The 71654-nt window shown below is 33.4% G+C and overlaps 6 protein-coding genes across 6 annotated transcripts; 2 read left to right on the top strand and 4 right to left on the bottom strand.

Moving 5' to 3' along the window:
• The first annotated feature begins 9859 nt into the window (after positions 1-9859).
• LOC120130850 (4-alpha-glucanotransferase DPE2-like) lies at positions 9860-10434 on the top strand. Its single transcript, XM_039148005.1, has 3 exons — positions 9860-9920; positions 10073-10198; positions 10304-10434. Exons 1-3 carry the CDS (start codon positions 9876-9878, stop codon positions 10409-10411), a joined length of 279 nt encoding a protein of 92 aa, XP_039003936.1. The 5' UTR covers positions 9860-9875; the 3' UTR covers positions 10412-10434.
• Positions 10435-15203: 4769 nt separating this feature from the next.
• On the bottom strand, positions 15204-32948 carry LOC120130565 (serine carboxypeptidase-like 18). Its single transcript, XM_039147780.1, has 14 exons — positions 32874-32948; positions 32656-32778; positions 32413-32515; positions 32288-32325; positions 32084-32185; positions 31842-31928; positions 31581-31727; positions 31424-31495; positions 31221-31339; positions 31030-31143; positions 30905-30950; positions 30725-30809; positions 27442-27449; positions 15204-15214 (listed from the first exon to the last, which is right to left on the bottom strand). The coding sequence occupies exons 1-12, from the start codon at positions 32931-32933 to the stop codon at positions 30726-30728; spliced, it is 1095 nt and encodes a 364-aa protein (XP_039003711.1). The 5' UTR covers positions 32934-32948; the 3' UTR covers positions 15204-15214; positions 27442-27449; position 30725.
• Positions 32949-33045: 97 nt separating this feature from the next.
• Positions 33046-33547, bottom strand: LOC120131018 (serine carboxypeptidase-like 7). Its single transcript, XM_039148133.1, has 2 exons — positions 33363-33547; positions 33046-33202 (listed from the first exon to the last, which is right to left on the bottom strand). Exons 1-2 carry the CDS (start codon positions 33530-33532, stop codon positions 33046-33048), a joined length of 327 nt encoding a protein of 108 aa, XP_039004064.1. The 5' UTR covers positions 33533-33547.
• A 4944-nt stretch (positions 33548-38491) lies between these two features.
• Positions 38492-45922, bottom strand: LOC120131017. Its single transcript, XM_039148132.1, has 3 exons — positions 45834-45922; positions 39298-39351; positions 38492-38912 (listed from the first exon to the last, which is right to left on the bottom strand). Exons 1-3 carry the CDS (start codon positions 45920-45922, stop codon positions 38492-38494), a joined length of 564 nt encoding a protein of 187 aa, XP_039004063.1.
• A 2526-nt stretch (positions 45923-48448) lies between these two features.
• Positions 48449-49752, bottom strand: LOC120131016 (heterogeneous nuclear ribonucleoprotein 1-like). Its single transcript, XM_039148131.1, has 3 exons — positions 49549-49752; positions 49170-49396; positions 48449-48488 (listed from the first exon to the last, which is right to left on the bottom strand). The coding sequence occupies exons 1-3, from the start codon at positions 49750-49752 to the stop codon at positions 48449-48451; spliced, it is 471 nt and encodes a 156-aa protein (XP_039004062.1).
• A 13581-nt stretch (positions 49753-63333) lies between these two features.
• Positions 63334-67017, top strand: LOC120130488 (AP2-like ethylene-responsive transcription factor ANT). The gene is made up of 9 exons (XM_039147724.1): positions 63334-64186; positions 64291-64966; positions 65135-65217; positions 65343-65351; positions 65456-65544; positions 65656-65729; positions 65809-65859; positions 65954-66030; positions 66284-67017. Exons 1-9 carry the CDS (start codon positions 63856-63858, stop codon positions 66916-66918), a joined length of 2025 nt encoding a protein of 674 aa, XP_039003655.1. The 5' UTR covers positions 63334-63855; the 3' UTR covers positions 66919-67017.
• Positions 67018-71654: the final 4637 nt, after the last annotated feature.

Below are 71654 nucleotides of genomic sequence, written 5' to 3'. Positions count from 1 at the left end.
ATGAGTTCTCTCTTTGTAGAGAGAGGGAAGAAAATAAAAAATGAGAGAGTAGGGTGAAGCTTGGCCTATGGTTGGGCTTTATATCCATCCAACGAAACTACGTTGTTTTAGCTATCCCTTACCCGTGTTTTTCAGAAATACTTGGGAAAATCTCAGGTTTGATCCTTCCTGCTCTGAAAGGTCTTCGTTTAGTCACCAAATGAAGTTTTAGTGTCCTATTTCTGGTCTGTATCTTTCGAAAGTTATGTTTCAGTCACTCAATGGACTTTCACCTTATTTCATTTCGAGCCTTAATATTTCAAAATTTACATTTTAGTTCTGCTTGTTATTTTATGTTCTTTTTTATTTTTAGTATATATATATATATATTTATTATTTATTTATTACTATTTAATATTCCATTTTATTATATATATACATACATATACACGTACATATATTTATTATTTTTTATTTTTTATTACTATTTATTTTTATATTTTTTCGTTCATATATATATATATATATATATATATTAACTTTAGTTTTTTTTATTTTATTTTTGATTTCTTTAATATTTTCTTCTTCATTTTTTCGACTTATTCTTTTTTATTTATTAATTATTTTACAATATATTTGTTTAATTTTTTTATAATTTATATTATTTTTTTATTATTCTTATTCATTTATTATTTTTTTTGTCTAACATTTTCGATCCCTTATTTAGAAGGTTTCCAACGAGTCAAAGGTAACCAATTCGAATCGAATTTTTAAATTTTAATTTAATTTCTTAATTTTCGCAATTAAAGACAATCAAAAAATTAATTGGTACCGAAAGGGCAGTTCAAGGGTGTTAATCCTTCCTTGACTGTAACCGACTCCCGAACCTGACACGTTTCTGGTACAACGTAGATCAGGTAAGATGGTGTCCGACCCACCTAAATTCGTTTTAAAATGGTCGGTGGCGACTCCTAAGCATTTAATCCATGTCGAAGCCCAATTTCGGGCCCAACCGAAAGACGGTTCCGACAGGTTTCCAGGCAAATGCTTGCGAAATTAGGTGGGGAAGATGGGATTTCACTCACAATTGGAATGTCCTTTACTTATTTCAGTTCAATCTTCAATTTTCAATAGTGTAATGACAAGATCGTGAGCAAAGAAGTTAAAATGTTTCGACGATGGAACATTTTTCGATGGTCGGTAGTTGTTATAAAGATGATGGTGTGATCATCGGGATTTGGAGTGATTCGTGTCGAAGAAAGGAAATGGAAGGAGAGAAATGGGGTAAATGGCATGATGCAGGTTTGGGGGAGAGATGAGAGGAGGAGGTGGAAGAAAAAGGATAAAATGAAGAAAAAAAGAAAAGAAATTTAAATTTCTATTTAGACCAAAATGATATGGTTTTGATTTAAATTTGTGTTTTTGAGATCCATAGCTACCTCGTTTTAGTATAAGTTGTCATGTCATAATGTCGTTAATTATTTAATGATTGAGTGACTAAAAAAGTTCAATGACTAAAGTTCAGTGAACAATTTGAAAAAAATTAAAAGTGCGGTGAGTGAAATAGGAGAGAGATTAAAGTTTAGTGAGTATGCGTGTAATTTACCAAGACAATTTGATAAATGTGAAATAACGATTCATTTATTTATTTTTTCTGTAAAATTTTCCTAATCTTTAAAAAAGGAACATGCGTAGGGCATCAAGCTGGAAACTTGTCTCTTCCTTTCTTCACTTGCAAGTTATTAAGACCCTTAACTTGGCTTTTCCATGCCAAAGTAGATACTAGCCACATTTATTAATTATAAAAAAACTATTCGTTTTGATGCCCACATCTACACTTATAAAAAGCTCCTTCATTAATTAACCTAATTACTTGCGTAAGACGAATGTGCTTTTTTTTTTTTTTTTGCTGTCTTGTTTTGATAGATTTTTCAAAGATTTCAAGTACTCCACCTTTTCGTTAAAGTAATGGTTGAAGTTGAGAATCATAAAAATTGCTTTTTTTAAAAGACAAATTGATGGTCCAAATTTTTTTATCTGTTTTTAAAAATATATAATAATAAATTTATTTTTATTTTTATATTAAATTTAATGTTCAACCTTTTAAAAGGAATTAAAGTATCTTAAAAGTAAATTCGAGAATATATATTTTTCACAGAAAATACAAAAAGAAAATGAAGAGAAAAAATGCGTCGTAAAGAAAGAATCTTGTTTGAGAAATAATTGAAGTTAAGTTGAGGAAGTTAATTTGTTTTTCAGTCAAATGATGGATCAATTCCTCTGCCGACCCCCAAAAAGTTTCACCCATAACTATATATCGCAATTGAAATTAAAATTTCTTCTATTAAACGATTTCATTATATTATCCCTTACCATTATAAAATTTAAAAAGGAATGCTTTATATCAGATCACCCCAAATATATTATTATTCTTAGTTAACACTACTTTAATCAGATCTTCACTCAATCCCGATCCCATAACATTATCTTTGTTGATAGAATTTGGTTGTGGTTATGTGATAATATGATCACTACTAAGATCGGTGGAAGTAAAAGAAAAGCATAAAATATAATGTCACTTGAGCCTCAAAACATCTTGCGCCATCTATTTAATATTTCCACGTGTGTTGATTGCATTGAAATGTAAAATTGTTTTTATCTAAAATTTAAAGGGTTAAATGAATATTTTATTCAAAGATTAGTAGTCAAATTAAAAACAAGCTCTTTTTACCTATGTCTCACATCATCAAACTAAAGAGAGTTAATGACCTACAAATCAAAATATTCTAAACTGATAATATAATTGACTAAAACAAAACTTTTTTAAATTAGTAATCAAAAGTAAACAAAACTAATATTGAAGTGAATATCCTTGTAGTTTAACCCTTTAAAAATTATATTGCATGGGTGAAGTTATGAAAATGTACGGATGAAATGCTTTTTTCGAGTTGGGAGTGATGAAAGTGGTTAGGCATTGATATTGAATGGACTGAGTCAGAGTGTTGGAAAGAGTTTGCTGCATGCTGAAAACGAAAACACTCCCAACTCGAATCAAACAACTCAGACTGCTAAAGGTGAAAACACCCCCCAACAATTGGAAAACGACGCCCCCCCCCCCCCACCATCTCGTTTTAAGTTTGTGAAATTTTTTACGATGAATGAAAACAAATGATTAAAATTAAAAGTAGGAAATATGAAGATATTTACTAAAAAAAAGTCAATCTCAGTCAACTATTTTCATTCATCTAACGATCTTACATCTATGTAAAACTAAAATATTTTATATTGTGTAAGTAGATTGTAACCTATATTTATTCAATAATTTTAATTAGATGATAATTCATTATTTATTTTTTTATGAATAATACATTATATAACATCTATGTAAAACTAAAATATTTTATATTGTGTAAGTAGATTGTAACCTATATTTATTCAATAATTTTAATTAGATGATAATTCATTATTTATTTTTTTATGAATAATACATTATATATATATATTTAATATTTTTTACCAAATATTTATTATATATATTTTAACCCATACCCATAATTATCAATTAACTGAACGGTAGGGAGATATTATAATATGTTATGGACTGCTACTTGCAATGCTTAAAGACCCAAAAGATGTGCACAGAAGAAAAGGAAAGTCGGTAAGGTTGTTGCAAGTATTTTACTCTTAAAGGCCCACAATCAATTAGTCTGGCTCAAATTTACTTTTAATTAATATTATTTTTTTTATTTTTTATAATTTAGTTTAAATGAAATTTTAATAGTAATTTTAAAAAATATATTCATTATATTTATATCATACATGAGTCCCGTTTTAGTAATGACATTCAACAATGAAATACGTCGGCAACCAATCAGTACATTTTCATCATGGTCGTGTTAGAAAGGTTTACATATATTACATTCCAAATCTCTCGTGTAAAAATATTTTTTGAAATTTACATGAAAAGGTTAAATTAAAATTGAATTTTAAAATAGTTTTTTTGTAACATAAAAAAAAATTCACCCCAAGAGGTTACTTCCTCCATGACTTTTGGCTTTTATGAAAAGTCTAAATTCTTTCTAGAGTTTGATAGATGAAATGAAGAATCACTAAAAGCAGAAATAAAGAGGAGAAAGAGAAGGGCTGCTCCAGAGGATGAGAAAACGTAAGGTAATGTTTGTTATGATTTTGGAAAGAAAATAATTAAGTGATCAAAATAGAAATGTGAGAACAAGTAAATGGCCGAATAAGTAATTTATCCTACATAATAAACACGTCGGTCAGTAGTAGATATCATTTAATTTTACAAAACATATGGAATTGGCCCATTAAGGAGAAGTGAAATGATAGGGGAAGTAAGCAACTGGTGTAAAATATTGAAGAAATTCATATGTTAATCCATCCCCATTGCAATTTTAGAATGAATAATACCCAAGAAACAAGGCATTTTTTCCAGCCTTTCAACATTTGACAACCACCTTAAAAAAGGAATTGAAACAACAAGGTGCATGGTTATACATGAACCAGAAATTCCTTGCAATGAAATCACCACCTCTTTTTATTGCTATTTATACGATATCCATGGTCGAGACAAATTATAAAATTTGAATTATTCATAAACGCAATGCCTCTATATCTACATACTTCATCTTCATTTCAGCAAGACTCTAAGTGGACAAACAAACTCCCGTTGACGACGAATTCCATCTTTGGGAAGAGGTGGGAAATTTGATAATCTCACCAACTCATCATCTCTTACATCAGATGATTCCCTGCACGAAACACTAATCTTCTTCTTCTTCCTTATTTCACTCGACAACTTGTCATTCCCCCCACTTTTGGTGCACTCTTTATAAGCAGCAAGAAAAGGGTCTTGCTCCCGCCACCTCAACCCTTTCACCGAAGCGCTTCTCTTCAGGAACGGCTGTTTCAAGAACGGAGGCGGAGGAGGAACTTTCTCCTCATGAACCAAAATCTTGGACGTAAGGGGGCATACGACCCTACACCAATAGGGCAGTAGTTGACCTTGGACGACTTGGAAACCCCTGGCTTGTCCTCCCAAGAAAAGGGTACATTTGCTTGTGAAAGAAAACTCATTTTTCCCCCAACACTGATCAATGAATCATTTGCTGGCGTTGCTCATGTATCAACTTTGGGATTAATTATTTCACACAATACATTCTGTCAAACAACATATATGTATATCTGAAGAGGGTGAAAATGAAACGTGAAGATTAAGCACAAATTTGCTTTCAAATGAATTTAAACAGGGAAGTTATGAAAGTAAAGAAAAGAGAAAGAAAAAAAGAGATCGTGAAGAGCTTTGTTTGTTAGTTTAACAGCATTGACTTGACAATCCCTTCCGGTAGTTCCATTTTTGGGTAAGTTGATCATTTTCATTTCAATTAACTAAAAAAATAGTTAAAGTAAAATTAGGTTTTATAGTTAAGGCTTTGCAATCACGGCATAATGCTGAATTGGCACATGAAATTTATTGAATTACTGTAATTAAAACTACTTATCAATGGAAACAATGAAAGATTCTTATTTCAAAGCTTAAATGCATCATTCTTTCCTAAACTATATCATTTGTATCTAGCTATCTAGTACATTATTCTCTAAAGTTTAGATCGTTACTTCATTTTTCCCAATCTGTTAACTCCGTTAAAAATATTTGAGTAAATTACATATTTAGTTACTCAACTATTCATGTGGTACTATTTTGGTCAGTCAACTATTTTTATTTTCAAAATCATCTCTAAACTTAAGTTTTTGTTTCGTTTTGGTCACCCAATTATGTTAGATTTATTTTTTTAAATTTACAATATATAATAATTCATTTATATCACATATTTTTTTTACTCAAGACATAAATTTAATGTACAATAATAAATAATATTATAACATAAAAAATATACAACATATTTAGTTGTTTGTACTTAAAATTTTAATAAAAGGATATTAAACATTAAATTAAAATATTATAAATATTTTAAGAAATTAAAATATGAACATGAACGAGTCATTATTTATAAATTTAAATATCATAAAATTTTAAATTTCGTACTTGAAATTTTGTCTTTGTTTCTTTGTGAACCTCGTCTATTTCTAATTCTCAAGCACTGATTGAAGGTAGGCAATCCCGACCCATTATACAACCCAACCCAGTAAACGATTACGTGATATTATCGACAACATTCGAAATAGAAAGCCTGTGAGTAGGGCTGTATACGAGACATATCGCAGGCTATTCGAGATCGACTCGATTAAGGTTCGATAAATACTCGGATTGAATGGACTCAACTTGAGCTTGAGCTCGACTCGAGTTTTTAACGAGCTGAAACGAGCTACTCGATATTCGACTCAAAAAGCTCGTGAGCAGCTAAAAAAAATGTTATATTATAATTTTAGATTTTTAAAAATTACATTATTAAAAATATATTAAAAATACATTATTGATAATTATAAAATTTTAAAAATATATTAAAAATTCTTTAATACAACTATCCTCAAATTTTAATTTTTTTAATTAACCAGTTCAAGTTCAATTGTTACATTGTATATTACTAAAAGAAAAATAAAAGCCCATTTAATTAAGCACATGTTAATTTACACGTGTTTGGTTGATTTTTTTCTTTTTTTTTAACATTTTACTGCACATGTACTTGATAACGTAGAAAAATAAAATAAAAATAAAAAAAACAACTAAACAATAGAAAAATTGAAAATGATTAAAAATTATTTTTGAATAAATATTCTTATATTTATTTTAAATTAATAAAAAAATTATTTATCTAATGACAAATATTTAATATATTTCTAATGATAATATTTTTAATAACTAATTTTTTAAATTGTTTTTATATTTTGAGGTTTCGGGTTCAAATATCATAAATATCAAGAGTTTGAGCATTTAATATCAATATACTATATTGTACTTACCTCATAACTAATTTTCTATTTGACAATAAATATAATAAAAAAATATGATTCAATTTAAATATTAATAATTTAAAAAAATATATCAAAATAGAGTGTAATCGATTTTATAAAGAATTAAGAAAGAAAAAAACTCATTTAGACTTACATTAATACCTTATTAGATTTTTGTTTTTCAGAATGCAAAAGAAAAACAAGTCTACTCTCTCTCCTTTCACTAAGCCATCTCATTCCTTCTAATTATGTGACAGGGTTTAGGGTTTAGGGTTTAAGGTTTAAGTTATGCACATGAAGGTAACATACAAATTATGCAAAATGATGTTATGTGACTCCTAAATAAATCATTCGCATACTTACACATAAACATATCAACATGCAAAATTAATATACACAACTACTTAAAGAAGACAATCCTAAACAAGGACTAAATTATTACCTAAACTAGAGTGTGCTTACACGATACATGCATGCATACGAATGAAATGCAAATACACATAGATTAAGATGAAACAATATAAGATTAAACCTACTATTAATAACTTAAACTCATGTTTAAAAAATGCCATGCAGGACCAAAACAATAGAAAACTGAAAATAGGCATACAAAGTAGAAATTACTCATTAAATTAAACAAACCAATTAAGGGATTACATTGTCAAATAATTAAAATTACAAGACACAATTGAAAACAAGCACAAATTGAATGAAGCAGGATATCTAGGGTTAGAGGTGGGTATACGGGCTACCCGTCCGTTTTGCCCGCGGGTTTTGACGGTACAGGCTTAAACGGAGTAGTTTAAAAAGCTCGCAATCATAAATGGTTTTGAATTCTAAGGCCCTCGACCCATCCATTTAACTCGCGGGTTAAATGGGCTTACCCGCAGCCCTTTAAATAAAAATAATTTTAAATGCAATAAAAAATAATGTTCTAACTTGCTACACCTTTAAAAATGATCCAGTAACTTGAAAAGGAATGTAGCACCGTCAAAAAAATAAATAATATTTAAATTTTATTTTAAATAGCCGGAAATGATTATAAAATAATTTTTTTAAATCATTAATATATATATATATATATATATATATAACGATAAAATTACTTAAACTCAAATTAAAAAAACAATATTCACTTATATCACCAAATTGAAAAACAAATAAAACAATAATCACATTATACTTTTATAAAACATGATTATTCAATGCTATAATATGAAGACACAGAAGTGTCTGCAGGCAGAAATTCAAACAGAAAAATTCAATAAAGTCAAACATTATATAAATCTAACAAATTTTCTTTTGTAAAAGTTGAAAAGTATGTTTTCAATTTTTTCTTTTACTTTTCTTTTTTATTTCTAATCCAAATATTACGTGTCATGTGATATATTATTAGAATATCACGTGACTTTTTATAATTAAAGAACGAAATGGATAACATACTTCATGAAAAAAATAAAGGTCAAAATTAAATAAATTTTTTTTTAAATACCAAAATGATAATGATGTAAATTTTATAAGACTTAAATACTATATAAATCTTTTAATTTTTATTTTTTAAAATGAAGAATAATTTGATACATTGTAAATGAAAAAAATATCAAGCAGCGGTAGAATTATGACAAATATCCTAATAAATTTAAGAACTACAATGGTTATAAGTAACATCATATTTATAGGTAATTTATTTTCTTTTTCTATAAAATTCTTTAAATTTATTTTTTCTAAAATTTTATAAATTTTAAATTAAGCGGGCTATTGCGGGCTTTGCGGGCTACCCGCGATTATACCCATTAAACCCGTAGGTTTAACAGTCTGGGCTAAAAAGACCGCATTTTAAATGAGCTTCAGTTTTTGATGTCCAAAACCCGCACGGGTCGCGGGTTAAACAGGTAACCCGCGGGCCTTAGCCCATATACCCACCTCTGTCTATGGTAAAAACTCTTACCCTAATTCATTTCCCCTCAAATTTTCCCTAGCTAAAACTTCCCCCCTCGCCGTTCTCCTCTCAAACCTCATCCACTCGCAACCCTAACAGATACCCACAACCACCGTGGCCTAAACACTCCCCCAAGGCTCCGACGAGAAACCTAGACCTCAAACCCTTCTCCTCAATTCGAACCTTAACCCTAAGCCTCTCAAAACAAAACCCGTTCCCTCACTGCCGAACCATACGACCGTTGTAGGTTTCTCTTTTTGAAAGCTCCGCTGAGGAACCAATATCCCAAATAACCCTTACTTTACCCTTTCTTAGAACCCTAACCTCACAAGCCCCAAACCCCTAGAATAACCATAGATCCAAGGTCAAAAGAGATTACCCTTGGTGACTCAAGGAAGCTTTGACTTCGGGCGACAAAGGCAAGCTCCTATCGAAGGGGAAGGTAAGGTTTTACTTACTGGTTCTCTGGCCACTGATGGTTTTTGTTGCTCGAATGTTTTTTTTCCTATTCTAGTTGATACCCGTTGTTTTGGGTGGCTAATAGGTTATATGATTGTGGTTTGATAGACTCTCTAGGGTTCTATTCCTTTCTTTTTCTGTTCTCTCTGATAACTGAGATTATATCCTTGAGGTTTGCTCTCTGTCTTTTTGTTGTGCTTGGTGTTCTGTCCCTTGTTATGATGAATAACTTCAGAAAGAATAGGTTGCTTGCTATATTGTTGTGCTTGCTGTATGTTTTCTGCTCGACAACTCTGTTTGCGTCAACTTAAATGCATTTTCAAGTAGCAGTTTCTTTCTGATTTTAGTTTCTCCTGTTTTCCACCTTTCAACAGGAAGTGGGATTGTATCATATGTGAAACCATTAAATGCATTGATTGCTTTAAAAGAGTGCTTATTATTGGTTACTGAGTCTTATGTTGATAAATTTAGTTTCAAGGCTAAATTATTGGTTACTGGGGCCCCTCCAGATTATTTTGACAAAAATGGCCAGAATTGGGGGTTTCCTACTTATAATTGGGAGGAAATGTTCAAAGACAACTATGCTTGGTGGCGTGCTCGCCTTACACAGGTTTTTCAATTTCATTTTTTTTGTTTGCAGTTTCTTCTTAACTTTTACCCCAAATTCAATAAGTTGTTTGCTTTAATGCTGTTGTAAGGAAAGAGTATTTCTTTCTTTCGTTTTTGCTGAAATTTTTATAATTTTATTTACTTCCATTGCAGATGGGAAAGTACTTTACAGCTTATAGGATAGACCACATCTTAGGCTTCTTTAGAATTTGGGAACTCCCAGACCATTCTATGACTGGTCTAATTGGAAAGTTCCGTCCATCTATCCCTCTAAGCCAGGTAACAAAATTACAATTCCTTGAAGCATGCAAAGATTCTTCTGTATATAACAACTAAGGGGAATCAAATTGCTCTAGTTGTAACTGAATAATGCTTCGATTTCAGGAAGAACTTGAAAGAGAGGGTATATGGTACTTTGATCGATTGGCACGCCCTTATGTTCGAAAAGAGTTTTTAGAGGTAGAGAAAAAATACCTTTGTGATTCAAATTAGTTTCTCATGGAGAATTTTGGACTTTTTGCATTTTTAATTGGCTAAATACTATCTTTTTCATTTTATGTTAACCAAAATGTTCACTTTGAAGATGGTCAATTTTCTTTCAAATCAGAACGCATCATTTCAATTATATCCTTCATGAAAAAAATTGAGATTATGAATAGTTAGTATTTGGTGGTAACCCGTAACATGGATTTGGATCAGCTGATTCCATCTAAACATTTTCACCAATTTCGCCCTAATGTATAGGATCTATAAGGTTCAAAACTAACTTGAGAGAAATGATAGTGTAATAGTAAAAGTTACATGATTTTACACGAAAAGAGGGAGATAGAAATTGCATTTCCCAAAATGTTTCCATTTAGTTAGGGAGAACATTAGTATGGTCAAAGATATTATGTATCAATTTATATAAATTTTGATATGTTGTCATATTTGTCATTTTTTTTAATAAATTCAGATGTGTTGTCATATTTTGTAAACTTTCAATATATTTGAAGTGTTAAAAATTTCAAAGCTTATATTAATTATCCTAAATTTCTTGTAATTGTATTTTAATTTTTTAGATTTTTTATAGTTCATACATTCATATTATAATGTATTGGTGATGGTTGATTAAAGGGAAAATTATTTATATATTTTAAATGTAATATAATATTTTTGTAGGTTCAAATTCGAGCTTGAATCGAGTTCAAAATCGAGCTTCAATCGAACTCGACTCTCGAGCTTCAATCGAGCTCCTGAAATTTTTTTGAGTTCGAACCTTTTCGAGTTCGAGTCGAGTTTCAATAATATATTTCGAGTTCGAGCTGAGTTTCATAATTTTTAGTTCGTGAGTTTTCGAGTCGAGTTGAGCCTACGTTTAAAGTTTTCGAGTTCGAGTCGAGCTCAACAATACTCGAGTTCAACTCAGCTCGTTTACACCCCTACCTGTGAGTAGGGCTTACAAGTGATATCACTCAAAGAGGAAAGAGAAATTTGTCGACACTCATTCTCGTCTGGGATCCAAAGTCACATGTTCGAGTCCTTATTTGGTCCAACAAAGCCTAAGAGGAGTGTAGCAGTTGAGACCACCTAACCCAGCAGGCTCAAACGGTCAGTGACCCAAATTTGGAGTCCCAAAGCAAGGAAGCTCGCGTGCGAAGAACTCAACATATTAGGGTTTTCATTTCAATGTTAATGCCGCCCAGTATCAATCGTCGTATCAGGATTGAATGGACGATTCAGATTAAGTCTAGATTAGGCTTTCTTTAACCCTAAAGTGAAGTTTACACCGGTCAACATGGGACCATTGGATATGAACCAATCTAATGGTCCAGAATCATCCAAAGATAGGGTTAAACCCTAAAGCCAAGATATTTTAAGCGCCGCCAAAGATTTCGAGAATATTTTAGAACATCCTGTCGCAATCGTCTTTCGGTTGGGCCCCGGAATTGGGCTTCGACTTGAAAAATGTGGATTGGAGTCGCCACCGATCATTTATTTAAAAATAAATGGGTTGATCGGATACCCTATTTCTTACCTGATCTGCGTCTTACCAGAAATATGTCGGGTTCGGGAGTCGGTTACGGTCAAGGAAGGATTAGCACCCTTGAACTGCCCTTTCGGTACTACGTAATTTCCAGTTGTCTTAATTAAGAAAAATAACAAGTTAAATTAAAAGGTAAAGTTTCGATCCTAATTACTTACCCTTGATTGATTTGAAAAAAAATCGAGAAATGTGTTAGATAAACAAGGTAAAGAAAACAAATAAGATACAAGGGAAAAATAAAATAAATAAAATAAGTAAGTAAGATAAGAAAAAATAGTAAAGTAATAATTATATATAATAATATTTGAAAAAAGGAAAAAAATATAATATATATATATATATATCAAAGTATTAATAAAATAAATAAGCTATATATACACCAAATACTTAAAAATAAAAAAGATACCCTCCCAATTCACCGAAAGTGGGGGGCTTTAGTAAGAAATAAGACAAAAAATGGGTCCTCTAGGTTAGTAATATATAATATAATGTTTAATAATAATAATGATAAGGACATAAGGTTTTTTAAAAATAAAATAAAATAAATGTATAATAATAATGAATAAAAAACGAAAATAATAAAAAATAATATAATATATAAAGTTATAAGATATATTACATAAATAAAGAAATAATCAAATAAAAATAATTAAGAATATATATATTTAATAATAGGTATATAGATAAACTATTAAAAGTATAAAAGATATATATGACTAAATAAAGATAATTACAATATATATATAGTAATATTAGACTTATAAGTAAAATATTAAAGAAATATATATATATAATAATAATAAATATAGTAAAAAATAAATGAAAATAATTTATATATATATATATATATATACATATAATAATAACATGAATAATAAAAATAAATGAATAAAATATCCATATAATAAATAAAGGGACTAATATAGATTTTTAAAAAGCTCTTCCCCTCCTTTAACCGAAAATCAAACCGATTTTTAAAAAATAAGCCTCGGGGTAGATCTAGGTTCGAAACTTCGAAACCCCACCCATTTTGGTCATCGGCGCAACCCACGTTTTGGGTTATTCGAACCAAATCTCAAAAAAATAACGTGCACATGCAAAAGAAAGAAAAAAGAAAATGCTACCTTTTATTTCCTTTTCGAATCCTTTACAATAGCTTTGCCTTTGTATCTTCCCGTGCTTTCCTCTATGTTTTGTGTATAAATCGTGTGTTACAATGGTGAGTTACAATGGCTATTTATAGTGCTTGTGGATATTTATAGTGCTTGTGGATCCTATCTTTAAGAATTTAAATATAGTAGAACTTTATACTATTTTTTGAATCCTAGCAAAATTCTATCCTATCTTTAGGAGTTTGAATTCTAGTAGGACGAAAAGGTGTGTTGACAGCTGCCCCTCTTTGCCCATAGTCGTGTAACGGGGATAGGGCAAAGATTAAAAGACACACTTTTCGTTCGGTGGAGTTGAAAATTGACTCTGATATTTCAATAACTCCCTGTCGAATTGAGTTACGGATGACTCCTCCGTCGTGAAGTCGAGTTCATCTTGGAATGATATGAAATTGAAGCCGTAGTTCGGAATTTGAATCAGAACGTGGCTTCTCGTTGCCCTTCGGTCTTCTTCTCGGTTTAAAGACCTTGGATCGGAATCGAACTCAGAAATCTTCATTGACATATAGCTTTTGTTTGAAAATGGTTGCTTGTCACTAAGGCACGGTTAACCCAGGTCCTCTTCTCGACTTGAAAACATCGACTGCAACCAGAAAGTAGTGCGATTGATGTGTCATCGAGCTGAATGGAATCGAACTCGACAATTTTGATGGCAGATAACCCTTCTAGCATTGAGTTATGCTGTAAATGATGTGCCTTGGAGCTGAGCGTAGTCGAACTCGAAGGTCTTTGTTGACATATACTCCCTTTTTGAGTTGGATATCCTTCGCCGTGAAGTTGAAATCCAATCTAAAGATGGATGATGCTTGTGTGCAAGATTCCCTTCGTCGTGAAGTTGAGCCTGAAATTGGATATCCTTCGTCGTGAAGTTGAAATCCAAGTAAGTAGCATTGTTCAGAGTCCAATATCCTCCGTCGTGAAGTTGAAATTGAATCTGAATGAAATTTTGTTGACAAGCAGCGGTCCCTTCGTCGTGAAGTTGAACTTGCGTTGTCTGGAGTCCAATATCCTTCGTTGTGAAGTTGAAATTGGCTCTGAGATTGGGAAGTTGTTGTTGACAAGCAGCGGTCCCTTCGTCGTGAAGTTGAACTTGCATTGTCTGGAGTCCAATATCCTTCGTTGTGAAGTTGAAATTGGCTCTGCGATTGGGAAGTTGTTGTTGACAAGCAGCGGTCCCTTCGTCGTGAAGTTGAACTTGCGTTGTCTGAAGTCCAATATCCTTCGTTGTGAAGTTGAAATTGGCTCTGAAATTGAGAAGTTGTTGTTGACAAGCAGCGGTCCCTTCGTCGTGAAGTTGAACTTGCGTTGTCTCGAGTGCCACGATATCCTCCGTCGTGGAGTTGAAATCGCGGATGGCCCCTTCGTTGTGAAGTTGAGCCTTGACTTGAATATCCTTCGTCGTGAAGTTGAAATCCAAGTATTGTATGTTGCGGGTGGACACAATTTCCTTCGCCGTGAAGTTGAAACCGTGGAGACCCCTTTATTGTGAAGTTTAGCTTCGAGCTAGATATCCTTCGTCGTGAAGTTGAAATCCACTCTCGAGCAAATTGTGTCGCTTTGAGTGCAATATCCTTCGCCGCGAAGTTGAAATTGACTCTAGCTAAAACCTGAAAAAGTTATGCATATATGTGATGCTATGGATGCAATGCTCTTAGGTGTGCCTAAAATGCATATGCAACATATGTTATCTTGGGGCTCTGGAGAGAAATCTCGATCTCCAGTTGCCTGTCTGGAATCTTGATTCTTGAATCTTCAAATTTTGATCCCTGATCTTGAATTCTTCAAATGTTCAAATCTGATGTGCACATTCTATTTTTGATTTGAGAAATATTTCTCGACCATCTCAAGTATGTGCCTGAGCTGAGTGTAACGGTTCAGATGATGCTTCAAAAGAAGTTGTCTTGAAAGAGATAGAATTCTTTTCAAGGGAAACGATCTCAAAGATATCTGTTGTTTCATGAGAAACGGTCTCAAGGGAAACAAATTTATGTTTTAAGGGAAATAAATTTGAAGATTTTGTGTTTCAAGAGTTACTGTCTCAAGGGAGACAAAATTTGTTTTAGGGGAAATAAATTCAAAGATTTTGTTTCAAGGGAAACTGTCTCAAGATAGACGAAAATTGTTTCAAGAGAAACTGTCTCAAGAGAGACAAAACTTAGTTCCAAAAGAAACTGTCTCAAGGGAGACGGAATTTGTTTCAAATAAAACATATTCAAATATTTTGTTTCAAGGGAAACTGTCTCAAGGGAGACGGAATTTGTTTCAAATAAAACATATTCAAATATTTTGTTTCAAGGGAAACTGTCTCAAGATAGACAAAATTTATTTCAAGGGAAACTGTCTCAAGATAGACGAAATTTGTTTCAAGAGAAACTGTCTCAAGAGAGACAAAATTTGTTTCAAGGGAAACTGTCTCAAGAGAGACAAAACTCTTCTAGTGAAAACGGTCTCAAGCGAGACAAATCTTGTTTTAAGAAAAACAATCATGAGTGAAATAAATCTTCTTTCGAGTAAAACAGTCCCAAGTGAGACAAAGTCTGTTTTAAAAAAGCAATCTCAAGTGAGATAATCATCTACATTAAATGAGACTGTCTCAAGCGAGACAGAATTTATATTGGAAATGTCGAATCTAAAAATGAATGTCGATCTTTCTATCTGTCGAGTTGGTTGAAGTGTAGCTTCTTGCTGCTGAGCTAAACAACCGACATCAATCTGTAAAGGTGCTTTTGAATCGAGTATCCTTCGTCTTGAAGTCGAACTTGACTCTAAAGCTGTAAAAATTATGTACGTGGAAAGAAAATGATAGATATGATGCTCTAAAATGTATGCATAAGATGCATGTAACATGAATTGGTTATATTTTATCTCCTGAAAAAGGTCTGATAATTTGCATTAGGATGTTGAATCCCCAAATATGCCCCAATATCAAAAAATGCCCCAATATTTGATGTTGAATCTTCAAAGATGCCCCAAATGTTCCTCATTTCTTGATTAATCATTGATTCTGAGCACGAGCTTTATGTCTAAGAGTCACATGTCATTTACCAAGATCCACTCTAGAGAGACTGTCTTGTTTGAAAAAAAATGTTTTTCTTTCTCTTTTATTTTTAAAGTCTGAAAATATCAATTAAAAGAGTTTTGAAAGATGTTTGATCCAAAGTTTTGAAAATATTGTCACTTTCACGGTTTTACAATTGAGACAAATCATAAAACTAGAGTTCATCGGATATCAAAGAATTAATTACAATGTTAATCCTTCAATAAATTATAGCTATTTGACATGTGCCAAGATCAAAGCTATTTTTGGGAAATGGTCAAGCAAAGAAAGGATAAAAAGTCTCAGGTTATTGTGTTTGGTTAAAGGTTTGGCATTTTTGTTCATTTGATGCTAAATGGTTTGACATTTGATGCTCAAAGGTTTGATGGGGTAGCTTGCATGCTCATCTACTAGAAGTGTTCTCCGACTCCCAGCTTTTATGGTCACACTCGGATTGTGTGATGCCTTATCGAGGAATTTGTGTGATCGCCTCAGTTGCACAATTTTTATATTCGAGCCGCCTTTTCAGGTTTTCAACTCGAACACTCATTTGGTTTCAAGACGTTATTCAGGATTTACGTCTTGAACCCCCCTTTGTTATTTTTCTCTATCATACATTAATTACATTATTTTTTGCAAACAAAGATTAATCCTAATGGGCGGGATGAAATCTGAAGATAGTCTCTCCTGTTTAGAAATCCATGTATGATTAGAAAGGACTTTTAAGGCACGTAATGTAGGCCAGGGTTCATGGTTATGAAAGAAAAGGATAAATAGGCCCAAACAAGTGTTTCAGGGTGTTGAACCAAGGATCAATTCATTATGATGCCTTTAATCTTGTCTTGCTCAAAATGTCTCTTTCTCTTGATGCTCTATGATCTTCGAGTGAAGTGATTCGGGAATGATTGTGCTTGATCAATCTCGTAGTTTGAAGCTTGATGTGCCATTTGTCTTTAGGGAATCTTTGCATGTGTTTTTTGTCCCTTTTTCTTTTTTCTTTTTGTTCTTTTTGTTCTTTTTTTGCTTTATTTTTTGCTTTTTTTTTCTTTTTTCCCTTTTTATTCTGATTAAATATTTGCACTTGGCATCTGGTTCACCTTTTGGTAACTCCTTTGGATTGATGTCTTCACTCATGTGAGCAGATTTCTTCCACATTGCCCCCCAGTGTGGAGGGTGATCCTTGGTTAGGGTTGAATCAGAAGAAAAATACTATAGGCTCAAAAGGGGACACAAGGGATATATATTTTCTCCTGTTGTGAAGGGATAAAGAAAGAAAGCCGTTCATCATTTCATACATGGAAGTCCTCACAGAAAAGGTATCCCCAGGGGGATAGATTTTCAGGATTAATTCTATTCACATGAAAACAGTGTAATTAATGCGTGATAGAATTATTTCGGATGAATTCTTCTTTTTTCCCCAGATGTCTCAATGTTCAAGCTCCCCGCAAGATGCCCCAAGTTGTGTCTTTAGAATAAACCTCATGTTCAGATGAACAACTCAATGCCTTGGGTTAAAATGTCAATTTTGAGTCTAAAAAGGCAGTGGTGTGATCTTATTGACTCAAAGAAAAGTATGGATGTATCAAAAAGATAAAGGCAATGTTCAAGAATTTCAAAGGGAGGTAATGTCAAAATTTGGTCTTTTTGGTAATGACCATGAGTTATTTTGGGCAAAGAATCAAGGTATTTTATTCTGGGGTTTGAGACAGGATAAGAAATGTCTAATCTTGTCATATGTCAAAAATCTATAATTCTTGAAGAATTAAAAGAATCCTTAATTCATTTAATATTCGAAGAACTAAAGATTAAAACTCGTTCAATTGTTCCACCTTAGAAAGTAGCATAAATTCAATCGTTTAACAGATTAAGCAAACATGAAAGATCAGAGACGTGTTCAAACAAAACAATCCTCTAAGTGCAAATGGTATATGTCATGTCCCCTTCTTCGGCTTTTTATGCCCCTAAATCCATCAGGTTTTGGATCTTGCGCTTCAATGCCTTATAGTTCTCAGAGGAATGTTTGGAGCTTCTTATGTGGTAACAGTTAACAGCTTCAACATTGTAGTCCTTAGGATATGAGGATTCTTTTCTTAGATCATCCTAGCTGGCTTTGTCCTATCATCAGCTGATTAGGCTCTTTAATGTTACAATCTTGCTTCCATGTGGTTAAATTCGCTTCATCGAGTCCTTCACGACTTAATTTCATGTTTGTGAAAATGCTTAAAATGTAGATAAAAATGCAAAAAGGCAAAAATGCAAAATGCAAGAATGCACGAAATGTTCGAGGCATTGATCCAGAAAAGTGTCCATTATTATAAATAATCCTTATTCAGACAAAAATGTTTTATCTTGTAAGAGATATAAAAACAATAAAAGGTATGTTCGGACTAAATCTTCTAGACATCCATCCGAGATACTTTCTTCCATGACTCGACTGCTTCTTTGATCATCTTCTTATAACTGTCACCGTGATACATAAACTCTGATATAGATAATCCATATGTTGTTGGGACAAACTGATGTGCCCCATACTGTCTAAGTGCCAACAACAGAGCATACCCAACTGCACCTCAAAGTCCAAATAGGGTCATAGTGTCAGAATTCCCACACTTGAAAAGAACATCACTGAGGAACAACCAGGGGGCTCTCCAGGTAATATCCCGGTCCTGAAGATGAGTGAAGACTTTCATCCATTTCTCTTTTGAAGCGCCTTCATGTCATGTCATGGTGATGAACTCTCTCAAAGGTAAATACGTAGTGATAAATCTACAGTAGGCAACCCCATTAGTCTTTCAGAAGTGGATGTGAATCCAGAAGTGGATGTGAATCCAGACTTGAAGGAACTGAACACATCCAATGAATCTACCTCCACCAGCTCTTCGGTAATGGTTGAGAGACCAAAAGGTCTCGGCTGAGATGGTCGGTGCTGGGTTGACTCGTTTCGGAAGTTGCTCAAACAGTTCCACCACGGCTGCGCCAATGCATCCCAAAACCTTTGGAAAGATGATCAAGCCATCCAGACCTAGTGCAAAAAGGTCTATAGTCTTCCATTCATCACGGTGGTCCTTTATTAGTTCCCTTATGTGGATCCACTCAATTCCTTGCCCGTTACCTTTGTTTCGGAGTCGGTCAATCACCCATTTTTCATCAACTCTTGTAATCTTAGCCAGTCCGTTCTTGAAAGGCTGACTCTTGATGTGTTTGATGTAGGCTCGCTCCAGTTTAATGCTTTCACAGTGCAATAGTGTAGTATACTCCTCGATGGTAGGTACCATGTCCTCCTGGTTAAAAGTGAAGCAACTGTATCCCAGGTTCAAAAATTGAACCAAGACTCTGATTAAGGGCTCATCGGTCTTAACATGAAGCAAAAATGCAATGTCACCATACCGCTGACTGAACTTCTATTTCCGATCATTCTTCCAACTATCTCAGATGTCTCGAAGTTCTTGCACATTATTCTGTTTTAGGTTGATAGAGGCGTAGCTAACCAGCACTGACACATAGCTTCCTTGAAGACTGTCTCCCTTTTCCTTCTGAGTCTTCTCGGACCATAGTCGTACCTCGAGGTTTTTAATCTCTTGTATTACAACACCTTTGTCCATGGATTCAGATTATTCGAGTTTTAACAAACACGTTTTAGTGGATCAATGACCTCTTTTATGATGCAAGTGATGAAAATAAAATAAAAGAAAGATGAAAAGAGTTAGTGAGGTGAAAAAAAAATAAAAAACGATCATAAAAATGAAAGTCATACCCCACATGATATCTACCCCACATGCTTATTATTCCTACCCGGACATGATCTCTATCCCGCTTGCTACTTTCAAACAAATCCTAACCGCATATTTGTCTAGTTTGCATGCTTTGAACAGAAACTAAAGCAGGAAACAAAGCAGCCTAGGGTTTGGAATGAGATTTTGGGGTGGGCTCTAATTCTCCATGGTCTCCCGGTTTAGGTGCTAAAAAATGGTACCCGAGTTCTCCTTGCTGGTGCCCCCTTGGGCTTGCCAGACCCTTAGTCCTAAACCCATCACAGGCTTGTGTGGACTAAGTTAAACTCGAGAGGAAACATTCCCTTATGCCCATACGGAGAATAAATTCACACGAAGGCATAAGGTATATGAATCCCGAAGGTTACTTACTAGGCCCATACGGAGAATAAATTCACACGAAGGCGTCGCTTTCACCCCCACTTAAATAGGGTTCGGAGCTCGGGTATAGAGCCTTTAGATGAAAAATCTTTAAGGGCTGAAATCATTAAAAAACGGTCAGTACAACTATTTACTTCGAAAATATAATCAAAAGTAAGCAATAAGGATCGAAATGTTACCTTAAAATTTAAACTTACCCTTTTCATTAAAAAGACAACTGGAAATTACCTTAGCCTGACTCACTTACGGTCCCCAGCGGAGTCGCCAAGCTGTCGCAATCGTCTTTCGGTTGGGCCCCGGAATTGGGCTTCGACTTGAAAAATGTGGATTGGAGTCGCCACCAATCATTTATTTAAAAATAAATGGGTTGATCAGATACCCTATTTCTTACCTGATCTGCGTTTTACCAGAAATATGTCGGGTTCGGGAGTCGGTTACGGTCAAGGAAGGATTAGCACCCTTGAACTGCCCTTTCGGTACTACGTAATTTCCAGTTGTCTTAATTAAGAAAAATAACAAGTTAAATTAAAAGGTAAAGTTTCGATCCTAATTACTTACCCTTGATTGATTTGAAAAAAAATCGAGAAATGTGTTAGATAAACAAGGTAAAGAAAACAAATAAGATACAAGGGAAAAATAAAATAAATAAAATAAGTAAGTAAGATAAGAAAAAATAGTAAAGTAATAATTATATATAATATTTGAAAAAAGGAAAAAAAATATAATATATATATATATATATATATATATATATATATATATCAAAGTATTAATAAAATAAATAAGCTATATATATACACCAAATACTTAAAAATAAAAAAGATACCCTCCCAATTCACCGAAAGTGGGGGGCTTTAGTAAGAAATAAGACAAAAAATGGGTCCTCTAGGTTAGTAATATATAATATAATGTTTAATAATAATAATGATAAGGACATAAGGTTTTTTAAAAATAAAATAAAATAAATGTATAATAATAATGAATAAAAAAACGAAAATAATAAAAAATAATATAAATATATAAAGTTATAAGATATATTACATAAATAAAGAAATAATCAAATAAAAATAATTAAGAATATATATATTTAATAATAGGTATATAGATAAACTATTAAAAGTATAAAAGATATATATGACTAAATAAAGATAATTACAATATATATATAGTAATATTAGACTTATAAGTAAAATATTAAAGAAATATATATATATAATAATAATAAAATATAGTAAAAAAATAAATGAAAATAATTTAATATATATATATATACATATAATAATAATAACATGAATAATAAAAATAAATGAATAAAATATCCATATAATAAATAAAGGGACTAATATAGATTTTTAAAAAGCTCTTCCCCTCCTTTAACCGAAAATCAAACCGATTTTTAAAAAATAAGCCTCGGGGTAGATCTAGGTTCGAAACTTCGAAACCCCACCCATTTTGGTCATCGGTGCAACCCACGTTTTGGGTTATTCGAACCAAATCTCAAAAAAATAACGTGCACATGCAAAAGAAAGAAAAAAGAAAATGCTACCTTTTATTTCCTTTTCGAATCCTTTACAATAGCTTTGCCTTTGTATCTTCCCGTGCTTTCCTCTATGTTTTGTGTATAAATCGTGTGTTACAATGGTGAGTTACAATGGCTATTTATAGTGCTTGTGGATCCTATCTTTAAGAATTTAAATATAGTAGAACTCTATACTATTTTTTGAATCCTAGCAAAATTCCATCCTATCTTTAGGAGTTTGAATTCTAGTAGGACGAAAAGGTGTATTGACACATCCCAAACGGACCCAAAGGCCACGTCATTCGGCCGTTTACCAACAAGCCTCGACACCACCGTGGAGGGTGAAAAAACAAAGCAATGAAGACAAAAAACCAGGGAAACGAGGGGGATATTATTTTTTTTTACCTTTGTTCATTCTGTAAAAAGAAAAGGGTATAAAACCTAAACAAAACAAATTTCGGAACCCTAACAGAAAGAAATCAAATAAAGTAAGCACTTTTTTAAAGGTATTCATAGGAATTTGCATGGTTTTTTCACGGATGCATGTCGAAATTGAGCCAAAAATAGTTGGATAAGGGAATGAAGGTTGTTGCAAGGTCTCGGTAAGGGTCTCCTCTGGTCGGTTTTAGGGTGTAGGCGTTGAGAGTAAAGTTTTATAAGTGCGCGTTGAACGGTCGCTAGGCTTGCTAGAGAGTGAAACCCGAGAGATAAAAGAGATTTCTAGGGGACTTTTAGGGATCTTCAGGCAGTTTAGGTTTAGGTTTGGCTGTTAAGTAAGAAAAGAGGACGTTTTAATGTTGGTTGGAGATGAGGATGGCGACAAGCGAGCGGTGGCTTGCGAAACGGAGAGCCTTAAGGGTTCTCGATTTAGAGAGAAAACACACACAGAGGTTCAGGGAGAAGAGGTAAACAGCCGAGTGATTAGGTTAGCCTTAACCTAATTATAATTAGGTATTTATAGTTAGGTTTTAGGATTAATTAAGTTTTCGTCCCTATATTTGTAACGTATTTTATATTCAGGTCACTATTTACGATCTGTTTCTAATTAATTTTGAATATAGGTTAGGCTTAGTTTTTAATTTTATCATTATGTTTCACATGTTTTCATTTTAATCCTTGTAATTTGTTTGATTAATCAATCTCATTTATTCAATTTAGTACTAACCGATTGTTTTGTCTTAGTTTAAATTCTTAGTACCCTTAGGTTTTCTTATTGTAAACTTGATTAGTGCTAAAATTTAAAGTTATGTTTCTAATTTTAGCTTTTAGTAAAACCTTATTAATTAGTTTTTTTTAAATATAAACCTTTGATTTAGTTAATTCACTTTTTAGTCCTCATACTTTTAATTAGGGGTATTTCGATTTGAATCTTGTATTAAATGCCTTAGGGTTCTATCAATTGCTCAAATCAATAATTTGGTAAAAATTAATTATTAGAGCCTTCACTTTAGGTTAAATTTTATTTTAGTCCTTTAATTTAGGGAATATTCGATTTGGTCATTGCATTTAAATGCCCAAGGGTTCTTATTGGTTATTCGATTCAATAATTAGTTAAAAATTAAAAAGGATTAATATTAGAGACTACAATTTCTAGGTTTAATCTCTTAAGTTCATTAAATTTCATAATTTGACACTCTAGGTTAGAAATTTGATTTAATTAACCATTTAGTGTAATTAGGTTTAATAATGAATTGTCTGATTGCATGTCTATTTTTAAAATCAAGGCAATGTTAATTTATTTAGGTACCTAATGGTGTATCCTCCGCCATTGCTTGGGTGTGACCACTGTTGATTCCCGAAATAAATTGATATCATTTTCAAACTTGCGTCATATTTCTTAAATTAAGGCAATGTTAATTTATTGTGGTCAATAACGAAACTTCACTTGTGCTTGGGGGTGTTCGTTGTTGGTCTTGGTAAATCAACATCATTTTTTAAATTTTGCATACATAGTGTATTTTAAATTAAATAAAATTTCAAACTCAAAATTTTCAATTTCATAATATGAAGTAATCGAATATATATCAATTTTGAACGATGTGGGGTGATAATCCTTCCCCATGCGTATAGGAATTTTAATATCGATCCTTAACAAATTTAATAATTGATGGTTAAGTTCATTGATTAGAAAACAATCGCCCCCATTCAGCAAAATTCTTCACCAGCTTCACCTTCGGAATGACACCTGCTTCAAACATTATGCCGTGATTACTAAGCCTTACTATAAAACCTAATTTCTCTTTCATTATTTTTTAGTTAATTAGATTGAAAATGATCAACTTATCCACCCAAAAATCGAACCTCCGGAAGGGATTGTCAAGTCAGTGCTGTTAAACAGAGCAAGTAATCGTGGAGAAGAAAGAAGGGATATGCACAAATGTCTCTTAAGGGTTGTTTGTGGGGTTGCTTTCATTCATCAATCCATTAACTCTTTGGGAGCATTGTCTACTACAAGGTCCCCGAATTCTGGTTTTATTTACTGTTTTCCACTTTTACTGTCCTCACTGTAATGCAATTCAAAATAGCAATTATCTTACAAATTTAGTTTTGGTATTAACCCATGATTTGATATACACTAAATAACGATGATAGAAAAATTGAAATTAATCATCATGTTAATGAATTATGGAGATTAAATTTATTATTACCGTAAACTATTACATATAATACAATAATAAATAACATAAATTAAAGCAATTTGTATGATGGTAGTCATCGTAGAAACCCAACCAATATGGCTGAGAATTCACATTATAAATAGCTCCATAACTATTACTATGATTAAATCTAGTGGGTTCGTTACGCATATGTTCTTTTGGCACGACCTTTTTCACTTCAACCCTCTTCCCTTGTAATTGATGGAACCTGTTTTTCAAAACTCGCTTTACCGCTTCCTCCGAATCATAAGTCACAAATCCGAACCCTCTGCTTATTTTGGTTTGGCTATTGGGTACTATGACCGCATCAGTGACGGTTCCGAATGCATCAAAATTTTGTGTGAAATCTTCGTGGGTTATGGCATGAGGTAACCCTCCCACGAATATTTTCCTATTGTTGATTAACACTTTTGGTTTCGTTGATTTTACCTCAACCTGATTTAAAAAATTAATAAGAATGAAAGAGAAAATAATCTAATTCAACATGTTACCGATTTTCAATTGAGAAATTAATCTAATTCTGTTGAAATGTCAAAGCTTGGAAAATTGGTTCAAGTTAGGCACCTAATATTGCAATGTCAAAATTAGGTGCAACAATGTCAAAATTAGGTGCAATAATGTTTGAAAATTAAATGGGTAAATTATAAACTTTAGTCATTAAACTTTAGGGTATTTATAAAATTAGTCCTTAAGTTTCAACTATAAATACCCTAGCTCATTTAGCTTCAAAACCATCCCAAAGCATTCTAGCTTTCTTCCAATACTAGAGAGATTTTAGAGAGTTTCTTGAGAGTTGTTTTCTCTTTTTTATCTAGAGAGAATTATCATTGTTTTCTCCTTGGTAGATCGAGAGAGGTTGTAATTCCTATTTTCTCATAGTGAAATTCTTCTACCGTTGCCCATGGTTTTTACCCTAAATTTTTAGGGATTTTCTACGTAAATTTTGTGTCTCTTTTATCTTCATTTTTATTTTCTCAAATTATCAGTTGCGATTTTGCTCTATCTGATATACGTCTTCCGCAACAATTGGTATCCGAGCTAGATTAGAGTGTGTAATATCTGCTTATTGTCTTTGTGGTTGCCACCAAAAGGTGGATCCTCCAACATAAGAAAGTAAGAAGTTATTACCCATTCTTTGAAGGTTACAGAGAACTATTCACGATAGTGAAATAGTGGGAGCTATCCGTAAACGAAGCAATGGCAACGAAATTTGATATTAAAAAGTTCAATGGGAGAAATTTCTCATTGTGGAAATTGAAGATGAAGGCCATCCTAAGGAAAGACGGGTGTCTAGCGGCTATCAATGAAAGGTCGGTGGATTTCGCAGATGACATCAAATGGAACGAGATGGACGGGAATGCTATGGCAAACTTTCATCTAGCATTAGCAGATGAAGTATTGTCAAGCATCGAGGAGAAGAAGACAACTAAGGAGATATGAGATCATCTCATCAAATTGTACGAGGCCACATCGCTGCACAATAAAATTTTCCTTAAGAGGAAATTGTACACTCTCCGTATAACAGAATCTACTTCAGTGACAGAGCACTTAAATACACTGAACACCTTATTTTCTCAGCTTACATCCTTAAGCTGTAAAATAGGAGAACAAGAACGTGCTGAACTTCTACTTCAAAGTCTACCGGATTCGTACGATCAACTCATCATCAACTTGACAAAAAGTAATGTCACCAGTCTAGTCTTCGATGACGTTGCAGCTGCTGTTCTACAAGAAGAAAATCGGCGCAAGAACAAGGAAGACAGACAAGTAAATCTGCAACAAGCAGAAGCGTTGACAACGATGAGAGGGAGATCAACAGAACGTGGCCAAAGCAGCAGTCATAAACATGGTAGATCGAAGTCGAGGAGCAAGAAGAATTTAAAGTGCTACCACTGTGGAAAGAAGGGCCACTTGAAGAAGGATTGTTGGAGTCTAAATAAAAAGTCCAATCCACAAGACAATACCGTAAACACTTCAGATGATGGAGATACTCTATGCTGTGAAGCGTCAACCACCGTGGAAGGCAGAAAAAGATTTGCAGATATATGGCTCATTGATTTGGGAGCGACATATCACATGACCTCAAGAAGAGAATGGTTCCATCATTATGAACCTGTCTCAGAAGGATCTGTGTATAGTTGCAATGATCATGCCTTAGAGATCGTTGGTGTGGGAACCATCAAATTGAAGATGTATGATGGAACAATTAAAGTTGTTCGAGATGTGCGGCACGTGAAAGGTATGAAGAAAAATTTATTATCCTACGGATTGTTGGATAATAATGCTAGCAAGATTGAAACACGGAAAGGAATCATGAAGGTGTTCCGTGGAGTGCTTGTGGTGCTGAAAGGTGAAAATATAGCTGCAAACTTGTACATGCTGAAGGGAGAGACATTGCTAGAAGCAGAAGCCTTTGTTGCCTCATGTAGTTCAGATTCTGCAATGCTATGGCATAAGAAACTTGGACACATGTCAGAACAAGGAATGAAAGTCCTTGTGGAGCAAAAGCTACTTCCAGGCTTAACAAAGGTATCACTTCCTTTGTGTGAGCATTGCATAACAAGTAAGCAGCACCGGTTGAAATTCAACACATCAAATTCTAGAGGGAAAAGTGTTCTAGAATTGGTTCACTCTGACGTATGGCAAGCACCAGTAACGTCCCTAGGTGGAGCAAAATATTTTGTCTCATTTATTGATGACTACTCCAGGAGATGTTGGGTGCACCCTATTAAGAAGAAGTCAGGCGTGTTTTCAACTTTCAAAAACTTCAAAGCGCGGGTGGAACTTGATTCTGGAAATAAGATCAAGTGTTTCAGAACAGATAATGGAGGAGAATACACAAGCGAAGAATTTGATGACTTTTGCAGGAAAGAATGCATCAAAAGACAGTTCACAGTGGCAAACACTCCTCAACAAAATGGAGTGGCAGAGCGGATGAACAGAACCTTGTTAGAAAGAACAAGAGCAATGTTGAGGGACGCATGCCTAGAAAAATCATTCTGGGCAGAAGCAGTCAATACCGCCTGTTATTTGGTGAATCGAGCTCCATCAACTACAATAGAGCTGAAGACACCAATGGAGATGTGGACTGGTAAACCAGTTGATTATTCAAACCTCCATGTATTTGGAAGTATTGTGTATGTGATGTACAACGCCCAAGAAATTTCAAAGCTTGATCCAAAATCCAGAAAATGCAAATTCTTGGGGTATGCTGATGGAGTAAAGGGGTATCGCTTGTGGGATCCCACTGCCCGCAAAGTGATCATTAGCAGGGATGTTATCTTTGTAGAAGATAAACTACAAAGAAAAAAAGACGATGATAGCGCTGAAAAGTCAGAGACTACTCAGATACATGTGGAAAAAGAGTTTGAAGAAGGAGATTCTTCTGAAGCAGAACCAGCACATGATGAACAAGAACCAGAGAGTTCTGAAGCTCCAACAACTCGTCAATCAGATCGTGTGAGAAGACGTCCCAATTGGCACTCAGATTATGTTATAGAAGGTAATATTGCATACTGCCTTTTAACAGAGGACGGTGAGTCATCAACATACCAGGAGGCAATAAACAGCTCAGATGCTTCACTGTGGATGATGGCGATGTAAGAAGAAATCGAAGCTCTTCATAAAAATAATACATGGGACCTTGTGCCACTACCACAAAGAAGAAAGCCAATTGGTAACAAATGGGTCTTCAAAATCAAGCGAAATGGTGACGATCAAGTTGAGAGGTATCGTGCAAGACTGGTGGTCAAAGGATATGCTCAAAAAGAAGGTATTGATTTCAATGAAATATTTTCTCCTGTGGTTCGACTAACAACAGTTCGAGTAGTTTTGGCAATGTGTGCTACATTGGACTTACATCTAGAGCAGCTAGATGTTAAAACAACTTTTCTTTATGGAAATCTTGAAGAAGAGATTTATATGCTCCAACCTGAAGGTTTTGAAGAAGACGAAAAGAAGAACTTGGTTTGCAGGTTGAACAAATCTCTGTACGGTCTAAAGCAGGCGCCGAGGTGTTGGTATAAGAGATTTGATTCCTTCATTATGTGCCTTGGATACAACAGACTTAATGCAGACCCTTGTGCTTATTTCAAGAGGTCTGGTGATAACGATTTTGTTATATTGCTGTTGTATGTGGATGACATGTTGGTTGCAGGACCCAACAAAGATCATATTGAAGAATTGAAGGCACAACTGGCTAGGGAATTTGAAATGAAGGACTTGGGATCAGCAAACAAGATTCTAGGGATGCAAATTCACTGAGACAGAAGTAATAGGAAGATTTGGCTTTCACAAAAGAATTACTTGAAGAAGATTTTGTCACGATTCAACATGCAAGATTGTAAGCCAATTTCTACCCCTCTTCCTATTAACTTCAAATTATCCTCCAGTATGAGTCCTAGCAGTGAAGAAGAGAGGATGGAGATGTCTCGAGTACCGTATGCATCAGTAGTGGGAAGTTTAATGTTCGCTATGATATGCACAAGACCAGACATTGCACAAGCAGTGGGAGTGGTTAGTCGGTACATGGCGAATCCAGGCAAAGAGCATTGGAATACAGTAAAGAGGATCCTGAGATACATCAAAGGGACCTCAAATGTTGCATTATGTTACAGAGGATCAAACTTACTAATTAATGGGTATGTAGATTCTGACTATGCAGGGGATTTGGATAAAAGCAAATCTACTACATGATATGTGTTCAAAGTTGCTGGTGGAGCTGTAAGCTGGGTTTCAAAATTACAGTCAGTTGTGGCTACGTCCACAACAGAGGCAGAATATGTAGCAGCTACACAAGCCAGTAAAGAAGCAATTTGGTTGAAGATGCTATTAGAGGAGCTTGGGCACAATCAAGAGTATGTCTCTCTGTTTTGTGACAGTCAAAGCGCCTTGCATCTAGCAAGGAATCCAGCATTTCATTCAAGGACTAAGCACATACGAGTTCAATACCATTTCATTCGTGAAAAGGTGGAAGAAGAAACGGTAGATATACAGAAGATCCATACCAAAGACAACATAGCAGATTTCATGACGAAGGCGATCAACGCTGATAAATTTACCTGGTGTCGATCCTCTTGTGGCCTGTCAGAGACGTAAGCAACATGATGGCACAAGGTAGAAAGAATGGTGTGAAGATATGATTGTTCCAATCAAATCTTCAAGTGGGAGATTGTTGAAATGTCAAAGCTTGAAAAATTGGTTCAAGTTAGGCACCTAATACTGTAATATCAAAATTAGATGCAACAATGTCAAAATTAGGTGCAATAATGTTTGAAAATTAAATGGGTAAATTATAAACTTTAGTCACTAAACTTTAGGGTATTTATAAGATTAGTCCTTAAGTTTCAACTATAAATACCCTAGCTCATTTAGCTTCAAAACCATCCCAAAGCATTCTAGCTTTCTTCCAATACTAGAGAGATTTTAGAGAGTTTCTTGAGAGTTGTTTTCTCCTTTTTATCTAGAGAGAATTATCATTGTTTTCTCCTTGGTAGATCGAGAGAGGTTGTAATTCCTATTTTCTCATAGTGAAATTCTTCTACCGTTGTCCTTGGTTTTTACCCTAAATTTTTAGGGGTTTTCCACGTAAATTTTGTGTCTCTTTTATCTTCATTTTTATTTTCTCAAATTATCAGTTGCGATTTTGCTCTATCCGATAGACGTCTTCCGCAAAAAATTCAACATGTTACTGATGTTTTTGAGAGCAATAATAAGAACTTCTGGAACTTCACCATACTTATTGAAGTGTTCTCGTTTCTATAGTTTCTGAAGAGACCCCATTAATAAACAACATAGGGTTCTTAAACGCCATTGATATTGAATGGACTGAGTCAGAGTGTTGAAAAGAGTTTGCTGTATGCTGAAAACGAAACACTCCCAACAAATTATGGCACGTTCAACAAGTTGGAAAACGACGCCCCCTCCCCCTCTAAGTTTGTGAAATTTTTTACTACAGTTGGATGAATGAAAACAAATGGTTAAGATTAAAAGTATGAAATATGAAGATATTTATTAAACAAAATTTTCATTTTTTTCAATTTATATTTTTTATTAATACACATTAATATTGTACTTTATATTTATTGGTTCCGTATGGATTATGGTTTACTTCGTATTCGATAGACATAAAGTGAAATGGGAGATGCTGAAATTAACAGTCAAACAGTAATATAGTTATAGATTATAAATCACAGTTTCCCGCTGTCATTAACTTATTGCGACATGATTTTCATATCAGTAACTGGAATCACAGAGGCTGTTGAGAAATCCATCTATTGAACATGGAAAAACTTTCCTTGGGATTGTACTCTGGAGCTGTATGACCTGCTCCCTGCAAAATCTCAAACTCCATTGCATGTAATTTTTTCGAAAATTCACTGCCAATCAGTAAGTAACATTTTCATTCACAACAATTTGCACGCTTGCCTTTACAGTTGCAAATGTGAAATTGTTTTCATATTCTCTCGAGTATCTGCAAGAACCAAGGCATCAGAGAAAATACTTAAGCTCTTATGCAAATGAGAAACATCTGTTTATAGTCATAGGCTTACCCTCCAACTTGACCATCAACAAACCATGGCCTCCAATCATCAACAATGGATAAATTCAAGGACTTGATCCATGATTCAGTTCCCAAATATGGAAAATCTGCGTCATGGTCGCCACTGTAAAGAAACTAAGATTCAGCACAGAAGAAATAGGATGGCGAGAGCCGAGAGCTGTAAGCAAGCAAAAGTATAACCTGAATATTAGAGCTCGGTAACCTTTTGTATTGAGACGTTGATGATAGCTTACACAACTCTGAACATCATTGTCAAAATCCAGGCTTCTGTTACATCTGAACCATTCTTTGATTGTTCCCTGGTATTCAACATCAAATTTACATTAATGTTAACTCGGGTATGTTACTTGTTTCTATTGTTGGCGTAAAACTGCAATTCTTACCATTCTTACGTGGAGTGCTTTCTGGACACCGATATCATTTGCCCAAACTTCCAAAAGGTAAGAAGGATAGGTCTGTAACATGGCTGTATCAGAAGCTCAATCATCTAAACATAAAAACATTTGTGGAGTGAAAGATACAAAGAACAAGAAGATTTACGCGACATCCAAAACATTCAGAAGGCCATGAGTTTTCATATGTTTCTAAAAGATATTTTCGGTTATTCTCCGAAAAATCCACTTCTCGATGTCCGGAAGGGCAGCATATAGGCTCCAAGATATGCTTCGAGTATATTTGTGCAGTGCACTAGAAAAGCAAAAGCCAAAAGTGTTATTAATCATGTCTCGCCGACACGGAGAGAGATTTCAGGCATTTCCAAAAAAATGAACCTATAAGAAACAGGTTCAGTTGTATTTCTACCTCTGAGATAACCTGAAGATCATTTGCACACCTTTTGTTACCTTCTTCTACTTCTGTGTATTCTCCTTTGCAATTCCTTTTGGCTGACTGCAAAGTCAAAAAATCTCAACAACATCAGCATATATATTTACGATTTTCTTGAAGAATCATTTAGAATTAAGGGTATAGATAACTGTAGGTTTCAATGCAAGTGGTCATCCATATATGCTACTCCATAGAAGAAGGGATTTACGTCCAATAACCTTGTAAAGTTCATCGGAGATAAGTGCCATGCGATTATAATATGGAATCCTTGCGTTGAAATCACTTTTTATGTCTGTTAATGGATTACCAACCAAATAACCCTGCAAAAATTACCAGAAATGTTGATGCATCTTGGAATCCAAAACCCAGTATAGTAAAAATAAATGTTTGAAGTGCAAGTAGCTACTAAGAAAAGCACTTACTTTGAGATTGAATACCGTCACGCCCGTGTCTTCAATGTCTGAAGCAAAATGAGTAACCTGGTTATTGCCCCCATTGATTCACAATATATATGAAATAAGTCTTATGGGGATGAACATGTGCCTACCATCTGCTATTGCTTGTGTAATTATAGGTACAATCAAGCCCGAGTACGAAATACCGGCAATATAAAGTGGATTGGTGATGAAATTGGGATGGCTCTCCAACCACTGAACAGAAAATCATACCCTTTCAATGGTTATAAAGTTTATATTTTACCGGAAATATTAACTTTTGACGTTATTGAAGTAAGAACAATATACGGCATATTTAATTACAAGAGATGGTAGAAGTTGAGATTTGTGTACACCTTTTTCAAAAATTTAAAACAACTAATAGCATGTTTCATATCCCCAGTCTTGAAACCTTGCGGCGTCTTTGAATAAGAGAATCCAGTACCAACAGGGGCATCTAAGAAGATTATACTTGAAACCTATAAAGTTATCAATGATGTTCTCAAATCAAATATAAGCAAATGGAAATAAGAGGCATAGCACTACTGTATGCTTCAAATCAATTAGATCTCACCTTGGTCCATGCATATGGGTTCAGAGAAAAACTAGGTAAGCTGCCATTGTACTCCACCATGTTAAATTGCAGGGGGGCTATATGGATTTGAATTCTAAGTTATCACCATATTACATATTACTGCAGTAATTGCAGGCTACCCTGGACTGGGATTAAGACATAATAAGAGGAATCAAACAATCACATTACCTATTAATTGAAAGAACAACGCACAAGCGCTAGAGCAGCCAGGGCCTCCATTGAGCCACAGCAAGAGATGATCCTCCTCTGGATTCCTTTCTGACTCAATAAAATAGTAGAAAAGCTCCGAATCATCCACCCCTATGTATCTGAGGCACATTAAATGATCAAACTGGTTATGACCAGTTCTAAGAGTTGAAGAAAACAATTCCATGTTATCCAGATTCCAGTTTCATGTATTTGGAATATTATCATGACCTATGCAAAGAATAAAAGGAAAAGATTAGCAGAAGGATGTAAGAAGCTTACCCAGTTTCAAGCTTAAAAGGAAGTGAAGCATTAAAACCAGGAAGAGAGGTGACCACTGAATATGAAAATGCAGGCCTACACCAAATCCTTAGAAACACCAAGTAAAAGCATACAACCTTCAAATATTTTACCAGCATCTTTGCAGCTATCCTGCTCGACAACAAACCCATATCTGAAGTGTATGAACTATTCTTTTCTCTCTGTATAATAACGAAAATACCAAGTTACATGAACGTGGGAGAAATCACATCCACATCAGTTGTTAGTACGATATCTCATCTATATTGACATTGACAAATGATTCAGCCATCAACATCTTTTGTAGATCTATGATTCATTTTTTTTATTTAATTAAAAAAATTTGTTTAATTAATATTTCCCTTTTTTCTTTAAAAGTAGTTAAAAGTAGTTAAAGATAGATGATAGTTAGATCCACCTTAGCTTGGATTTCTTCTCTTTGTTGACTTTAAGGATCGTGGTCCTTCTTGTGCTTACATCAGATCCTTAGGCCTTCTGCCTTGCTCTACAACTCTTAAAAGTTCCTCTCCATTGTTGAAGGCAGTGTGCATCTCAGCTGGGCTAGTCTTTCATTTGTTTTTGTGTTTTGTTTTTTAATTCACGACTCATTTCTTCTATGTTTTGTTGCTTTGTTTGGGACTAGTGGGTGTTTTTGTTTATGGCTCTTGTTTTGTTGGGCTCATTACAAACTTTTTTTATATTATTTTTTACTCTATTTCAATAAAGACTAGCTGGAACTTATTCAAAAAAAAAATCGGAAGTAACGTTGATTTTTTTAAACGCTTTTAAGTATTTTTTATTTTAAGAAACAACAAGTTATTTATTTTTTTTGGAATAATTATCTGTATCAAATTTATTGATTGATTAATCTGAATTAGGTATTATAAAGACAATGACATAGGGTTGGGCATGGGACTGGGTGAGACGGTTTTTAGACACGAAATTGTATTACTTAAACCTGACCCCATCTCGCCCTGATAAATTTTAATATTTATCCCGCCCCGATTTTTAAATTAAAATATCTATTAATATTTTAAAATATGTATTTTATAATTATATATTTATAATTATTTATTATATTTAAAATTTTTAAAATAATATATTATATAATATAAAAATAAAAATCCTTAAAATCTTAAATATATTATATAAATATAAAGAAAATTAATATTTTAAATCGGGTCGGGTTAGATTGTTTTTTTTCATCTTAAACTCTGCCCCAACCCGTCCGGAAATTATTTATCATATAATTCATCTCGTCTCGTCCCGAACTCCAAATTTTTTTTCTAGAAAAAATGCCTCTATCATATCGACAACGACATCAACTGTGGTGTTGATCGTCGATTGTTGGTATTCATTGCTATCTTTTGTTTTAGTAGCATATTTTATTTCTTTCTTGTTTTTTATTTTTTAATAATTATGCTTTTATAGGATGTCTTCTTCTACATTTATAGTACGTTTTTCTATACCTTTATGACACGTTTTCTTCTACCTTTGTGGTACATTTTTCTTTGTCTTTATGACATGTTTTAGGTTATTTGGTTGTTATTTTTGTTTGTCATTTTTTCAGGGTTAGATTTTACATCGCCACGATTGATCAATATGGTATTTTATTTGTTATCATGCTAATCTTTCCTGCTTTGGATCCTCGGATTAGATTTGGATATGGGATTTACGTTCGCGGATAGTATTCGCACATTTTTCAAAGGCACTAAGTAATCAGAAAGGTATTAAGAATCCTTTGCATTTGAGTTACTTGTGTTTTCAGATATGACCGGAGTGATTCCATTATTCAAGAAAAATCATAGTGATTTGAGCTGATAAAAGAGAAACGAAGATTGAGGGCATTTACGATTTGTGTCGATCTATCAGAATATCTAGTTAACTCGAGCTGAACAACTCCCATAACTAATGCATGTCAATCGGTCAATTTGTTGCACTTCCAATGTATTCACTCTTTAATACCAATCATTCTTGTCCATAGATCATGTTCAGAATCATCGCTGAATAGAACTTAAGGAGACGAGCAAATATTCGAATGGTCTTTATTTCATTTCCACGTTGCAACACTATCAGGAAATGTCAACATATTTGCTTTGTGGTTCATAACCCATAGGGACAGTAAATCATGTAAATTCATCACCGTTTCCAGACTTATCCAAATCACTTACTTAATCCTCAGTCATTGAGGTTACTTAGTTCATTTAGTAGCCAAGTCTATCCTGGTTACTTCGGAGTTTTCCAAAGTAATTCAGACATTTCTAAAATTCGGATACGTATGGTACTTCTGTTCATTTCAATTTGGTCATATAATAAACTCATTTTGGAATTCTAGGTTGATTTAATCATTTCAGAGCTTGAGGGTATTTAGTTATTTCATGGCTTGGAATACTTTAGGGGCATTTTAGTCATTTTACACTTTAAGGGCAATTCTATAATTCCAATATAGATCCAGAATTTAATTCAATGATTCCAAACTTCAAGTGGATCAAAACATAAGTTCTTAGGTCGTCTCCCTTATCATAGCCATCCATTGTGCTTTTTACACTTTAAGTGTATCATCATCATTCCACTCAATTCTATCATTGGCATACTTTCGATAAATTAAGCTTGAATGAATTCTAGTTCCTTTAGCATTCATGGTATTTTGTTCATTTGATCATTGGAGGTTATTATAGTTATTACAAAGCTCGATGACATTTCAATAATTCTTTTAAATTCAATCATATACAGTTTCTCTGATAATTAGTCAAGTATGTCATTTCAGAGTTATTTTTCAGTATCTGGGGAAGTCTTGGTCGTTTTCTATTACAAGGACATTTTTGTAATTTTATCTCTTGGTGCTCTTTTTCGGTAATTTCATATCCAAATAATCTCGGTATTTAACGTTTAATAAAATTTATCAAAATTCCCGGATCTTAAAATCAAATTATTTACTATTGAATCACTGAACTTATTATTATTATTTCCGATTGATCTTCCACTTTCTTAAGCGAGTCATATAAGTCATATTCGGTTACCAAATTTTTATAATATTCGGATCGAGTTTAAGAAGTGATCATTACATACATATGACCAATTATACTCATCCATGCAGAAATTAATACCAACATGTTCCAAAAAGTATGAAACAGGTAGTAATGTATTACATCGGTTTTTTTGTCATATCGGTCGACCATTTAAACTCCATTTGATCGTCCTCAAACTTGACTTCAACGTCCAATAATTCCTCGGATACATAGAAATCAAATTTACGTAAGAAATTGAACTTAATTGAGAAACCATATTGAATCCGAAGGTAAAACATTGAAAAACGACTTATCAGTGTGAATTTGGAAAAATTGACTTCATATTCGAACTCAGGAAGTCGAAAAACTTAAAATAAGGCTTTTCAAAAAATTTAACTTTTTATGTCAAAGTCAACGGTCAACGATTTGACTGGTCAAAGTTATTGGTCAGACCGATCAACGGTCAATGGGTTGACTCGGTCAAAGTCGACAAGTTGACTCAGTCGAGTTGACTCAGTGACTGGATTGGACCAGACGGGTCGGGTTGAGTTAGGTGGGTCGGGTTGACTAATTCGGGTTGATCGGTTCGGGCGGTCTGGACTGATCCAGAAGCTTCCAGGGTAGGGGAAGAAGCCCACGTGCACTGCCGGTGCGTGGCGACGCATGCGGCGACGATAGAGGTCCGATTGGTCGGTCGATCTTCCTTTATTCATCTACACTCGTAAATTAACCAATATCAACCCCAAAATCACAACAACAATACATCAAAGTCATTGAAAATTCATTTAGAACTTACCCCCTCAACAACGTGACGAAAGGACAACGGTCTTTATCGAGTTTTGGTCGCACGATGACTTAGGCGAAATCAACAGGAACTTAGATAATTCATGGCAACCGACTTAGATTTTCGTCGATGCTTTGATCTTCGATTCACTACCGACGGTAGCATTTCACGGTAGGAGGGTGGTCGGGTTTTGATCATTGTTTGACGGTGGGTCTATTGGTAGCGGCGACTCGAGCAAGGGTGGCCGGACGATGGTGGTTTGAGGCGGTAAAGGGGTTGGCGGAGAGATAAATTTTGGGAGTTAGGGATTCGGGTTTGATTTGGGGGAAATTTTTGGGTTTAATTGATCAGGTAAATTTATTTTTCACTGGTATAAAAATGGGTAAATTTGGGTTCAAGTCCTTGAATTTTCTACAACTTCCTAAAATGGTCTGCCAACTTTGAGATTTTACAATTTAGTCCTCAATTTCTCCCTTGATATAACTTTAATTAGACACTTTAAAATTAATAAATTCTAGCCCCTAAATTAGGGTGTGACAATGTGCATACTTACATCGGTGTAAGTATGTGTTAAGTGTTATATTTTATTATTTTATTTACTTACATCGTTGTAAGTATGTGTTAAGTGCTACATTTTTTATTCACTTACACCGGTGTAATATGTGTTAAGTTCTATATTTTTTGTTTTATTCACTTACACTGGTGTAAGTATGTGTTAAGTGATACACTTGTTTATTTTATTGACGTACATCGGTGTAAGTATACATTAAGTGCTACATTTTTTTGTACATTGAATTATGAAAAAAAATTGACAAATAATTGTAATAAGTCAACTATATGTTAACCTGTAACCGAATCGTTAATAATTGTTAACCATTAGCGGTTAACCATTTCATAATGGATAGATTAAAGATAGAAAAATATCATAACCGTTATAATGGTTAATCAACCGTTTAAGCTAAATAATATGATTAATTGTCCATGAACATCCCTGTTTGAATTCATTAACCCTTTTTCTCTTTTTTATACATAATTAATAAATTATTTTTTTTGTCATATGAATATTTTATTGAAGTATAAATCATTCTCTAAATTAATAAACATTAATTCATTGATAATAAATAAAGATATTATTTTATTGAGATTTTACTTAAATATTTAATGACTTGATTCGAAAACTAATTTTTTGACTCAATTTAGAAAACTATTTTTTGGATAATTAAGATTTTATTACCTAAGAATGCAGTAAACTGCTACAAAACAATCTAATCAAGGAACAAGAAGGGGAACCTATTTACAACAAAAAATTAAACTATACCTCATTGATTACAAAGAGTTAAATTGGTGCTATCTAATCTATTAGCATTCCTATCAGTTAGTTGAGCTCCTACAATCTCCTTAATGGAATTTAGAATTTCATCCTGTGATTTGGAGTTCCCTCTAAACAGTCTTCGGTTCGTTTCCTCCCATATGAAATAATTGAAGGCACACCAAGCAAGCTTCAAGATAGTTGTAAGTAGGGATTTACCTTTCCATGCAGTGTACGCCCAGTCAAGTAAGTTTACCCAAGTCAAAGGAGGTCTGATCAAGCAAGAGAAGTGTAGAATAATGCTCCAAATGGTAGCAACCATCTTGCACTCAGCAAAGAGATGGTCTCTGGTTTCCAAACCTTGATTGCAGATAACACATTGCCCATTAGTTACTAATCCAATACGTTGAAGTCTCTCCCTAGTTGGAAGTCTATCCAAAATAACCATCCAGGAAATCATGCTATGTTTAGGGATATGAAGGGGAAACTAGATCAGTTTTTGCATTAGAACTTTGATACCTTTGGTCTGAACCTCTTCCTAAATTTCTTTAGTTTTCTTTACTCCTGTAGACAAATCTGGTCGAGCAACATTTCGAAGCTTTAAAATTCTCCTGATGCACCAACTAGACCTTGTTGTTTCTTCTATGAGCCAGAATTCTTGATTATGTAGTTTTTTATCCAAGCTACCCACAAGAAGCCCTCCCCCGTAAGAATATTCTGAATAAGGTGTAACATACACGCTCTATTCCATGTCTTGATGTCCTAAAGATCGAGACCTCCTTCAGATTTTGGCTGGAAAATATTCTCCCAACAAACTCTGGCTCTAGAAACAGAAGTATCAGAACATTTCCAGAAGTATCTATAACAAAACTGCTCAATCATGTTGATAATAGATTACTGTAAGATTAATTTTCTGAACCAGTAATTAGCAACACTGAAAATGACAGTTTTCACCAGTTCAAGCATGCCTGTATAGCTCAAATTCTTTCTTGACCATTGATGGAGTCTGGACTTGATCTTGTTGTTGAAAACATTTTGATGTTTCGATATAACAAACTAAGTATAAATGAATTTTAAGATTTTACAAATGATTTTCTAAATAATATTCGATACAATTATTCGAATATTCAAATTGTTACTCTAAGTCTTTCAAATGTCATTTTCAATCCTTACTCAAAGTGTAAAATTAAGTTTCAATCTTAAAATAATCTCAAAACAATTTTACAAAGTATTTTGAACCTTTTCAAAGAAAAAATTATAGTTTGTCTAGAGGGAACCGATTTCCCCCCAGGGGTACCAATTCCCCCCTAAATGGTTTGGCTCCGAGAAATAACAAATTACTCGGAGGGAACCGATTTCCCCCTAGGGGGTACCGATTCCCCCTGTATAAATGTTGAAATATTTGAATTTTACACTGCAGGAACCGATTCCCTATGGGGGGTACCAATTCCCCCACGCTTCAAGCAGTTTTATTAATTGTTTTCACACTTAAACGGCTCATTGAATCCATTAATCATCCCTAACATTTAGAATCAATTGAAGGACTATTTAAACAAGATTAGAAGCCATTGATCAATAACAAGAAACAACAATCAACAAGAATCAAGAGAGAATCAAAGAGAAAGCATCAAACCTCAAGTTTGAGCATTTTCAAGCCTATTTCATTCAATATTCATTTTTGCTTTCAAGAAAATTTATTGTGCTCAATTATATTATTCTTGAGTGTTCTTTCTTTGTTCTAAAATTATGCAAACATCTTGCCTTGTGAGGATTTTCTTGTAAGTTTGCAAAATTTGTATTGTTCTCTTCGGGAGAGAGTGTTCTCAAGAATTTGGGGTATAATTCTTGAGGGATTTGTAAGGTTACTCTTTGTCCTCGAAAGAAAGAAAAATTAGTGAATTTGTGGAAAATCCTTAGTGTGGATAGCTAAGGTAGTGGACGTAGACTTTGGTTGAGAAATTCGAACCACTCTAAATCGCTGTGCAAATATTTTCAATTTTATGCAAAAGTTTCCACCGAAATTTTTATTGCCAATTCATCTCCCTCTTGGCCTATTCCATCGATCGATTAACTCAACAATTGGTATCAGAGCCTCACTTATTTTAAGGTTTAACCACCTCTTGAGTTGATTTAAGAAGAGTTAAATCGGTAAAGATGGCGTCCACTTCTGGTTCATTCTCCATGGAAGAATCCAGACTAATTGACGTGCCTCCACACTTCAATGGAACAAATTATCGTCGTTGAAAGAAGTTCATGATGATATTTATCCAAGCATTTGATATGAAAGCTTGGATGATGATCGAGAAAGGATATTCTTCTCCTACGAAGAAGACAAAGAAGTGGAGTGATCAAGAACAAAAGAAAGCTCAACAAAACACAAAGGTTATGCACATGTTGTGTTATGCAATTAATCCTAATATATATAAAGGATTTTCTTCTTGTTCAAGTGCCAAGGAGATGTGGGATAAGCTTTAGGAGATCCATGGAGATAAGGAAGAAGAAGAACCAATAAAGGTAATGTCTCTATTAGCTCTCATAGAGCCAAAGGTATCTTCTAACTCAAATAAATTAAATTCAAAATCTTTTAATGAGTTACAAGATGCTTATGATGAATTATTTTTAGAATTTCAGACCATGAACTCCAAATATAGGAATTTGATTTCTAAATTTATAGCTAAAAATGATATTCTTTTGAAAGATAAAACAGACTTGGAAAATCAAAATGAAATGTTGAAAAATGAGTTAGAGCTTTCAAAACTAAAATCTGAAAACTTTGAAAAAGAAATTTTCAAATTAAACAAACTTCTTCTAGAAACTAAAATAGATTTTGAAAATCAAAACAAAATATTGATGAAGGATTTAGAACTTTCAAAAATGAAATTTGAAAGTATGGAAAAATAAATTTTTGATTTGGAAGTTAAGCTTGAACGTTTAACAAAAGAAAAAGAGATCATTTTAAATAATTCATCTAGTTCAATAATGACAATATGCTCACATTGTCATTACCATGGTTATAAGGAACATACTTGTCCTTTAAAGAAATGAAAACGTTTTAAAATTAGACAAGTATGGGTTTCAAAAGGAACAAGGGACATTGAAACTAGCGTTCAAGGATCCAAAGAAATTTGGATAGCAAAATATACTTAAATGTCTCTTGTAGGTGTGTGGGAGCAATGATGATGGAAGTAATGATATTCAAGATGATCTAGCCACACATGAAAAAGGAATGGGTAATCTCTAAACTTAATAACTTTGAATATTTGATTACTCATTTTTATATGCATGCATGAGTTTCTAATTCTAAAGAATTATGTTTTATCTCGTGTATGTTGAAAAATGTTTTATGATGAACAAATTAAATTTTCAGTAATTTTTCATAACTTTAGTTCATCATAATAATTTTTGGTCAAAATTGTTTTTAAATGTAAATGATATCTCTTTAACAATTGATATCAATTTTTCAAATACTTTATTTTTGATAAATTTTTTACCTTAAATTTCTTAATGTTTATGCATATATTTCAAATCTTCAATGATATCAACTTTTTATGCATAACATGTTTAAAACTTTATGCATATACTTTTAATCTCAAAAATCGACATTGCATAATGTTTTATATATGAATGGATTAAAGCATAATCCTTTAAAAAATAAATTTGATAAAAGATACAATGTCTTATTTTAAATGTTTGGAATATTGTTTCACATTGCATCTATTTTGATTATGATTGTTGGTCATAAAATAGGGATATATACATGATGCATTTAGATTCTATAAATATGATTAATTTGTGCCTAGTTGCTAAGGATGAACATGATAGTTGGTTATAGCATAGGAGACTAGGACATACTTGCATGAGTGTTTTACAACAACTAATTCAAGGAGACTTAGTAAGAGTGTTGCCAAATCTAAAATTTGATAATGATAAAATCTGTGATGCTTGTGCTAAAAGAAAACATAGAAAAGCCTCCTTTAAGTCCATTAATGATGTATCAACTAGTAGAATATTACAATTGATCTATATAGATCTTTTTTTGGGCCATCTAGGACTACTAGCTTGGGTGGAAAACAATATGCATTTGTCTTGGTAGATGACTATTCTAGATATACTTAGGTTCTATTCTTAAGTACTAAAGATGAAGCATTAAAAAATTCATCACATTTTTAAAAGTAATCCAAAACGAGAAAAGTTACTCCATAACTAGTGTTAGGAGTGATCATGGCACTGAATTTGAAAATCTTGGATTTACTGAGTTTTGTAATTCTAATGGTATTAGCCATAATTTTTCAGCACCTAGAACTCCTCAACAAAATGGAGTTGTTGAGAGGAAAATCGAACTTTAGAAGAAATGGCTAAGAACCATGCTTTGTGAAAACAATTTGCCAAAATATTTTTGGGCGGAAGCCACAAATACTGCTTGTTATATTATTAATCGAGCAATGATTAGACCTATTTTGAAGAAAACTCCATATGAACTGTTTAAAAATAAAAAGCCTAACATTAGATATTTTCATCCTTTTGGATGTAAATGTTTTGTTTTAAACAACGGTAAAGACAATCTTGGCAAATTTGATGCTAAAAGTGATGAAAGAATTTTCTAAGCTAATGCAAAGTGAATTCGAGATGAGCATGATGGGGGAGCTCTCATTTTTCTTGGGACTCCAAATCAAGCAAAGAAAATATGGCATCTTCATCAATCAAGCTAAGTACGCCAAGGATATGCTCAAGAAGTTTGGACTGGAAAATGGGAAACCTCATGACACTCCAATGAGCTCATCAACAAAGCTTAACAAAGATGAAGGAGATAAATGCGTGGATGTTAAATTATATAGGTCAATGATTATGGAGGATGGTCAATGGAGATATAAGTACGCCAAGGATATGCTCAAGAAGTTTGCTTATGTGCTAGATTTCAATCATACCCTAAGGAATCACATTTACTAGATGTTAAGAGAATCTTTAGATACCTTAAGGACAACCCTAGCTTAGTACTTTGGTATCCTAGAGACTCTAGCTTTAGCTTGTATGCCTTCTCTGATGCGAATTATGGAGGATGCAAATTAGATAGGAAAAGCACCTCCGGTACTTGCCAATTCCTTGGAAATATTCTGATTTCTTGGTTTTCAAAGAAACAAAGTTGTGTTGCATTATCTACTACTGAATCAGAATACATTTCAGCCAGTAGTTGTTGTGCACAAGTTTTATGGATGAAATAACAACTTTTTGATTATGGAATTGAAGTAGGTACCATTCCTATCAAGTGTGACAATACTAGTGATATTTGTCTCACTAAAAATCCCATCCAACACTCTAGAACTAAGCATATTGAAATTAGACATCACTTCATTAGAGACAATGTCGCTAAGAAAGATGTAGTTCTAGAATTTGTTGATACTTTGCACCAATTAGCGGATATCTTTACAAAACCTTTAGACAAAGAAATTTTTTGGACATTTAGGAGGGAATTAGGTTTAACTGACCTTTCTTCACTTAGTGTTTAAATTAATTTTAGTACTTTTAAGAATAAATGAAAAAAGCTTATATTTATAAATTTTGATTGCATTCTTTGCTATTAGTTAGGGGAGTTTATGATTCTCAGTGAAAATTAATTTTATGTTCAAATGTAGCTTAGGATAAAATTGATTGATTGAACATGATTAATTTTCAGTATATGAGTTGCCAATACCACTAGAGCAAATTAATTTAGCATTTTGAGTGTTTAAAATACAAATTTTTGAATTATAGCGCAAGAGAAATCGATACCCCCTTGAAGGAGAACTGATTCCCCCTTTGAAGGGAACCGATAGAGGGAATCGATACCCACCACGGGTTCTGGATATTACTCGCCCAGAATACCCTATTCTCTCAAAACCCTCTCTTCTCTCTTACACGCTATTTCACTCTCTCCATCTCCCTAAATCTCTACTTTGCTTCAAAACAACATTTTCAAGTCAAAATTTCATCATATTTCATCTCCTAAACCTGCTAAAATCATTATAATCGTGCAAACTTCATCCAATCTCACTCAAATCCGAAAATCTTCAAGGTATTTTTTTCTAAAACTTTTTATTTTATCAAATTTTGATTTTAGGACTAGTTTTGATTAGTTCTAGGATGAACATTATATCAGGCATTGATTGTTTAGTGTTTAGAAACTATATTTTATAGCAAATTTCATCAAAAACGAACAATTTTTCAAAATTTTCTTTGAATTTCGAAATAAAAAATATATATATTATTTTCAAAAAAATATTGATGTTTTTGATTCAATTATGTTGTCTTTCATGAAAAATATACGAATTAAGACTTTCAAACATTATTTTTCAATAGTTTTCAAAACTTTGCCCATTAGAATTGTTTTAGAGAATCTTGAAATATTGAGGACTCATTTCAGTTTTGGGATTGATATTTGTTGCATACATGTGTTTTAAAATTGCAGGTTATTCTTTCCATTCCGATTATCCTATGTCATGTCTCACAAACGTTCTAGACCATCTTCTAGTCGATCAAACCAACCTCAAAATCCACCTCCTATCCAACAAATTCCTAATCCAAATCCCGATGATCCTAACATGACCCATTCGTAATTCATGCTTCAATGAACCCGGTCGTAGACAAAATCTTTTCTTTAGGTATTCTCAATACTTTGAGTCTTACAAAATCCGGGAAGAACGAATCCCATATATTCAAGCCATGTTAGACATTAATTTTAGATATCTTCATACCCTACGAGAGTGTAAATTTGATAAACTTTGTGAACTTGAACCAATAGTTTATCATCAGCTTGTTCGTATCTTCTACTCTAATGTTGTTTGCGTTCAAAACCAGGCTAAAACCACAACCATAGGAATTCGATCCTATCTTCTAGGACGATTCTTTTATATTGACCCGGAATACATAGTCAACGTATTAGGATTAGATAATACAGGCTTAGACAATGAAAAACAAATGGTAGGTTCTCAGTATAAACGAAGAGATAGTGCAAGTGTTTTAGATCTCCATGATCATTTCCTTCATTTAAAGATCTCTTGTTGGTTTCGACCATCCAGAGGCAGATACTCCACTCTTCGAGCCTTGGATCTATTTTGGCTTTATTATGTCCAAAATAATCTTAAAATAAACCTACCTCAGATTATCTTTGCTGAAATTGTTGAAACCGTAAATCTTGTTCCTAATAAGAAACTATGTTCATCTCTAGTTTACGGTTGTATTCTGAGTAATATGTTTTCAAAAGTTGAGCTTAGGGTTGGCCTTGATGCCGCTCTTCCACTCAAAAATCAAATCAACCTATTTTCTTTAACTAAATTGGGATGGAAGATCAATGAAGAAACGGGTCTATGGGTTCGTACCAGTGAGCAACCTCCGGAAGCTGACGAAGCTGACGATGAGCCGGAGTAGCATGAGGATCAAGCACAACAATGAGATCAAATGCCTCCATATTTTCAATCTTTTATGGAGACATTCGATTTTTAATATGCATCCATGGATTCACGACTTACTTCTATAGAATCCAATTTATCCACTATGGAAGCTCAACAATTGGAAATTATCCGAGAGATGCGCGCGAACAACGCAACAATGAATGATCGTATTAATTCGTTTGCACATGAGATGGCCGCAATGCGAGCTCACTTTCCTCCTCCATATCCTCCTACGGATTCTTGACTCTTGTCATGCTTAAATGGGACTTAGAACTTATTGTTTTAACATTTTGAATGTTTGAATGTTGGATTTTTATGTTTTTGGATGTTTTTGGATGATTTGAACCTATCTATATATGTGGATTTGCTTAAATTTTTACTTTGTGCATCATTTACATCATATTAGATATATGGCCAATTTTTGCCATGTCACATTAATTATGAATATTGCTTATGGAACTAATGACTAGCATTTCTCTTGATTGTGATCTTAGCAGTTTAAAGCTTTAAATTTCTCAATTAATTGGCTAATGTTTTTCAAATCCTTGTTTAAAAACATTTTAGAGTCTTTTTGATTTAACAAAAAGGGGGAGAAGTGTTAAAGTAAGGGGATAGTAATTTTTCAAATTTGATTTCAAAATTTATTTTCAATTAGAAAATCCTAAAATTACTAAAAAGTTTTGTTATATCAAAAAGAGAGAGATTGTTGAAAACATTTTGATGTTTCGATATAACAAACTAAGTATAAATGAATTTTAAGATTTTACAAATGATTTTCTAAAGAATATTCGATACAATTATTTGAATATTCAAATTGTTACTCTAAGTCTTTCAAATGTCATTTTTAATCCTTACTCAAAGTGTAAAATTAAGTTTCAATCTTAAAATAATCTCAAAACAATTTTACAAAGTATTTCGAACCTTTTCAAAACAAAAAATTACAGTTTGTCCAGAGGGAACCGATTCCCCCCAGGGGTACCGATTCCCCCTAAATGGTTTGGCTCCGAGAAATAACAGATTACTCAGAGGGAACCGATTCCCCCCTATAGGGTACCAATTCCCCCCTGTATAACGGTCGAAATATTTGAATTTTACACTGCAGGAACCGATTCCCTATGAGGGGGTACTGATTCCCCCCACGCTCCAAGCAGTTTTATTAATTGTTTTCACACTTAAACGACTCCATTGACGCCACTAATCATCCTCAACATTCAGAATCAATTGAAGGAGTATTTAAACTTAGAAGCCATTGATCAACAACAAGAAACAACAATCAACAAGAATCAAGAGAGAATCAAAGAGAAAGCATCAAACCTCAAGTTTGAGCATTTTCAACACTATTTCATTCAATATTCATTTTTTATTCCAAGAACACTTATTGTGCTCAATTGTATTATTCTTGAGTGTTCTTTCTTTGTTCTAGAATTGTGCAAACATCTTGCCTTGTGAGGATTTTCTTGTAAGTTTGCAAAATTTATATTGTTCTCTTTGGGAGAGAGTGTTCTCAAGAATTTGAGGTATAATTCTTGAAGGATTTGTAAGGTTACTCTTTGTCCTCAAAAGAAAGACAAATTAGTGAATTTATGGAAAATCCTTAGTGTTGATAGCTAAGGTAGTGGACGTAGACTTTGGTTGAGAAAGTCAAACCACTCTAAATCGTTGTGCAAATATTTTCAATTTTCTGCAAAAGCTTCCAACGAAATTTTTATTGCTAATTCACCCCCTCTTGGCCTATTTCATCAATCGATTAACTAAACACTTGTCAATTAGGACCTCACAGTCTTTTTCAGAGAGTTTCCTTGTGACAAGGGGAACCCCTAAGTATCTAACAGGCAAGCAACCATGTTTGAATCCAGCAAAGTTTAAAATAGTATCTAGATTATGAACTGATATTCCAGCAGAGAATAATTCGCATTTTGCAACATTAAGCTTAAGACCATATAATTCATAGAAGCAATCCACGACTGTAATGACTCCCGTAACAGAAAACTAATTTGTTAATTTGACTTGATTTGAATTTTTTTTGACTCAATTCAACTTGATTAAAAAATTTAAGTTCTTTTTTACTCGATTCGAATTGACATTGAGTTGTAATTTTATAAATTCAACTCGACTAAAAAAATTCATGTTCAAATTGAGTTATAAAATGCAACTCATATAACTTGAATAACTCAAAATTTTAATAATTTGTGGATTGATTTTCATATAAAAAATAAAGAAATATATATATATATATATATTGTATATGATTATGAAAACTTATTTAAATCGGAATCAAATAGTATCATAATAGTATAAATATTTATAATTAAATTTAAACAGAAACTCGAAAACTTGACTTGAATCGACTAGAAAAAATTTCAAATCAAGTTAGAGTTATAAAATATGATTTATCAACTCAAATAACTTAAAAAATTTTTTACTTAACTTGACCGAACGTTCATCCCTAAAAGTAGTCGAGTCCATAGGAATTTTAATATCGATCCTTAACAAATTTAATAATTGATGGTTAAGTTAATTGATTATAAAACAATCGCCCCCATTCAGCAAAATTCTTCACCAGCTTCACCTTCGGAATGGCACCTGCTTCAAACATTATGCCGTGATTACTAAGCCTTAACTATAAAACCTAATTTCTCTTTCATTATTTTTTAGTTAATTAGATTGAAAATGATCAACTTATCCACCCAAAAATCGAACCTCCGGAAGGGATTGTCAAGTCAGTGCTGTTAAACAGAGCAAGTAATCGTGGAGAAGAAAGAAGGGATATGCACAAATGTCTCTTAAGGGTTGTTTGTGGGGTTGCTTTCATTCATCAATCCATTAACTCTTTGGGAGCATTGTCTGCTACAAGGTCCCGGAATTCTGGTTTTATTTACTGTTTTCCACTGTTACTGTCCTCACTGTAATGCAATTCAAAATAGCAATTATCTTACAAATTTAGTTTTGGTATTAACCCATGATTTGATATACACTAAATAACGATGATAGAAAAATTGAAATTAATCATCATGTTAATGAATTATGGAGATTAAATTTATGATTACCGTAAACTATTACATATAATACAATAATAGATGGTATAAATTAAAGCAATTTGTATGATGGTAGTCATCGTAGAAACCCAACCAATATGGCTGAGAATTCACATTATAAATAGCTCCATAACTATTACTATGATTAAATCTTGCGGGTTCGTTATGCATATGTTGTTTCGGCACGGCCTTTTTCACTTCAACCCTCTTCCCTTGCAATTGGTGGAACCTATTTTTCAAAACTCGCTTTACCGCTTCCTCCGAATCATAAGTCACAAATCCGAACCCTCTGCTTATTTTGGTTTGGCTATTGGGTACTATGACTGCATCGGTGATGGTGCCGAATGCATCAAAATATTGTGTGAAGTCTTCGTGGGTTATGGCATGAGGTAACCCTCCCACGAATATTTTTCTATCGTTGATTGACACTTTTGGTTTCGCTGATTTCACCTCAACCTGATTCAAGAAATTAATAAGAATGAAAGAAAAATTAATCTAATTCAACATGTTACCGATTTTCGATTGAGGAATTTAATCTTGTGTCAATGAATTCATATAATGAATATTAAAAAGTAGAAAGGAGAAAGAAAGAAAGAAATTAAACTTACCTTCCGACCAAGAATAATATGTTCATGTTGAAGGGCATTTTGAGCCATGGAAGGATCAAAAAAAGTAACAAAACCGATGTTTTTGAGAGCAATAATAAGAACTTCTTTAACTTCACCATACTTATTGAAGTGTTCTTTTAACGATGTTTCTGTAATTTCTGAAGAAACCCCATTAATAAACAGCTTAGGGTTATTAAACGCCATGAAGAAAAACTATTGTGGAGAAAATTCGAGACTTCGAAAGCAATTATAGAGAAAACTTGAGATTCCCAAAACTAGTTAGTGAAGACAATATATAAGATGGAAACATATGTTGAATTGTAATTTACGTGTGTTACAAATTTAGAGATCAACTCGAACTGTACCTCTTTTAGTTGCATGGCTTATTTTGGAGTAGTAATAGAAGTAGGATTGTTTATTAGTTATTCGAGGATAAAAATATTATTTCTTAATTTCTTTTTATCCTTACTTTACAAATTTTATATTATTTTGGAGTAGTAATAGAAGTAGGATTGGTTCTCTAGAATTAATTGCTTAATTAGTTTAACAATAGCTAATTACTTTAGAAATTCGGAAGATGGAAGATAGTTAGATCCACCTTAGCTTGGATTTCTTCTCTTTGTTGACTTTAAGGATCGTGGTCCTTCTTGTGCTTACAGCAGATCCTTAGGCCTTCTGCCTTGTTCTACAACTCTTAATCTGAAAGTTCCTCTCCATTGTTGAAGGCAGTGTGCATCTCAGCTGGACTAGTCTTTCATTTGTTTTTGTGTTTTGTTTTTTAATTCACCTGACTCATTTCTTCTATGTTTTGTTGCTTTGTTTGGGCCTAGTGGGTGTTTTTGTTTAACACCTGGCTCTTGTTTTGTTGGGCTTATTACAAACTTTTTTATATATTTTTTACTTATACTTCAATAAAGACTAGCTGGTACTTATTGAAAAAAAATTCTGAAGTAACGTTAATTTTTTTTAAAAGCTATTAAGCATTTCTTATTTTTAAAAACAACAGGTTATTGATTTTTTTTGGAATAATTATCTGTGCCAAATTTATTGATTGATTAATCTGAATCAGGTATTACAAAGACAATTGCATAGGGTTTGACACGGGGTTGGGTGGGGCTGTTTTTGGACCCGAAATTATATTACTTAAACCTGACCCCATCCCGCCCTGATAAATTTTAATATTTATCCAGCACTGATTTTTAGATTAAAATATCTATTAATATTTTAAAATATGTATTTTATAATTATATATTTATAATTATTTATTATATTTGAAATTATTAAAATAATATATTATATAATATAAAAATAAAAATCCTTAAAATCTTAAATATATTATATAAATATAAAAAAAATTAATAATTTAAATCGGGTCGGGTCAGATTATTTTTTTCCATCTTAAACTCGTACCCAACCTGCCCTGAAATTATTTATCATATAACTCGTCGAGTCTCATCCCGAACTCCAAAAAAAATTCTAGAAAAATTGCCTCTATCAGATCGGCAATGACATCAACTGTGTTGCTGATTGTCTACTGTCGGTATTCATTGTTATCCTTTGTTTTAGTAGCATATTTTATTTTTTTCTTGTTTTTATTTTTAATAATTAGGTTTTTATAGCATGTCTTCTTATGCATTTATATTACGTTTTTCTATATCTTTATAACACATCTTCTTCTAACTTTGTGGTACGCTTTTCTCTGTCTTTATGACACGTTTTCGGTTATTTGGTTATTATTTTTGTTTATTATTTTTTCAGGGTTAGATTTGACATCACCACAATTGATCAATATAGTATTTTATTTTTTATCATGCTAATCTTTCCTGCTTTGAAACCTCGAATTATATTTGGATATGAAATTTACGTTCGCGGTTAATATTTTCACGTCGTTCAATTTTGATTTGCGACTTGTCAGAGTCCTTTTAATAGTTTCTCTTTTGTGGTTCGTTTGTCAATACGGTCAAATATGTTCATATATACTTTTTATCCAAATTTATTTGGTTAGGTTTTTAACATTTTTCTTGTATGATCATTGTAGTTCGTTTGTTAATGCGGTCAAATTTTCCTTGTTAGTTTTTCTTGTGTTTAGGAAAATATCATTATTATGTGTTTAATTTACGATTGTAGTTGTAAACCTTCATTATAATTTGGACATTTTCTATTTTTAATAAAATTATTGGCTTCTATAAAAAAAAGAAATTTAAAAAAGGCTTAAAATACAAAATGTGTACAAATTTTATTTTTTCTCATTTAGGTGCCTAAATTATTTTTCATTCAATCTAGATGCTTAACATTACAAACGTTACTGTTTTTAGTGTCTCGGATGTAATTGCTGTTAAAAAACTCTGTTAAATGACACATGTCATATTTATGTAATTTTAAAAAATTTATTTAAAATTTAAAAAAACTTAAAATTATATTTTTTCTAAAAATCCCCAAATTTTTGAAAATCTTAAAAAACACCCAAAACTTTGAAAACCTTAATTTTAATCCATATACCTACGCAAGCCATTGCCCTTTTCCACTGTCACCATCGATCGAACCTCCACAGAAGACACAATCCCCTGAAAAACCCCTAACCGACGATTTTAACCCAACTAACAATAATCCAAAATAGCAAAATTCAAGTGACATGATGACTCCAACAATAATATATGTGCTTAGACTTAAGATGTTTCTGTTATAAATGGAAAAAAGGTATGCGACTTAGTTTTCACAAAATAACTCAAGTGATCTTTCTTATCAATCCATAATTAGCAGTTCATGTGACAAAATTTTGCATTCATATTCTATTGACCGACTAATCCAGATCGGGTACTTCATAGGTGAGGGTGACCCTCTCAACCCCGTTTGCTTTATTCACAAACGTCAGGATTCAAACTCCTGACCTTGCTTAAGGGACCTAGTGTCTTATCCCACTAGAGCAACTGGTTGTTGGTAATATATGAATTATTGACACAAGATATTAAATTCCTCAATCAAATTTTTTTTTCTTTCTCTTTTCTACATTTTAATATTTAATATTTGAATTGATTGACACAATATTAAATTCCTAAATAGAAATCTAGTAATATGTTGAATCAAGTTACTTTTTTATTAATAATTTCTTAAATTAGGTTGAGGTGAAACTAGGGTAACCAAAAGTATCAATCAACTATAGGCAGATATTTGTGGGAGGGTTACCTCATGCCATAACCCACGAAAATTTCACCAAATATTTTGATGCATTTGGCACCATCACTGATGCGATCATAGAACCCAATAGTCAGACCAAAATAAGCAGAGGATTCGAGTTCGCGACTTATGATTTGGAGGAAACGGTGAAGCGAATTTTGAAAAATAGGTTCCACCAATTGCAAGACAAGAGGGTTGAAGTGAAAAAAATCATGCTGAAATAACATATGCGTAACGATCTTGGTAGATTTAATCAGAGTAATAGTTATGGAGCTATTTATAATGTGATTTCTCATCCATATTGGTTATGTTTCTACAATGACTACCATCAACGCTCATATTGCATACGAGTTGCTTTAATTTATGTCAACTATTATCATATTATATGTAATAGTTTATGGTAATCATAAATTTAATATCCACAATTTATTAATATATAATGATTACTTTTGATTTTTCTATCATCATTATTTATTGTATATCAAATCATGTGTTAAAACCAAAATTATGTGTAAGATAATTGTTATTTTGAATAGCATTCTAGTGAGGACAAAGTAAAGGTGGAAAACAACAAATAAAACCAGAATTCGGGGACCTTGTAGCAGACAATGCACCCAAAGAGTTAATGGATTGTTGAATGAAAGCAACCCCACAAACAACTCTTACTAGACATTTGTGCACATCCGTTCTTTCTTCTCCACGAGAACTTCCTATGTTTTGCTTTGCTTTCGTTGTATACACCTAGAGGGGCTTTCCCTATTTATGATAGCAATATCTTGTAGGGTCTTCTCTCCTTGACCTGCAGTGCCCTCTAGAGTTTAGGTTAGTCCCAGGCTTTTAACACATTGATTTCCAGAAATTTGACAATGAAAGGAAAAAAATTCTAGAAATAACCCTAAATCCAAAACTACTAATCCAAAAACAAATATGCCTACTTACTAACTACATGTTTGCAGAGTTGCAATGACCAAAGCAGGTCTAGAAAAAGAATCAGATGTGTGAATATGACAACACCAATTTGCCTTTCACCGTCACATCGGAAAAAAGATAAAGCAAGGTTGAAAGTAGAGTATTAGAGTCTTGTCTAGCACAAATTATCTTAATTAATCTGGATTTAAATCAAGTCTCAAATTCATTGTTTTGAAAAAGGAAAAGAGGTGGTTACTCTCAGATTGGTTGCTGTCCAGTACATGCTTTTTCTCTGTTGACTTTGGATTACTTGCTTATCCTTTTGGATTTTGTGGATCTTCAATTCCCACGTGAATTACGCAATTAATCCCCCTTCCCTTCATTAATTTCATAAATAGGTGTTTATCTCTTTATTGAATTCTAAAAGATAAAAATTAACTACATTTTTTGTGCATATTACCTGAAGTCAGTCACCTACATGCTTTTAACATTTTTCGTAGTTAAGAATCAGAACAGACCAGCCTGCCTTTTTTTATCTTCTTTTTTCTTATGACTTCAATTTTATGTCTTGCTTTGTGATCAAAGTGCTCTTTTTCCCCCTTTAGATGCCTAATTGCTCCTGCTGTGCCTTCCCGTCACTAAATTTTTCAATGTCAAAGCACCTTAATCACCAACATTTTCTTTGCTTTTACGGCTCTTGATGAAATATATATAAAAACATGTTTTGTCAAATAGAGTTATGTCCTCACCGTTTCTAAAGTTCATTTGTGGTTTCAGACCAAACAGTTCTTTATTGCTTTTTTTCCCCTTCTTTGATGGGGAACCGAATATGCTCTGTTTGCTTTTCCTTTTTCTTTGAAAGATTGGCATTGAATTTGTTGAACCATGTAAAGTAGATTTTCTCTACTAATTAAGCCTTCCATTACCTATTAATTATTCATAAAATCATAAGCTTGGGAAATCAACATATTGCGGCAGCTGTGACTACCATTGAACGGTCCAACAATTTGAGCCTCACTTGGGTTTGTTGTTGTGGTCCATGACATTAACATAACTTTGGTTGTTGAAATAATGTAATTACTATGGTGAGGTGAGATCAAATTATGATTGGAAAGTTTTTTAGGATTTCAGTGACCAAAACAGATGGTATTTTGGTCTCATGAGTCATGACTGGTCATGATCTCCACTTTGGGTTAGACGGATCTATGTTTTTTATGTACCATTTTCAACCAAAATAAGATGGTTCAAGGAATTATAGATGAGCCTAATCTTGTCTTAACTCTTGAGTTGATTAGCATAACATATCAAGCAGGGAATTTTATTTAGGAATAAGGGCAACTTTAGTTCTATATTTTTTGTGTATTTAATTTTTAAGTTAAATAAGATCCTTAATGTTAGGTTTTTTTTATATATTTTTGGATCGAATCATATGTGATTGGTTATCCATATTTTTAGAGTCAAGTTTGAGATAAGTAAATTACATTTAGTTTGATATTAGATCGAAGTCGAATCTAAGAGCGAACATGTCGAGGAGGGTTGGGATGACTAAAAACATGTCTCATGCCTATCTATAGTCGTGAATCAGGTCCTGGTAACATAAAAAGAAATTGTTTTATTTGGGTATTATTGAGTTATTGTTTCTTTAATAGAATATGAGTATATTCATTAATGAAATGTGGAATAAATACAAGTTGTACATCAACAAGCTATTATACATAGCTTTGCAAGCAGTTACTATTAACAGACTACTAACAACCTAGCTAACCACCTTCAACAACTAACAACCTCTTAACTGCTGCTGACTCAGCTAACTGCTGCTGACTCAGCTAACTGCTGCTTACTCAGCTTACATGCATATGTTGCATACACCTCTAATATTATCCCTGCATCTTCACTTTCCTTTCTTCATCGTAACACAACACACACTTTGTTGTGAAAATCCTCAAACGCTTCTTTTGACAGTGGTTTGGTAAATCCATTAGCCACTTGATGTGCAGCCGGAACATAATTGACACAAATTTGCTCAGCTGCCACCTTTTCCCTTACAAAGTGAACATCCAACTCAACATGTTTGGACTATGCATGATATATTGGATTAGCACTCATAGTCACTGCACTCATGTTGTCACATCAGATCACCGATTTCCCTTGCTGTTGAACACCAAGATCAGTTAACAGTGTGTTAATCCACGTAACTTCAGCTGTAGTATCATCAACGCTTTTGTATTCGGCTTCCATAGTTGACCTAGACACTGACTGTTGCTTCTTCGAACTCACGCAACAAGGCATTTGCCAATAAACACACCATAGCTTGATATTGACCTTCAATCATCTAGATTCGTGCCCCAGTCTGCATCTGCAAAGGCTGAGACCAATGTTCTGGTGTCAGTTGGTGAGAACAACAATCCATAGTTTATAGTACCTGCTAGATACCTAAGAATTCTTTTTTACTGCAACAAAGTGAGTCACTCGGGGTGCATGCATGAACTAAGCAACTTTGCCTACACTCAATGATAAATCAGGTCGAGTGTGACATAGGTAAAATAATAAACCAACAATGCTCCTATATTCACTTGCATCCTCCAACATCTCTCCTTCCTCGCGAGACAGCTTGCAAGACAAAGTCATAGGTGTATAACACAGAGCTGCAGTTTTCATGCCAACATTTTCCAGTAACTCTAATGCACACTTCTTTTAAAGAAGCACAAGTGACTTGCCACCCCATAATACTTCAATCCCTAGAAAGTAACTCAATGCTCCCAAATCTTTTAGAGAAAACTTCCCTTGTAGCATATCAACAATTGTCTTAATCCCATGCGATGACCCTCCTGTGATTAATATGTCATCCACATACACTTATAGGTATACTCGATCAATACCATTATCTTTTAAAAAACAGAGATGAATCTGCTTGAGACACTTAAAACCCTATTCACAACAAAGCTTCCTTTAGTTTAGAGTGCCAATTGTGAGGTGCTTACTTTAGTCCATACAACGCCTTCTGCAATTTGCACACCAAGGGAGAGCCATCATCAAACAACCGTTCGAAACCCAGTGGTTGTTGCATAAACACATCCTCTTTAAGATCACCATTAATGAAGGCATTGTTTATATCTATATGCCTCAACTCTCATGCATTATATACTGCCAAAGTAAGAATAACATTCACTGTAGAGAATTTAACCACCGGACTAAAGGTGTCACAAAAGTCATGTCCAGAAACTTGAGTGAACCTTTTGGCCAATATTCAAGCCTTATGTCGATGAATAGAGCCATCAGGATTGCGTTTTAGTTTAAACAACCATTTACAACCAACTGATGTTCTTCCAGGTGGAAGCTTGACCAACGACCAAGTCTCATTCTTCTGTAATGCATCAATTTCAGCCTGAACTGCATTATTCCATTCTGAAGATTGCATTGCTTCTTGTACACTCGTAGAAATTTTATCATCAAAATAACTTGAGAACGCTTTTGGTTTGAAAATGCCACATTTACTCCTTGTCAACATTGGATGGACATTTTGTAGCTAACGTGTTCCAGTGTGTTGACTGAGTTTCTGTATCACTGCTTGACCACGGCTACTGGTATCACCACGTACTCTTGAGATTTTAATAGTGCATGCCCCATCAGAATATTCTTTCTCATTATTCAGTTGTTCCGAATGCTGATTAATATGGCCACTGCCACTAATATGCAGGTTAGGATTGTCACCCATATGCAAATCAGGTTCTTCATGCATATTTGTACTGCCCTCATAGTTTTGTGACTCGACCCTCAGGGTTCCATAAAGATCCAGACTGCTGCCCTTACATGTTTACAAGATGCTTGACATTTAAGATAATTTCAAGCTTCTAAGGGCAACACATGTTTTTTCAAGACGAGTTGTGATACTGCTTCTTTCTTCAAAGGGAAACACCCATTCGTTGAACACCACATGCCTCGATATATAGACTCGACCATCATGAGAGCTTTGATACCCTTTGTGCTGTGGGCTAACACCCAAATATGTGCAAGGCTGAGATCGAAAATCCAGCTTGAGTTTCTAAAATGGTCGAAGATGGGGAAAACAAAGACACCCAAAAACTTTAAGTGTTTTGTAGTCTGGTTGCTTTCCATACAGCTTCTCAAAAGGAGAAAGTCCTTGCAGCACCTTTGTTGGCAGTTTGTTAATAAGGCTAACTGTAGTAACAATGGCATAAGACCAAAATTGTATGGGCATCGAGGCTTGAGATAAGAGAACAAGTGCTAATTCAACTAGATGTCGATGTCTTCGCTTAACCATACCATTTTGCTCAGATGTATGAGGACATGTCAATCGATGAACAATGTCAGACTTAGCCAAAACATCAGTGAAGGTTCAAAACTCCCCACCCCAGTCACTTTGGAGTGCTTTGATAGAAAGTCCAAACTGTGTGTGCACTATTTTCTGAAACAACTGAAAAACTACAATGGCTTGAGACTTTGTGCGAAGCAAGTAAAGCCATGTGTGTCGAGATAAAGCATCAACTAACGATATGTAATACCGAAAATTATTTGAAGAAACATGAGGAGGTCCCTATAAATCAGTGTGGACAAGCTGAATATGAGAATTATATTCAGTAGTGGATGAACAAATGGCAGTTTGTGACTCTTGCCTATATGACAGGCATAAAAAACTTTGTTTACATCCAAGGATAGTTTTACGTCAACAAGTTTTGCTATCTTATTCAAAGTGTCAAGAGAAGGATGACCCAATCGCCTATGCCATAACTCATCAACTGGCAAAGACTTCAAAGCAATATTGACATCTCCCTTCACTGCTGCACAGTCTTTCACAAAAGAATATAAGCCATCTGCTTCTTCACAACTCTCATCAACTGGCAAAGACTTCAAAGCAATATTGACATCTCCCTTCACTGCTGCACAGTCTTTCACAAAAGAATATAAGCCATCTGCTTCTTCACAACTCAACAAGACTTGTCCAGTTGCCTCATCACGTACATAACATTTCTTGGCATGAAACTCAAGGAAAACACTGTTATCCCTAGCAAGCTTAGAGACCGAGAGAAGGTTTTTGGTTATTTGAAGGACATGTAACAAGTCATTTAGTAATAGCACACAAGAAGCAGACGACATAACATATTTTCCAACCTTATTAATATCAAGTGATACTCTATTACCTACAGTAAGCTTACCTGGTCCAAGAAATTCAGATTGATTCATCATATTAGATGTATCAGGGGTGACATGATGTGTGGCCCCCGAGGCTTTTGCCACAAGTGACACTGCAACCTAGTTCGCCCACGCCCCCTTCCAGTATTCCTCATACCAGATCTATTAGCATAACGGTTTGACCTGGAATCTTGACGATTAGGAGCATTGTAAGACCTACGACCCATACTACCTTGAGCAAGATTTGCACTAACAGGAAGCATATAAGTTTGTTCATCAAATCCGACCAACTGTGACTCAGCGTCCATTAGCATCGTGTAAATGTTATCTAGTGACAACATTTCTTTCATGGTTGTTATAACTGCCATGAATGGCTGGTATTCACGTGGCAAACCTTTCAAGATTATAACAATATGCTCAACATGAGAAATAACACTCCCACAAGAAGCAAGTGCATCACACACCTCTTTCACTCGTGTAAGATATGTGTGCATGCTGTCACTGCCTTTCTTCAACGAGTGAAGTTTGTAATGAAGATTCATTAATGTTGTTGTGGACCTGTTTGCAAAGAATTGCAATATTGTTCTCCAAACCGCCGCAGTTATTTCTGCTCCTACGAACTGAGGAAAAAGATAAGGGTTGATGGTCGATAACAACCAAGAAGCAATAGCATTATCTTGTGCAACAAATTCTTCATAGCTTTCATTAATGCGTTCCTCACCATCATCATCTAGCACAGTCTCTGGTGGAGGCATTATGGCTCCGGTTAAGAGTCGTTCAAGACGGTGACTCCGAATTGTCAACAAGATCTACTGCTTCCACAACAAGAAATTTGTCGCATCAAGGATAATGTTGACCTTATTGTTCAAGAAAGTCTTTGTACATCCAAGCGTAAGATCCATAGTAAGAACAAGACAACAAGAATGAAGCAAACAGAGGAAAGAAACTTTTCGAATTCACCCATAACCACCGACGATTGAGTTACTGCTTCTTTAATAGAATATGAGTACATTCATTAATGAAATGTGGAATGAATACAAGTTGTACATCAGCAAGCTATTAATACATAGCTTTGCAAGCAGTTACTACTAACATACTACTAACAACCTAGCTAACCACATTCAACAGCTAACAACCTCTTAAATGTTGTTGACTCAGCTAACTGCTGCTTACTCAGCTTACATGCATACGCTGCATACACCTCTAATAGGTATACAGATCTTACAAGATTTCACCACCCTCAGATGTGCTTACAAAGGTTTGATCTCACGTTACACCATACTACACATATGAGTTCACTTTTTGCAAAACGTATAACCATATAAATACTTGCATCAATTGATATATGTCTAGTTGGATGGGGTATAATAGAACTCATAATGAACTCCTTTGATAAAGAGATGGAAGTAATTGCAGTACAGGTAATTAAGTGTCAAGTTAAGGTTGTTAAACACAAAAGATGGTGCTCATTTGAAGCAGAGAATGAAGAAAGGCAAAGCTCCAATCACCATCATCTTCCCCACCAAAAGCGAAGAAAAATCTGGTGATTGCAGAAGCACTAAGCTTTTCCATTCCCATTCACTATTTCTAGTAAACACTTATTGGTCTCTAGTGCTTTGTCTTGGTGGACTTTCTCATCATTGCTAATTGCTAAGACTATGGAAATAAAGATGGTACCCCTCAAACTCTCCCTCTCTTTTGAAACCAAATCATTCTCTCTTGAAATTCTGTCTCCATGAATTTTGGCTATTTCTTCATGCAAAATGATATATTACTTTATCATACTTTTATGATTTGAACTTTCCTATCTATTTTAATATATTCATAAATATATGTTGGTTTTTATATTAAATCTCAAACATATATTTTATGCGTATCAGATGAGAATCTCATAGTAAATAATATTGAATTTAATTTTATATCTAGATTATAGAATCAAGTTTAGCCCTTTTTTACTATATAAATTTAGTAGGATAAAAATGCAACTGTAAATCGATAAAAAAACTTAATTAAATATATAAATTTATCTGTAAAATTAAATTCAAAATATAATTCAAACCCAAAAAAAATTATAAAAGATATTTGTATCCAACATCTATAATGGAATCCTATTAATACATGAAATCGATGTAACTCTTATATTCATAAAAATATTTAATAATTTTAAATTTCAATACTATAAATTAAATTAAATTAAATAAGTTTAAAAAATTAATTTAATGATGTTTTTATGATATTCAATTTAACTCAATTAATTTTTTTAATAAATTTTAAATTTAATTATAATGCAATCTAGAAAAAATGAGGAAGGAAACTTTAGGGAAAGGAAGTCCTCTAGTGAGTTTAGAGCTTATGATCTAAAAGAATATAAGAGAATTAAGATAAACAACTTTACTAACTGATTAAATATACTTACTTAAATTAATTAATAAATTAAATATTTTTGATTAATCAAAATACATAAACCCATGGGCCATAATTGATATTCATATCCAAATAATATAAGTCACTTGTAAAGCATGATATCAATTTCTAGTACTTATCTCTTTATTTGTTTAACTAGCATTGATGTACTCAACTAAATAAAATTATGTATGAATCAAATGATTTAGCAATAATTAAGAGATTATTATGATTTTTATAGTTTTGAGTTGGTGTGTGATGTTTGCAGGATATATGAACATTTAAATGATTAAAAATCTTTTGAATATATATTATATTGTATTTATCTAGGACTAATAAAAATTTAAGGGTTAACTGCACGGATGATCACTTATATTTGTGTTTTGTCTAATTTTGGTAATTGATTTAAAAAAATATAAGATATTATCACTTTCGTTTTTATTTAATTAAGATATGATCACTTTCATTTTTATTTAATTAAAACGTGGTCATCACGGATTAACTGATTTTAACAATTAACAGAATATGTAATGTGATAGTTGGTATAATCACATATTTGATCCCTTTTATTTATATATTCTTTCAATTTAGTCCTACTTTTAAAGAAATTTTAACATAAAATATATAGCTTTAAATGAAAATAAAAATACTTTTTTAAATTAAGTTAATAATAAAATATATTTAATAATTTAATATAAAAATATTTTAAGTTACATCATGTTATCTATTTTAGACCAAATATTTATAAATTTAAGTAGTTTCTTAATTGATAAAAGTTTGAATTTTTTGCTTTAATTTACTTTTCTTTGTTTTCTTTATATCAATTTCCCCTTCTGTAAATAGACGAAGGATGGGTGTAGTTGAATTTTAATTTATCGCGATGACCTGCCTCTCACTTTTTGTTTTATTTTTCTGTTTTTTTTATTATCTAAAAGCAAAAGTTAAAGCAAAAAATGAAAGATCATGGTCTACTGTATCTTGCGACATCAAATAGCTCTGAAATTTCAATTTTAATTATGATAGCTTAACCTGGAATTGGACATTTGATTCTCCAAAATAAATCCCATTGGGCCACATTTCTCTTTAGCCAATCATAAAGCAAAGCTAAATAATACTATATTGATTTTTATCATGTCCTATTATAATATTTACGGGTATTATCTTTTATTTTATTATCATGGACTGTACAACAAAAAGTACACGCATTAATTCATTATGCTAAAGTTTTGATATGGCACATAAGGTTGATATTTAAAACTACCCAAAGGCCAAAAGGGAGAAAGATGCAGGCGAGAAAAGACAACTTTGGGGTTGATTTTATTTTTCTTTTAATATTCTCAAATTAATATCATCAATGCTACCTCTTAATTATTGTGGATAAGTATATTTATGTTATAAATATAATTCTTCCAACTTAAAATTTTTAAGAAATTATTTTTATTATTGAGTTAGACTAATAAGTTTTATTGATTAAATTAATTGTAATTAAGATGCTAAATCATGGTTTAACTCATCCATTTTCTAAATTTAAACAGAAAAGTAGGGCCAGCAAAAGAAGCAGTGCAGTGATAGGTGAGCAGAGACCAGACAGGATTGTCTTCTTTATCAGGGAGTGAAAAAATCTATTGCTCGTACTTCCTCTAATGCCTGCTATTGCTTCAACAATTAAAGCCACCACTGTACATTGTTTTTTGCCTTCAATTTTTACCCACCATTGCTCTATTAATGTGCTCCACCTGCATTTTGCTTACTTAACTTGGGCCTAGCATGTTCCAATTCATTATTTAAAATAAAAACTTATTGTTCATAATGTCATTACCGAAATAATAATTATAATATATGTAGATTCTTGCCTCAAGGTGTAATCTTTAAATAATAAACTAATGTTAAAAAATAATAAATATTGTCGGCTACTATAGAAAAAATTGAATTAAATTTCCTAAAGTTACACGTATTTTGGTTTTGATACTTGAAAAAAATAGATGATTAATGGAAAGGCTTACGTCCAAATCTCTGCAAGTATTTAAGTTGGAAAAGAGCCGGGAATGGGTGAGGTTTTTGTTTAAAACTGATGGGCATTTAGGGTATCCAACAGGGATCAGGCTTCGTAAGTAGAACTACAGCGACTAGCATCTTGTAATGTGTTCTTGGGGTCTTTAAAAGGAAAAGAGGAATACAAAAGAGGGAATGAAAGAAGGAGCGTAGGGTAAAGCAAAAGAAGAGGTCTTTCTCATACACAGATCCCAATGGAATGCAGGAAGGATGCCCAGCATTAGCTTGCTGGATCACTTTCTTTCTTTTTTGTTTAGTTTAAAGGGACTTGCTTTGTTCCTCTTTAGAAATGTTCAGTGAGAGATTAAAAAGAAACATAGAGAGAGAGTCTCATGCATATAGAATAGATTCAGTAGCAGGAGCTTTGGATTTGTTTTAGATGAGTTCTTAGATTTGGTCCATTTACTTCTGCAGCTACGAAACAAAATTTCCCAGTTTTCTTTATTTCTTTGGCTCTCTTTTCTTTCTTTTTAAAAATAGAGAGAAGCAAGGCAATGTCTTTTTTTTTTCTATGATAATGTTATTTGTTTGTCAATGATTGAGAAGCCCTTGCAGTAGAAACTCACCAACTTTCCTAGAATCATTGCTGGGTTTTGAAAACAGCAGCATAGTAAGAAAATGAAGTCCATGAGTAAAGATGATCACAATAACAACACAAACTGGTTAGGTTTCTCTCTCTCTCCAAACATGAAAATGGAGGTTAGCAATCAAGAAGCCCATCACTATACACAGTCTGCATCAGCTTCAGTTGCTGCTGGTGGTGGTGTTGGAGTCACCACAGCAGTTCCATCAATCTTTTTCCAGTCTGCTTCTCATCTTAATTTTGGACTTTATTATGGAGTTGAAGGAGAAAACGGTGGCTTGTATTCTCATTTCCCTTTCATGCCACTCAAGTCTGATGGGTCTCTTTGTTTGATGGAAGCTCTTGACAGGTCACAACAACCACAAGGTAATTAGGCTCTAGAGATTGCTTGTTTATCATTTTTGGGTTTTGGTTTACGTATTTTTCTTAAATTTCTCTTTCCTTTTCTGTCTTTGACTTTTGGTGTGAAGCAATAGTTCCATCTTCAACTCCAAAACTGGAGGATTTCTTTGGGGGTGCAACCATGGGGACACATCACTATGAAAGCAGTGGCAGAGAAACTATGGCTTTAAGTTTGGACAGTATGTATTACCATCAAAATCCAGGTCAAGAGCACAACAACCAGGATTGCTTAGATCGCCTACAACAGTCGTCCAGGCAGCTGCACCACCAACAGCAGCCTGAGGCTTCCCAACAGTACCAATATTACTCGGGATATAGGAACCAAGAAATGTTACTTGGAGAGGAAGCTAAAGAAACCCATGTTACAGATTGCAATCTCCAGGCTCCAACAATGGCGGATGATGGTGCACCGGGAATGAAGCTCTGGGTTTCGAGGAACTACTCCACAGAGAATGCCATGCATCAAAAGATGATGGGTTGCATGGGTGATAATGGGGCTGAATCTGGCTCTATCGGTGCCATAGCATATGGGGATTTACAGTCTTTGAGCTTGTCCATGAGCCCTGGCTCACAATCAAGCTGTATTACTGGTTCACACCAAATCTCACCTTCTGCAACTGACTATGCAGCCTCCATGGAAACCAAGAAAAGAGGGCCTGAGAAGGTAGATCTGAAGCAAATCGTCCATAGAAAATCCATTGATACTTTTGGTCAAAGAACCTCTCAATATAGAGGCGTCACAAGGTTAGTGTTTGTCTTTTTAATCCTAATATTCTTCTGTCTTCAATCAATCTTTACACTTTAACTAAAAAAAGCTTCCTTTTTTTTTCAGTAACCAAAGTTTTTTTTTTACTCTGAAAAAAGCTTCAATTTATTTATGTTCTTAGTTTTTGTTGTGTTTTTGTCACTCAGACATAGATGGACTGGAAGATATGAAGCCCATCTCTGGGACAACAGTTGCAAGAAGGAAGGGCAGAGCAGGAAAGGAAGACAAGGTTAGATATTCCTGCAATATCATCTATTTTCATTATTTATTTAGTTTTTTTGTTCTTGACCTGATTCTATTTTTTGTTCTTTTTGGACTGGGGTTTTGATTATAATGAAATGATGATATTCACAGTTTATTTAGGTAAGCTCTTCTGACATTATTAATAATTATCAAAGTATATTACGTTTGAACTTTGAATCTGTCATGTGCTGAATAGAAAGTGATTCCAAAATCATAATGTTTAGGGGGTTATGACATGGAAGAGAAAGCTGCAAGAGCATATGATCTAGCTGCACTCAAGTATTGGGGACCCTCCACTCACATCAACTTCCCCGTAATTTATCTAATTCTTACATTTTCAAATCTAATGCTTCCTTTCTTTGGAACTTTTTCAGTTTTCTTTTTATGGTACTGAAATGGAAATTATGGTGTTTTTTTGGGGCAGTTGGAGAATTACCAAAAAGAACTTGAAGAAATGAAGAGCATGACAAGACAGGAGTACGTTGCTCACTTGAGAAGGTACGTTCTTTGCCTCATTGTAGTGCATGGATCACTAGTTGATGTTTTTTTATCAAATTTTCATAATTAAACTATACAGGAAAAGCAGTGGATTCTCAAGGGGAGCTTCAATGTACAGAGGAGTCACAAGGTCTTGTAGTCAAACTACAATTATATGATACTTCAACTGTAAAAATCCATCATTTCAGCTCTTTTTTCTCATAGTTCATATATAATTTAAGCAGACATCATCAACACGGAAGATGGCAAGCTCGTATAGGAAGAGTTGCAGGGAACAAAGATCTTTATCTTGGAACATTTAGTGAGTATTCTTTGGGTATTTTAATCAATCATATGTGTGTTTTTTATTGACTTATGAAAGGCCAATCTTTAGCTATTTCGGCTTCTTTTAAGCCACTAGTCATGCTTCCACAAGTGATGTGATCTTTTTTCCAAAAAGAAAAATACAACAAAAAAAGCCGAGTGAAAAAGAAACAACAGTTTCCTTAAGGCTGTCTGTCCACAAACATGCACAAAAAGGAATGTGAATGATAATTTACGTTGTTTAACTTCAGGCACCCAAGAGGAAGCAGCCGAGGCTTATGACATAGCTGCCATCAAGTTCCGTGGGGTGAACGCTGTGACTAACTTTGACATCACAAGGTACGATGTCGAAAGAATCATGGCTAGCAATACCCTTCTCGCAGGAGAACTCGCACGGCGAAACAAAGATATCGGACCCGGTAACGAGACTGTCGATCACAACCTTTTAACTGATGGCACCATTGGTGAAACCAATAATATATCGCCGAAGAACAATGGAGGTCAACCGAACTGGAAAATGGTCCAGCAACTTGAGATGAAACAGCCGAAGGAGATCGAGAACTACAAGGCTCAGGCTTTCTCATTGGCACCAGAAACCATGATCGGGGTTGACACAATCAGTTCAAACCACAGAGAGGTGGATGAATTGAGCAAGATGGGGACTCGCTTGTCGAATGCTTCTTCATTGGTGACTAGTTTGAGTAGCTCAAGAGAAGGTAGCCCCGATAGAAGCAATTTACCAATGGCGTTCCCCATGCCTCCTCCAGCATCCAAGTTGTTCTCCAGTTCAACAAACACTGTGAATTCTTGGATTCCTTCAGCTCAGCTGAGGCCTGCAATTTCCATGCCACAGATGCCTGTTTTTGCTGCCTGGACAGATGCATAGATTCGACGTTTTTTTTCTTTTTCGCATGGAATTAAAAATATCAGGAAAAAAGGCTTGTGTTTTATCTTTTATTCTGAAATTTTCGTTTTGAGGTGTCAATGGAGTGGATCTACTTGAGACCTGCTATGAAGAAATTAAACTCGTCCTTTTGAACATCTCGTATGAAGATCTTGAATATAAAAAAAATGGCAGAGAAGCTCTAAAAGACAATATGATTGAAGTCTATGCAATGATATTGTCAATATTCATAATTGGATTCGCCTTTTGATTGGTCCTCTTAAAGTACAGAAGCAGCTCAGAATGTTTCCCAGTAATGCAAAAGCTGTTCTTCAAACCCTGGGGCCTTTGACCACAATATCTCTGTTCTCAAACACCCTTTCATGCCCTCCATATCCGTAACACCATCATTACCGTCTCAGCTTTCTCCAAAGGTGAAAGCAAAATAAAAGGGACATTCCTTCACATAATTCAAAGAAACCAAAGAAAAAGAAAGGGGGCCCAAGGGTAATGGATGTATTCCATCTCGTATGAGATATGAGTGTGCTTTTATAGTTTCATTGACTCTTCAATGACCAGTCAATTAGGTTTGATTGATCGATCATCATTTGTTTTTCACTCGTTTGGGTAATCATTATTTCTTCCCTTTCATGGCTTCATGCACATATGCGGACTCGGTGCTTTCATACCAAAGATTGCAACATGATGGCCAAGTTTGACAGATAATTGAGCAACAAACAGCTGTTGCTAGATATTAGGAGCAGTTGATCGTGGATGTGTTGATACTTTTTATGGATATGTGCTGGCCTTGTTTTTCTGGTGTCTAGTTTAATTGATGTAGTGGATTCTGCCGCCTTCATATAATCTGCAGTGATGTCTATTAAAAAAAAATCAAGTTGACAGCAAGAAACATGGAGGTTAAAAGAAAAAGGAATAGTTGAAAACACTTGATCATGTTGTTCTTCCTTCCCTTTAGATGAGATTAGGACTAGATCTTGTATTTGTAAGAAAAAATGAATTCTTCAATTATTATTCAGTTCTTAAACTATAATTTTTTATACTAAAATAAAAAATTAAATATTTTTATATGAAAATCACTTTTCATTTTTATCTAAGTTTATTCGGTTAATTTATTATACTCATGAATTAATCACTTATATATAGATTTAGATTTATTTAATTTTATTATTAAACTTGTATATTTTATAGATTTCATTTACTAATAGCTGATTGAGTAGCATATATTTATATTTCTAACATGAAAATGTCAAGCTATCAAGGGATATGAAATTTTAAAGATGGTAACAAATGAACAATCCAAACGGGGCACCCCAATTTTGACACATAAAACACCTTTTCCCCTTTGTTAGACAAGAAATAGGTCGGTCGAACAATAATTTGACAAATATGCCATGGTATTAGCTGCTTCAAACAATAATGTCGTGATTTCTTTACAGATATTCAGACAATTTTTAATACAGTTTCTTTATTTAGACAACCATGTCTTTTTAAATTCCTAGCGAAATAAACAAGTGTCAACACCTTAAATGAAAATAAAGCCTTAAATGAAAAGGTGTTGTGTAGTTTGAGTTGTAATATTTATTCATAATTTTTAATCAATTGTAATATACATTCATTTTGCAGTTATAACTGTTCGAATTTAAATCCTCTAAGAACAACATTGTCTTCTACTATTGAAAATATTTGATGAGTTAAAAAAAATTATTATTGATTTTAGAACTTCATAGGCATTTATTCTTTCATAGGGAAAGAGAGAAGGATTTTTTTTTTCAAAGTTGGATGTGCATGTTACTTACTGTGGAAATTAAAACAGACCCATCTTCCAGATTGATCGATATAAGTAAAAGGCATAACCCGACCAAAGTCCAATTAAGAAAAGGAGAGGCAAAGGGTGTTGATTTTGAAAGCTTGTCATGGATATGAACATAAACACGAGTTGTCTGCTGCCCCGACAATGTGTTGGGGGCTCGTTGAATCAAGGTTGGGCTTTCCCCACGGGGTGAAGTTGACACCAATATTAATTGGCTCACACCAAACCACACACCTTGCAAACAATGTATTGTCCCAAGTAGGAAAAGATAATTTGAAAGAGTAATATAGGAGGTCAATGGAAGTGGTATGTCACATCCAAGTGTTCCTCTCAAATAAATTCACCATACATTTATTTGCCCTGGTAAGTAGCTACAAAGTTTAAAGTTTGAAGGTGACAAGAGTTTGGTTTTGCTATGGGAGAAGATATTTTATGTTGGGCTGTTTGTTGAGGAGATCAAAATTAAGGGTTTGAAGACCCGGGGAAATAAATTATGAATGGGTCACTAGGGATCTTTCACTTTCATTTGGTCAGTAGAAAAACCCTTTTTAAGAGTGCAACAATTGAACCTTCCAACACTTCACTTGGGACCATTGAAGCCCAACAAAATCCCTCACCTTAAAATCTATTCAAACCCAAAATTCCTCTACTTTTAAGAAAAACTGTACACACATTAATGGTTTAACCACGCGTGTGTATAATAGCAATACACAAAGGAAATAAATGGTGTAGCCCTAAGCTCTACTAAGAGTACAATAAATGGTGTCTACACGACATGAAAAGGTTTAAAGAAATGGCCCCATATGGATCCCTCCAATAAACTATTATCAGTCAATGAAAAAAAGGACTATTGGTTGCCAAAATCATACTTTACCCTCAAAAATAGAATGCGCTTTGTGGTTTAACTTGAAACGATGCCAGGAAATCCCTTTAATATCTTCAGGCAGCTGTTGCCTCATTTGCAAATTGCACAACACAAAAATTTTAGCAAAGAAAGTTTATTTATTTTACACTGAATTGAGCTTTTTGCGGCAACCAAGGAGACTATACTTTTGGCTGAGAGCTAACGAGTAGCAAATCAATCAAACCATTTTTAAATGTTATCAAAATTGCCACATGTTTATCTCATATGTCCCAAACATGCGTTGCGGTCTTCGCCAATTAGGCTTTTGCCTAAGCGACAATTTGGACTCGATCTTAAAGCTTATTCTATTAAAGAAACTCAATGAAATAAATAATAATTAAACTTTTGTGTTATATAAATACATATATGTTATAGGGTAAACTATAACATTGGCCACTTAACTATTTAATTATTTTACTTTTGTCATCGATCTTTTAATTTTGTCAATCATATCATTTAACTATTTAATTGTATTCAATCAAGTCACTTACCGTTAATATCTAAACGGAAATACCGACGTGACAATTAATAAAATATGTATAATGATATAATTAGTCCTCAATAATAGTATCACCATCTGATTGGAAGTTAAATGAAATAACAAATCAAGGCAAAACAACAAATTAGTTGGGGGAATCAAAACTGTGAGCTTGGTAAGGTTATGCGCAAGCCTTACCACCGAGCCGAACTCAATATTTGTGTTAAAGTACACAATACTTTATATGTTCCTTTAATGCCAAAAAAAAATGTCCATGTCTGAATTGAACATAGGTTACATGAAAAACTTAAATGAACTAAACTACTCGAACAAATCTTACATTTAAGTAATTAATGAGTAAATTTTGTATATATATTAGATACTGGTTTATACAATATTAAAATAAAAATTAAATTTAAAATTTATATATTTTAAAATAAATTTAATATTTTTTCATATTTATAATTCAAGGATTATATATAATTTTAAATTAAATGTTTTTAATTTAATTAATGATTTTCTTTTTTATTAAAAATAAAATGTGGATCGTTTATATGATAATTAGTCTTTTTATAAGATTGTGTAGTTTAAAATGTGTAATTTAAGTTATATATCATAATTAAAATTGATTTAAATTACACATTTTGAACTACATAATTTAATAAAAATTTATTAAATATAAGTGATTCATACGTTTTTATTTTTTAATAAAAAATAAAATCATTAATTATTAAAAATATTTTATTTAAAATTATATATAATCTTTGAATTATAAATATGAAAATGAAAATATTTTTAAAAATATATAAATCTTAAATTTAATTTTTATTTTAATATTTTATAAATCAATGCTTAATATATATAGAAAATCTACCCTTCAATAACTCAAATGTGAGCCTTATTCTAGTAGTTTAGTTTTCTTAAGTTTATTACATAGCCTAGTAGTTATTTTCTTTATAGCAATAACTAAAATATAAATGATTGTGTAAAAAGTAGGGATGTAAAAACATATAATTGTGAAAGCTTCAGTCAGATCCTATCATGTCAGGTAAAATCATATACATGTCGTATTCGGTCATTTTGATGGTTGGACTCGGATCATGTCGGGTTCAGGTCAAACCAGTTTGGATCATTTTCAGGTTGATTTGACATCAGATTCAGTTCGGGTTAATTTGAATTCAGATCGATGTCAATTCAGGTCAAAATGGTTCAAGTTCAGAATAGTTAAACACCAGGTTAATTCATGTTCAGATGGACTTCAGTCAGATCTCATTCAGATCAGGTCACATCATTGACAGATAAAATTCAGTTCGGATCTTTACCAGATATGGATTGACTTCAGGTCAGGTCATTTTTTTATTTTTGGATTAATTATTTTTGTTTTTCATGGACGTTGAATTGTAATTTGTAATTTGTAATTGTATATTATTTAGAGTAATTTACTAAAAATATAAATAATTATGGATCAATTTTGATAAAAATATAATTTTAAGGATAAAATTGAACCAATATGAAATTACAAGTAA

This window comes from Hibiscus syriacus, unplaced genomic scaffold (genome assembly GCF_006381635.1).
Source record: "Hibiscus syriacus cultivar Baekdansim isolate YM2019G1 unplaced genomic scaffold, ASM638163v2 tig00110548_pilon, whole genome shotgun sequence".
NCBI lineage: Eukaryota > Viridiplantae > Streptophyta > Magnoliopsida > Malvales > Malvaceae > Hibiscus > Hibiscus syriacus.
Note: the sequence above shows the minus strand (reverse complement) of the source record. Positions and strands in the feature narration are given on the sequence as shown.

Excerpts from the sequence above, each read along its gene's own strand:
- LOC120130850 (XM_039148005.1), top strand. The coding sequence starts at position 9,876 with ATGTTCAAAGACAACTATGCTTGGTGGCGTGCTCGCCTTACACAG. Across the intron at positions 9,921-10,072 it reads GGCGTGCTCGCCTTACACAG|ATGGGAAAGTACTTTACAGC; the intron begins GTTTTTCAATTT and ends CTTCCATTGCAG. Across the intron at positions 10,199-10,303 it reads CATCTATCCCTCTAAGCCAG|GAAGAACTTGAAAGAGAGGG; the intron begins GTAACAAAATTA and ends CTTCGATTTCAG.
- LOC120130565 (XM_039147780.1), bottom strand. The coding sequence starts at position 32,933 with ATGGTGGAGTACAATGGCAGCTTACCTAGTTTTTCTCTGAACCCATAT. Across the intron at positions 32,779-32,873 it reads ACCCATATGCATGGACCAAG|GTTTCAAGTATAATCTTCTT; the intron begins GTGAGATCTAAT and ends ATAACTTTATAG. Across the intron at positions 32,186-32,287 it reads TGACGGTATTCAATCTCAAA|GGTTATTTGGTTGGTAATCC; the intron begins GTAAGTGCTTTT and ends TAATTTTTGCAG.
- LOC120131018 (XM_039148133.1), bottom strand. The coding sequence starts at position 33,532 with ATGGGTTTGTTGTCGAGCAGGATAGCTGCAAAGATGCTGGTAAAATAT. Across the intron at positions 33,203-33,362 it reads CCTTTTAAGCTTGAAACTGG|ATACATAGGGGTGGATGATT; the intron begins GTAAGCTTCTTA and ends AATGTGCCTCAG.
- LOC120131017 (XM_039148132.1), bottom strand. The coding sequence starts at position 45,922 with ATGGAGGCATTTGATCTCATTGTTGTGCTTGATCCTCATGCTACTCCG. Across the intron at positions 39,352-45,833 it reads CTTCCGGAGGTTGCTCACTG|TTTTGTTATAGATACTTCTG; the intron begins GTACGAACCCAT and ends ATGATTGAGCAG. Across the intron at positions 38,913-39,297 it reads CTTCTGTTTCTAGAGCCAGA|ACTTCCAACTAGGGAGAGAC; the intron begins GTTTGTTGGGAG and ends TATTTTGGATAG.
- LOC120131016 (XM_039148131.1), bottom strand. The coding sequence starts at position 49,752 with ATGGCGTTTAATAACCCTAAGCTGTTTATTAATGGGGTTTCTTCAGAA. Across the intron at positions 49,397-49,548 it reads ATATTATTCTTGGTCGGAAG|GTTGAGGTGAAATCAGCGAA; the intron begins GTAAGTTTAATT and ends TTCTTGAATCAG. Across the intron at positions 48,489-49,169 it reads AAGCGAGTTTTGAAAAATAG|GTGCCATTCCGAAGGTGAAG; the intron begins GTTCCACCAATT and ends TGTTTGAAGCAG.
- LOC120130488 (XM_039147724.1), top strand. The coding sequence starts at position 63,856 with ATGAAGTCCATGAGTAAAGATGATCACAATAACAACACAAACTGGTTA. Across the intron at positions 65,545-65,655 it reads CCACTCACATCAACTTCCCC|TTGGAGAATTACCAAAAAGA; the intron begins GTAATTTATCTA and ends TTTTTGGGGCAG. Across the intron at positions 65,730-65,808 it reads TACGTTGCTCACTTGAGAAG|GAAAAGCAGTGGATTCTCAA; the intron begins GTACGTTCTTTG and ends TAAACTATACAG.